At 54.4% G+C, this 60,948-nt stretch overlaps 2 protein-coding genes across 4 annotated transcripts; both read left to right on the forward strand.

Annotated features, from left to right (window-relative positions):
• The first annotated feature begins 7,878 nt into the window (after positions 1–7,878).
• PIF1 (PIF1 5'-to-3' DNA helicase) lies at positions 7,879–15,564 on the forward strand. The gene is made up of 12 exons (XM_004578343.3): positions 7,879–8,930; positions 10,182–10,314; positions 10,400–10,525; positions 10,615–10,768; positions 10,913–11,027; positions 11,126–11,232; positions 11,905–12,044; positions 12,245–12,351; positions 14,024–14,111; positions 14,277–14,422; positions 14,766–14,957; positions 15,201–15,564. The coding sequence occupies exons 1-12, from the start codon at positions 8,373–8,375 to the stop codon at positions 15,321–15,323; spliced, it is 1,989 nt and encodes a 662-aa protein (XP_004578400.3). The 5' UTR covers positions 7,879–8,372; the 3' UTR covers positions 15,324–15,564.
• A 19,088-nt stretch (positions 15,565–34,652) lies between these two features.
• Positions 34,653–59,056, forward strand: RBPMS2 (RNA binding protein, mRNA processing factor 2). 3 transcript variants are annotated; one of them, XM_058665677.1, is made up of 8 exons: positions 34,653–35,106; positions 51,528–51,605; positions 52,463–52,501; positions 52,984–53,046; positions 53,227–53,377; positions 53,796–53,833; positions 58,187–58,256; positions 58,391–59,056. In XM_058665677.1, the coding sequence occupies exons 1-7, from the start codon at positions 35,038–35,040 to the stop codon at positions 58,247–58,249; spliced, it is 501 nt and encodes a 166-aa protein (XP_058521660.1). In that variant the 5' UTR covers positions 34,653–35,037; the 3' UTR covers positions 58,250–58,256; positions 58,391–59,056. The 3 variants fall into 3 exon arrangements, with proteins under 3 accessions (XP_058521660.1, XP_058521661.1, XP_058521658.1); XM_058665675.1 differs by having other exon boundaries at positions 34,665–35,106; positions 53,682–53,833; XM_058665678.1 differs by lacking the exon at positions 53,796–53,833 and having other exon boundaries at positions 34,655–35,106.
• Positions 59,057–60,948: the final 1,892 nt, after the last annotated feature.

The raw sequence follows: 60,948 nt of genomic DNA on the forward strand, positions 1-60,948 counted from the left end.
AGATCCCAGCCTTCAGCACCGTCCCTGTCCGCTCCCTTCTCTCCAGGTCAGCCCTGCCTCATGCCAGGGCTCAGGGAATTAACTTCGTGCAGCATACGTGGTGACCTGTGACTCTAGCGGCCATAGCCCCACCTGTGCTGGTTGACCAAACTCCACTTCCACTGCGTTTTGCCAGTCTCCCAGTCCGCTTGCAACCGTGTTTATGAAGGGGACCGGCACAATGTCTCATGATGTGACTAATCCTTCACCTCCAAGAGCCAGCATCCCATGTGAACGACTGTTCATTTCTCAGCTGCTCCACTCCCTTCCAGCTCCTTGTTTGTGCCCAGGGAAAGCAATCCAGGACGGCCCAAAGCCATGGGACCCTGCACCCGTGTGGGAGACCTGGAAAAGTCTCCAGGCTCCTGGCTTCAGATCGGCTTAGCTCTGGCCGTTGGCACCCGTTGGAGAGTGAACCAGTGAATGAAAGATCTTTCTCTCCTCTCTCTGTCTCTCCTTTTCTTCGTAACTCTGATCTCCCTTTCCAATAAAAAGAAATAAATCTTTATATATATATGGTAAGGCTTGACACGTTAGCTGAGCAGTTAAAGTCCTCACCTTGCATATGCCGGCATCCCATATGGAAGCCAGTTCTAATCCCAGTGGCCCCATTTCCCATCCAGCTCCCTGTTTGTGGCCTGGGAGGGCAGTCGAGGACAGCCCAAAGCCTTGGTATCCTGCACTTGGGTGGGAGGCATGGAAGAAGTTCCTGGCTCCTGGCTTCGGATTGGCGCAGCACTGGCTGTTGCAGTCACTTGGGGAGTGAATTATCAGACGGAAGATCTTCTTTTCTGTCTCTTCTCTCTGTATATCTGACGTTCCAATAAAAATAAAATAAATGTTTACATATATGTATGTATTTTTTTTCCTTGCTTTCGTTGTCCTTTGGGCCCTACACCCTAAATGCCTGGGAGATAAGGCTGGGTTTAGGGTCCTTGTCTGCCCTGGGAGAGAAAGGCCTGGAAACAGAGGGGAGTCTGTGTTATCCAGGACGGCTCATGCACAGGAGAGGGTACTGAAACCAGGACAAAGATGTAGGCTGGGGCACATGTGTTCTAGGCAGCAGAGAGAGTCTGAGCAATGGTGTGAGATGTGGAGCGAGCGCGCCCGCTGGAGAAGCAGAGCTCAGCGTGGAGGAGACCTGGGGGGTTGTGCTGAAGCCACATTCTGATCTCAGGACAGTGGGAAGTCATGGAGGGTTTTTGGCTCTGGAAGTTGCAGAGTCCATTTGGTAAGCACATCATTGAATCAATCGGCAGCATTCATTGAGTGCCTCTTGGGCAGGAGTGCTCTCTCCTAGGCCGTCCTGGAGTTGTCCATTCACTCAGAAGAGCCTGGGAAGGCTCTGGAATCTGCTTCCCGTCCTTGGCGCTTCCCCCGCAGCTCATTTCATCTTCCCCACTGTAGGTGCTTACCTGTGGTGGTCTCCATTGCCACCCTCCCTCTACACTTCCAAGGATCTGAGGCGCAAAGAAATAAAAAGGCCAGGTGGAGCCCACTCACTCGGCCAGACTCAAGAGTCCTGGCTTGTCCTACCTGTCTGGTCTTGGCAGCCTGGTGTGACCAGGTCACAAAATGCAGACCCTGCCCCTGAGAGCTGACAAGTCAGTAGGGGGGCTTGGGTGAAGGAAGACAGGTGTGCTGTGAGCTGCCTCCTGGGGGTGTTTGGGGGATATGGGGCTGAGCGAAGTGAGGTAGACAGGAAGCAGGGGGAGTTTAGGGGAAGGGAACATTTCACAAACCTGGGAACTTGCAGAGTACCCTAACTCATCAGGGGAACTACACACAGTTTTGAATGATCAGATGTGTGGGACACAAGTGCAAGGCATGGTGGAAGTCTAGGATGCCTTGAGTGGGGTCAGGGGACAAATCAGGAAAAGCCTTGAATGCCAACCTCAAGAACCGGGATGTCCTCTTGTATGAAGCAAGGGCCCACTGAAGCCTGAGGCAGAGTGACACAAGCTGACTCATTGATTTGAAAGGCAGAGTGACATAGAGATGATTTACTCCTCGAATTCCTACAACAGTTTGAGGTGGGACTGCGCCAGGTCAAAGCCAGGTACACAGAACTCCACTGGGGTCGCCCATGTGACAGGAAGTGAGGTACTTTTTTTTTTTTAAAGATTTATTTTATTTTTATTGGAAAGGCAGATATACAGAGAGGAGAGACAGAAAGATCTTCCCTCCTTAATTGATCGGGATGATACTCTGCTGGCTCTGTCTTCAGACCAGAGAGGGTACACCTAAGAAGCCGTTGAACTTGACTGGACAATAAGATGCTGAACTCTATGTTTCGTATATGCTTGCAATGAGGGAATCTCAACTGAACTTGAACTGTGGTTATGCAACAAGGTGGAGGAATCCACCATGGTGGGGGGGTTTGGGGAGGGGTGGGGAGAACCCAAGTACCTATGAAACTGTGTCACATAATACAATGTAATTAATGAATTAAAAAAAAAAAAAGATCTTCCCTCCGATGATGCATTCCCCAAGCGGCCGCAACAGCAGGAGCTGAGCCAGTTCAGAGCCAGGAGCCTCTTCTGAGTCTCCCACGCGGGTGCAGGATCCCAAGGCTTTGGGCCGTCCTTGACTGCATTCCCAGGCCACAAGCAGGGAGCTGGATGGGAAGCGGGGCTGCCGGGATTAGAACCGGTACCCATAGGGGATGCCGGCGCGTGCAAGGTGAGGACCTTAACCATTACACCATCATGCAGGGCCCCTACTTTTTCTTTTTTTAAGATTTATTTATTTTTATTGGAAAGGCAGATATATATAGCAAGGAGGAGAGACAGAGAGGAAGATATTCCATCCGATGATTCACTCCCCAAGTGACCGCAACGGCCGGTGCTGAGCCAATCCGAAGCCAGGAGCCAGGAACTTCTTCCATGCCTCCCATGCTGGTGCAGGATCCAAAGGCTTTGGGCTGTCCTCTACTGCTTTCCCAGGCCATAAGCAGGGAGCTGGATGGGAAGTGGAGCTGCTGGGATTAGAAACAGCGCCCATATGGGATCCCAGCGCATTCAAAGCGAGAACTTCAGCCGCGAGACCTTGGCGCCATGCCTGAAGCGAGGTAATTGAGCCATCTTCCACTGCCTTGCAAGCGTATGCATTAGCAGGCAGTTGAATTTACAGCAGGTTAACTGGGATGCGGGCATTACAAACAGTGGCTTGGCCCCAAATGTACCACAATGCCTACCCCAAAAGCTCTGTCTGCTTTGGGGGCCCAGCGCAGTAGCCTAGCGGCTAAAGTCCTTGCCTTGAACATGCCAGCATCCCATATGGACGCCGGTTCTAATCCCGGCAGTTCCTATTCCCATTCAGCTCCCTGCTTGTGGCCCGGGAAAGCAGTCGAGGACGGCTCAAAGCCTTGGGACCCTGCACCTGCTTGGAAGACCTGGAAGAAACCCCTGGCTCCGGGCTTTGAGTCAGCTCACTTCCGGCCATTGTGGTCACTTGGGGAGTGAATCATCGGATGAAGATCTTCCTCTCTGTCTCTCCTCCTCTCTGTATATCTGACTTGGCAATAACAATAAAATGAATCATTTAAAAAAAAGTGAGAGAAACTCTGCCCATCAAGCTGTAAGATAAGGGAACAAATACTCTCTGCTGTTCAGCTCCTCTAAGAAACTGTCCTCAGATGCTTGGGGATGCAAAAGGGGAAGTAACTAGGGGATAAAAACTTGCAGGAAAAGGCTCCAGTTAGACAAACAATACTCAATATTAATGGCATTGTCATTATTAATGAGGCGGGGATTGGCCTGAGAACTCCCAGTGAGAGACAGCAGACAAGGCGTACAGGGGTTCCCAAGAAAAATAGCTCTTAATAAAGAAATCTGCCAGTTCTGGCACCATGGCTCCATGGCTAAATCCTCACCTTGCAAACGCCAGCATCCCATATGGGCACTGGTTCATGCCCTGGCTGCTCCACTTCCCATCCAGCTCCCTGCTTGTGGCCTGGGAAAGCAGTGGAGGATGGCCCAAAGCCCTGGGATCCTGCACCCATGTGGGAAGCCAGGCAGAAGCCCCTGGCTCAGGGCATCGGATCGGCTCAGCTCCGACTGTTGCAACCATTTCAGCAGCAAACCAGCTGATGGAAGACCTTTTTCTCTGTCTCTCTTTCTCTGTAAATCTGCCTTTTCGATAAAAATAAAATAAGTCTTTTAAAACAATGTAAAAAGCTGCAGCCCCGGTGAAGCAGAGTGGCGTCCCTCTCCGAACCAACCTCAAGGCGACAGCAGTGAGCAGAGCACCGCGCGGAGCCGGGAACCGCTTCGGGCCGTAAGGCAGGAAGTCGGCCCCACCCGCGAGGACTCCTGCGGGCTCCGCCTCTCTCCCCCACCGACCAATCAGGATTCAGCTGGCTGCGCCGGCGCGCTGGTGGGAGGAGACCCAGGACCGTTAGCCAGGCGGCACGGTGCACTGAGGCTTTGGGTTCCATTCCCCACAAGGGGGCTAGTTGTGGTCCATGCAGAAGGCTGAGTGGACGTACATGCACCTTCGTAAAAAGTTTGGTGGTTGGGGGTGCCGAGCGCGATGGCTCAATGGCTAAATCTTCACCTTGCAAGCGCCAGGATCCCATTTAGACGCCGGTTCGTGTCCTGGCTGTTCCACTTCCCATGCAGCTCCCTGCTTATCGCCTGGGAAAGCAGTAAAGGATGACCCAAAACCCTGGACCCTAGACCCACGTGGCAGACCTGGAAGAGGCTTCTGGCCCCTGGCTTTGAATCTGCTCAGCTACTGCCATTGCAGCCACTTGGGGCGGGAACCAACAGATGGAAGACTTCTTTTTGTTTTAGGATTACCCTTGTAGGGCCTGGCATGGTAGCCTAGCAGCTAAAGTCCTCCCCTTGCGCACATCGGGATCCCATATGGGCACTGGTTCTAATCCGGGCAGCCCCACTTTCCATCCAGCTCCCTGCTTGTGACCTGGGAAAGTAGTCGAGGATAGCCCAAAGCCTTGGGACCCTGCACCTGCACGAGGGAACTGGACAAACTGGCTCCTGGCGTCGGATCGGCTCAGCTCTGGCTGTTGTGGCCACTTGGGGAGTGAATCATCGGAAGGAAGATCTTCTCTGTTTTCCCAGGCCACAAGCAGGGAGCTGGAAGGGAAGTGGAGCTGCCGGGATTAGAACCGGTGCCCATATGGGATGCTGGCACGTTCAAGACGAGGACTTTAGCCACTAGGCCACAGCGCCGGGCCCTATATAGGTTCTAATGTTGCCAATACACTTGGTCTTAGTTAGCCAAGAGGCTGAGAAGCTATTAATGTTGACTATATAATGTTGATTCTTTTAATCTAAATTTTTTTAGAAGAAAAATGAACAGTTATATGCTGGGAGCACAATGAAACATTTTGTGTATTGTTCTAAAGCAAAGAATGGGATTACTGCTAATTTCAAATCAGCATGTGCCATCTTTTGCTGCTTTTATGGGATGCCCCTTTGGGATTTGCACATTGAAGGCAGAAGCTTTACCTGCTACTCCACACTGTGGGTTCCATCCCATTTGACTCTTTTATGCTTAAATTTGTATTTATTTTTATATAAATGTATAAATATATATATATTTATCTATGTATTTATTTGAAAGAATTACAGAGAGAATGTTTCATCTGCTAGCCTCCTCTGCAAGTGACCACAATGACCAGAGCTGGGCTGAGCCAGGAGCTTCTTCCAGATCTTCCAAGTGAACCCAGGAGCCCAAAAACTTGTATCATCTTCCGCTGCTTCCTTAGGTCCATTAGCAGGGGGCTGGGTAAGAAGCGGAGCAGCCAGAACTCATAACAGTTTCCATGTGGGAGACTGGTGTCACAGGCAGCAGCTTTAACTGCTACACAACAGAACCAGTCCCAGATCTATCTTTTAAATGATTTAATTTCTATATTCTGAATGCCACTGACATAGTCAATAACATGGAGCCTGTACAATGTTTGTTGGGAGTGTTTAGGCTAAAAACATTGTATTCAATCGGTCTACTTAGTTCTAAACTTATTTTTGATTTTTTGAAAAACAAATTCTGGGCATGGCGCGGTAGCCTAGTGCATAAAGACCTCACCCTGCATGCATTGGGGTCCCATATGGGCACTGGTTCTAATCCTGGCAGCCCCACTTCCCATCCAGCTCCCTGCTTGTGGCCTGGGAAAGCAGTTGAGGATGACCCAAAGCCTTGGGTCCCTGCACCGGTGTGAGAGACCTACAAGAGTCTCTAGGTTCCTGGCTTTGGATTGGCTCAGCTCTAGCCATTGTGACCACATGGGGAGTGCATCAATGAATGGAAAAATCTTCCTCTCTGTCTCTCTTGCTCTCTGTGTATTTGACTTTCCAATAAAAGTAAAGTAAATCTTTAAAAATAAAAGAAAAGTGGGCCTGGCGGCGTGGCCTAGCGGCTGAAGTCCTCGCCTTGAACGCACCGGGATCCCATATGGGCGCCGGTTCTGGTCCCGGCAGCTCCACTTCCCATCCAGCTCCCTGCTTGTGGCCTGGGAAAACCGTTGAGGACGGCCCAGAGCATTGGCCCCTGCACCCACGGGGGAGACCCGGAAGAGATTCCTGGTTCCCTGCTTCGGATCGGCACAGCACAGGCCGTTGTGGTCACTTGGGGAGTGAATCATCGGACGGAAGATCTTCCTCTCTGTCTCTCCTCTCTGTATATCTGACTTTGTAATAGAAGTAAATAAATCTTTAAAAAATAAAAAATAGAAGAAAAGCAAATAAATTCTTTTTTTTTTTTTTTTTTTTTAAAGATTTATTTTATTTTTATTACAAAGTCAGACATACTGAGAGGAGGAGAGATAGAGAGGAAGTGGAGCTGCCGGGATTAGAACCAGCGGCCACATGGGATCAAGGCGAGGACCTTAGCCACTAAGCCACGCTGCCGAGCCCCAGCAAATAAATTCTTAGGGCCGTATGTTGGTGCACTGAATTAAGCCAGGCCAACTGTGTCCCCATCTTATGTGAGCCGTGGTTGGAATACCAGCTGCTCCACTTCTGATCTAGCTCCTTGCTAACGCACCTGGGAAGGCAGCAAAACGGCCCAAGTGTTTGGGCCCCTGCATCTGTGTGGGAGACCCATGTGGAGTTGGCGGATCCTGGCTTCCATTGGCCCCACTGCAGCCATTTGCAAAGGAGTGAGTATAGTGGATGGAAAATTTCTGTCTCGCCCTCTTAAATAAATAAATTTTCTGGCCATCCAGTGCAACAAGAGAAATAAGAATTTCCTGAGGAGAGCCTCTCAGGTCCTTTCCTTGAGTCCTGTATGCAGCTGGGTCTGAGTTCCTCACACAGGGCTCAGCCTGATCCACCCTTACAAAAGGCAAGCAAGAGAGGAAAGAATGGGGTAAGCCGGCTCAGGAGTGGACAACGGTGTGAGTGGAAACGGGGGTGTGCCGGGCCAGACGGAGGCAGCTCTTCCTTGGGGACCAATCCACGCGCCGTGTGGGCATCAGCTGGACAGCCAGGGTGGGTGACGGACGCCCCCTCGTCTGCTGCTTCGTGTCTGCCCAAAGCCCCGTCCTCCTCTGCTGTGCAATTGGTAAAGCCCAGGCGGAGGGACCCAACTGAAGGCACACCCATCGCCACGCCCCTGACTGTGACTGGCTGGAGCATTTAAAGCCCCGGCCGGTGATAGGGCGATTTTTAAAATCCTCACTGTTTGAAAGTTTCGCTCCAGGCTCCAGTCTCCCTGGCCGACTCGGATCAGCGTGTTCCTTTGCGTACCGGCACTAGTGAGTGTCTCCCCCGAGCCTGGTTCCCCTGGGGGGGGGGGGGGGTCCCCTGCTGGGTGGGTCAGCTGGGAGGACAGTTCTCCCGGCAAACACGCACCCAAGCCACCCGATCGCCACCTCGGGAGCTAGGACATCACCCCGGCCTGGACTCCCTCCTCCCCCCTGGCTATTCCACTCTGGTCACGAGGCAGCCGGCCTGGCTGTGTTTTAACCAACGAGCGCCTGGGGGACAGACCGAGGGCGCTCAGAACCTGTCAGGCCCTTTCGCATACTCCTGGGTGCATCCCTCTGTCTCCTTGGGGGTTGGAGGACGGTGGGAGGTTCTGGCGTTCTTGCAGTCGGGCTTGCTCTCTGCGCACCCCCTTGTAGGTCATCGAAGCTCCCCAGCCCTGGAGGCACCCCACGCTGCTGTTCAGCCGCAGCTCCGCATATTGTGCAGCCGATTTCATTTCTCAGAACATCTTTTCGGTGAACCCCCAGACCTTTGGCCGTCTCAGGAGAGCCTCCGTAACCCAGAGTGGCCTTGCTCCCCGTCCCGCACCCTCCTCCCCGAAAGCCCCCGCGACCCCCGCGCTCGGGTCTCTCCGCAACCCAGCGAAAGGCGGAGGTGATGCTCTCGGACACCCCAACGGTGGCTGCCGGATGCAACGACGCGGAGTTGCGGTGCCGGGTAGCGGTGGAGGAGCTGAGCCCAGGCGGCCAGCCCCGCAAACGCCAGGCTCTGCGCACCGCGGAGCTGAGCCTGGGACGTAACGAGCGCCGAGAGCTCATGCTGCGCCTGCAGGCTCCGGGGCCCGCGGGGCGGCCACGCTGCTTCCCGCTGCGCGCCGCGCGCCTCTTCACGCGCTTCGCCGCCTCCGGGCGCTCCACGTTGCGACTGCCAGCTGCCTGCGCCCCGCGCCCGGGCGCCGTGCAGCTGCTGCTCTCGGACTGTCCACCCGAGCGCCTGCGCCGCTTCCTGCGCACGCTGCGCCTCAAGCTGGCCGCCGCCCCCGGACCCGGACCTCCCTCTGCCCGCGCGCAGCTGCTCGGACCGCGGTCCCGCGACTTTGTCACCGTCAGTCCGGTGCAGCCGGAGGAGCTGCAGCGCGTGGCGGCGTCCCGGGCTCCCAACACCAAGCTCGTGAAACAGCCCTCGGAATCGGGCGAAGGCGGGGCGTCCAGCACGGTGAGTGTGTGTACTGCCCTCTGAATGCAAGGCTCACCGTGTGTGTGTGTGTGTGTGTGTGTGTGTGTGTGTGTGTGTGTGTGTGTGTGTCTCCCCGTCCCGGGAAATCTGGGTGTGACAAGGATGTGGGAATTGAGCCTACTAGTGGGAAAGAGCGCAAGGAAGGAGATGCAGGCCACGAGAACGTGGAGAATCGCCACTTTGGGATTTTTAGCATGACATCAAGTGGACATTCCCATCTCCGAGTACGGATGTAGTTCGGCAGCTGGGAGCAGTGTGTGTCCACCCTCCCCTCTCCGACCCGCAAAGATAAAGCAGAAAAGGGAAAGGGAAATTGGAAGCATTTGCACCACCTACCTTTTCCCACACCTCGACCCTCCTCATCCTATGCAGTGGTCCTCAGGGGCCCTGCATTCTTGCCAACTATGTAAATAACAACAACAAAAAAAATTTTAATGGGGAAGTGAAGGGACCCTGGAAAGACTCAAGAAAAGCAGGAGAGTGCAGGCCAGGAAGAGATAGGCCTTAACTAGAAATGAGGGGGTGAGCAGTGCCAGGGCGGCCAGCATCCAATCAGGGCAGCAGGGGAGAGAATGACAGTATCTCCAATACGACAGATGGATTCGGGACTACAAGGGGTGTTGGAGACCAAGCTGATGAGAACATGGGACAAGAAGAGGGCTTGGCTAGGCAGGATTGGGCTTGAGTGGTTCTGTTGTTTTGGATATTATTTACTTACGTGAAAGGCAGAGTTACAGACAAGGAGAGACACAAATTTTCCATCTGGTTCACTTCCTAAGGAACTTGATCCAGTCTCCAAAGGGGGTGCAGGAGGCCAAGCATGCAGGCCATCCTCCATTGCTCTCCCAGGAACATTGGCAGGGAGCTTTAGCAAAAGTGGAGCAGTCAGGACTCCGACCAGCAACCATGTTGGTGGCTTAACCTGATTTGTCCCAGTGTTGGGCCCCCGGCTTGAGTGTTTTGAGATGACAGGGACAGAGCTGAACCAGAAAGAGAAGTGAGAAGGAAAGTTGGGTGGCAGGACAAGAAGGGTTAGGGAGCCTGAGGAGGGAGCTGACGGAGGATGCAGACGTGCTCAGTGGATCTTCGGGGCCCAGGGGTTGCTACTCGGTGAACCAGAGTAACCCAAGAGTTCCAAGATGGACAAAGGGCTAATAGGCCTGCGATCCACACAGGCCCAGAAGGGAGGGGGGACTTCAGGAGGGCCCTAATTTAGGCCTGTCTCCCCAGGAAACCCCAAAGTGGCCCCTGCCTGTGAAGAAGCTGCACCTGCCCCCTGCCAAGCCACAGCTTTCCGAGGAGCAGGCCGCCGTGCTGGCAGCTGTGCTCAAAGGCCATAGTATCTTCTTCACGGGCAGTGCAGGTAGTAGCAGGGGCCCAACACTGGAGCGGTGGTGAGCCGGACCAGCTGGAGGGACAGGCAGTCCTGATCTTGCTCCCTGACACAGGCACAGGGAAGTCGTACCTGCTGAAGCGCATCCTGGGCTCCCTGCCCCCGACAGGCACCGTGGCCACGGCCAGCACCGGGGTGGCAGCCTGCCATATCGGGGGAACCACCCTCCATGCCTTTGCAGGTGAGTGGGGAGACCAAGTCCGGGTGAGAGGCAGGGAGAATGGGAGGCTGGGGTCTCTGCTGCCTGGGCTAAAAAAATGTCCCCTGCAGGTATTGGCTCTGGCCAAGCTCCCCTGGCCCAGTGTGTGGCCCTGGCCCAGCGGCCAGGGGTGCGGCAAGGCTGGCTGAGCTGCCAACGGCTGGTCATTGATGAGGTCTCCATGGTGGAGGCGGACCTGTTTGACAAGCTGGAGGCTGTGGCCAGGTCAGTCTGTATGCAGCCAGTCAGGAAGGCAGGGCCGGGGGGTGGAAGGAGTGGTGATGATGGTGGTGGTGGTGCCGGCAGTGGGCAGAGGGGGTCTGGATCTCGCCCACCCCAGTCCCTAAATCCCCCGGGGCTTCCTGGCAGAGCTGTGCGGAAACAGGACAAGCCATTTGGAGGAATCCAGCTCATCATCTGTGGAGACTTCCTGCAGCTCCCACCAGTGACCAAGGGCTCCCAGGCCCCACGCTTCTGTTTCCAGGTACCACTTGCTCCCCGGGCCTGCCCAGCCCTTCCCCTCATCAGACAGATGCCACTCAAGCCAAATCTGACCCACCCTCCCAATCCTGTCCCCAACAGGCCAAAAGCTGGAGGCGCTGTGTGCCCGTGACCCTGGAACTGACGGAGGTGTGGAGGCAGACAGACCAGGCCTTCATTTCCCTGCTGCAGGCCGTGAGGCTGGGCAGGTGAGCCGCAGGAAGAGACGAGGCCATGGGACAGGAATACAGGCCTGGGCTGTATTGTCCCTGTTGGACCCAGGGATCCAGGGAGAGGGGTCAGAGAGGAGAGGTGTTCCAGAACAAGAATGGTACAGGCAGAGGCTGGGACCCCGCGCAACCCAGGCAGGCTGTGGTCAGGAGAGGGGTGGCCCCCAAGGAAGTGATTGCAGAAAACCAGCTCCTTTCAGAGTTGGCACAGAGTACGGCTCAGGGAAGCAAAGATGGGCTAATGGACAGTGCGTGTCCCTGGAGGAAGTTTGAGACTGGGGAAAGAGAACCCCTGGCCTTCGGCAGTAGGCAGGTGACAAGAATATGTCCCAGAGTGATGTGAGCTCAGGGTGGCCAGCGTTGCATCCCCATCTGCCCCTGGGCTGGTCTTCCAAATCTTTGGCCTCTGACTCCAGCCTCTGCAGGAGCATACTGGGGTGGCTGGGAGGCCTGTTCCCACTCCCCACCGCAGCCTCAGTCTCTCTATGTCAAAAACAGATCGGCCAGCCTGCGGCCCAGCACATCCCCTCCCAAGGCCTGGCCCACAGCCTGCTGCTTGGGCCCTGCTTCCTCCACCGCCCCTTCCCTTCCTCCCTCCCACTTTCCCTGGTATTCAGGTGGGACCCTGTCCTGACAGCCCAGCCCCCACAGGTGCTCCGACGTAGTGACCCGCCAGCTGCGGGCCACAGCCACCCACAAGGTGGGGCGGGATGGGATTGTGGCCACGAGATTGTGCACGCACCAGGATGACGTAGCCCTCACCAATGAGAAGCGGCTGCAGGAGCTGCCAGGTGAGCTGCGAGCCGAGGCTGGGCATGCCCATTAGGCAGCCCCGACACAACCTCTGTGCCCATGGAGGCTCTTAGGTTCCTAGGAGTCACCATGGCTCTGAGAGATGCGATGAGCTGATTTGCAGTCCCATCTCTTTGGTGGTTTTGGGAACAGAACCACAAGGCAGTGATGTGGGATCTGTTTCTGCAACTCTTTCCAGGGGAGATGCACAGCTTTGAGGCTCTGGACAGTGACCCTGAACTTGCCCACATCCTGGATGCCCAGTGTCCTGTCAGCCGGCTTCTTCAGCTGAAGCTGGGGGCCCAGGTAGGTAGGAAGCAGGAACTACACCCTGGGAGCCTGGGCCTCCCTGGGCTTGCGTCCTCTGCCCAGGCCAGCCTGCTGCCCGCAGGTCGAGTTGTGACCACACCACCCTCCTGGCTTTCTTCTGGCCATTTCTTCCTGCCGCTGCACCTTTCCAAGTGCTGCCTTGGTCGAGTCCCTTTCCCTTGATCACGTTCAGTTCCCTCATCCCCCCCTCTCTTTTTTTGAGGATTTATCTTATTTATTTGAAAGGCAAAGTCACAGAGAGAGGAAGAGACAAAGATCTGCTGGTTCACTCCCTAAATGGCTGAAACTGCAAAGAGCCAGGAGCTTCTTTTGTTATTATGATTTATTTATTTTTATTGGAAAGGCAGATACAAAGAGAAAGATCTTCCATCTGCTGATTCACTTCTGAAGAGGCCGCAACAGCCAGAACTAAGCAGATCCAAAGCCAGGAGCTTCTTCCAGATCTACCACATGGGTGCAGGGTCCCAAGGCTTTGGGCTGTCCTCCACTGCTTTCCCAGGCCACAGTTGGGGAGCTGGATGGGAAGTGGAGCAGCTGGGACACAAAGCAGCACCTATATACATTGGTTCCCAGTGGGTACAAGGCGAGGACTTTAGCCATTAGGTAACCGCACCAGGCCCCCAGGAGTTTCTTTTGGGTCTCCCACATGGGTATAGGGACCAAATAACTTGGGCCATCTTCCGCTGTTTTCCTAGACCATAGGCAGGGAGCTGGATCGGAGGTGCAGCAGCTGGGACTCAAACCTACACGCATGTGGGTGGGATGTGAGTGTCATAGATGGAGGCTTATCATACTCTGCCACAATGACGCTCCTCTCCTCCCACCACTGCAATCTCTAAAATGGGCAGGAGGAGGAAGTGTTTACAGCTGTGAAGATACTGTTTGGGATGCCTGCATCCTACATTCAGTTCCTGATTCTAGTCCCCCCGCTGCACTTCCAACTCCAGCTTCTACCTGGGAGGCAGCAGGGCTGGGCCAAGTCCTTGGTTCCCTGCCATTCATGTAGGTTACCTAGATGGAGTGCCTGGGTCCTGTTTGGGTCTGGCCCAGCCCTGACTGCGGGGAACATTTGCAGAGTGAAGCAGAAGGTGGAAGATCTCTTCATTTTCCCTCTCTTTCTCTCCCCATCTCTCTGTCTCTGTCTCTCCACTTTTCAAATAAACAAAACCTAAAAAAAAAAAAAAAAAAAAAAAACTGAGTGGGAATTGCAGGCAGCATAGTGTGGCTGGGGGCAGGGAGAAGGTAGGACTAGATCACATTATTATTATTATTATTATTTTTAGATTTATTTTATTTTTATTACAAAGTCAGACATACCGAGAGGAGGAGAGACAGAGAGGAAGTGGAGCTGCCGGGACTAGAACCAGCGGCCATATGGGATCAAGGCGAGGACCTCAGCCACTAGGCCACACTGCCTAGCCCGATCACATTATTTTCAAGTCCCTGTGTTTTGTGTCACCCTACTGATCGATCTGAGCACTTCCTTTTGGGACAAACTGAACCCATCATTGCCCTGGAAACTAAGGCAGCTTTCCCCAACCCATGGACAACAGAGCTAAGGGCTGGGACTCAGTACCCTCCATGACAGCCCCCTCCCTCAGCCACTGCTGGGCCCCTGTCCAGTCCGCCCCTCTGCTCTCCCTGGCAGGTGATGCTGGTGAAGAACTTGGCTGTGTCCCGAGGCCTGGTGAATGGTGCCCGGGGTGTGGTTGTTGGGTTCCCAGATGAAGGGAGAGGTGAGTGATGGTAGAAAGGAATGGTCCTGCTGCTGGAGTTTGCAGCAAGACCCTGGGGCGCCTAAGGGGAGAAAACAACCAGGAGGGGAAGCCCCAAAGGCCCCTGCCCCCACTTCTCAGCCACAAGCAGCACTGAGACCTCCGCCCTCTTCCTGCCGTTCACAGGGCTGCCCCAGGTGCGGTTCCTGTGCGGGGTCACTGAGGTCATCCGTGCAGACCGCTGGACAGTGCATGCCACCGGGGGCCAGATCCTCAGCCGGAAGCAGCTGCCCCTCCAGCTGGCCTGGGCACTGTCCATCCACAAGAGCCAGGTGAATGCCAGTGCTGCAGGCAGGACTGGACCAGCAGCTGGGGGACAGGGAGGAAGCGATACATCTGAGAGGGAGGGGGCCGGGGATGCTGAGGCTTTGGGAGGCTAAACTTATGCAGGGCAGGAATCAATTCAACCTTCCGTTAGTAAGTGGCAGAGGCAGGATCTGCACCTGCCTGACCACGCCATCCCTCAACTGGGATTCCAGTCTGTCTCCTGCCCCTCTCCTCCCACACTGCCTGTGCCTCAAGGCTGTCTGGGCTGAGCAAGGAGATCCAGGGCTGGCTCTGGAGTGCCAAGAACTGTGGACTGAGCTGGCCCCGTCTCTGTGCCTCTGTCTGCAGGGCATGTCCCTGGACTGTGTGGAGATCTCCCTGGGCCGCGTGTTTGCCCCTGGCCAAGCATACGTGGCCCTGTCCCGGGCCCGCAACCTGCAGGGCCTGCGCGTGCTGGACTTCGACCCCATGGTGGTTCGCTGTGATCCTCGTGTGCTCCGCTTCTATGCCACCCTGCGGCAGGGTCAGGGTCTCAGGCCGGTAAGTGTCACCTTTGACTGGCCGAGTGGAGCTGGAACAAAGGGAAGGCCCAGGAGGACCTTGGCCCCAGAGCGGGGGGTGCGCAGAAAAGACAGAGGAGGGAGGACGGGGGAGGGAACCAGAGCCCTCACTGAATTTCCTGGGGGGCATGCGGCAGCCAGAGGATAGTTGACACTGCTGTCCCCAGACCAGGGCCCTGAGAACAGCGCGATCTCATGCTTAGGTTTCTCTGGCTCTGTGCAGGAGTTCCCAAGTGATGACGAGGCCACTTCTGATCAGGAGAACGCAGACCCAAACTCTGAGCCTCGGCGGCCAAGACAAGACCAAGTAAAAGGGAAGGAGGCAGTGACCCCGCCTCCTCCATGAGGTCCTGACAGCGTAAAGGATCCAGCAGCGCCTCAGTTTCTCCCCTAGGCAGTGGGTGAACTGTTGGCAGGGGGAGGAAGTGAGCCCTTTCTGTGCCAGGTGGGGAATGGGCCTCACACAACACCAAATGTCACAGGACGAAGCTCTTCCCAAGTGCCGGACATGGAGCTGCTGAGTCCCAATGGCCACTCACTCCCTTGTGACTGCAGAGGAACAAGCAGAGAAGCTAAGGGCCCAGAAGCAGCCTGGGGCCTCTCTGATAGGGAACCCCCGGGGGAACTCAGGTTGGGCCCCTGAAGCAAAAAAATGAGGTTGACAGTATCCTCATAGCTGGGCGCCGCTGCGCACAGCCCAGGACATCGCGTGGTTGGAGCCCAGCCTTCAGACAGTGACTGAACAGGTGTGCCTGTGGTTTAAACTACATGTGGGGGAGAAATGAAGAGGAGAAAAATGGTGTCTGGGAGCATGGAAATGGATGTTCACACGCTTATTTATTTAAGACTAATAAATCTGGGATCTGGTCCTGGCACGGTTGCCTAGTGGTTAAAGTCCTCGCCTTGAACGTTCCGGGATCCCATATGGGCCCAGGTTCTAATCCCAGCAGCTCCACTTCCCATCCAGCTCCCTGCTTGTGGCCTGGGAAAGCAGTCGAGGATGGCCCAAAGCTTTGGGACCCTGCACCAGCGTGGGAGACCTGGAGGAAGTTCCTGGCTCCTGGCTTTGGATCGGCACAGCACCAGCTGTTGTGGTCACTTGGGGAGTGAATCATTGGATGGAAGATCTTCCTCTCTGTCTCTCCTCTCTGTATATGTGACTTTCCAATAAAAATGAATAAATCTTAAAAAAAAAAAAAATCTGGGAACTGAGTAAGAAGCACACCACCTGCCTGCTTACTTGGCTCCCTGTTCCCTGTGCACCTACTTGCAGGTGTGGAGGCTGTGACGGCAGAGGTCCCAGCTCCCTTATGGGAGGCTCTGGTAGTGTTACTGGCACTTGGAAAGCTGAGTTGTTCAAGACTAGTGATGGAATGACCATAAGTCACTGTAACTAAGTGTTCAGACAACAGCATGCTATAAAATTCACACAGAAACCCAGGCTCGCCAGTGTCAGAGAATGCTTCAAGCTCTCCAGTTTCGGTCTCCCTTGGACTCCAGCTTGGAGGTTCTGATGAGAAGGTTCATCAGCAAACTCACCCGAGTATCTCTCAAAGCCTGCTAGGGTGCCAGGTACTTAGCCTTGGGGTTAAACAGCCTGTGTCCCACACCGTGGTACCCTGGCTCAGTTCCTGGCTCTGGCTCCTTACTCCAGCTTCCTGCTAATCCACTGTGCTGATGGCTCAAGGGAGTGAGTGGGCCTCTACCATCCACATGGGAGGCCTGGCCCAGCCCTGACTGATGTAACCACTTGCAGGAGTGACCCAATGAATGGAAGATCTATCTGTGTCCCTATCTGTCATTCAAAAAAAAAAAAAGGACCCACACAATGGCTCAATTGGCTATTCCTCTATCTTCAAGTGCCACGATCCCATATGGGTGCTGGTTCATGTCCTGGCTACTCCACTTCCAATCCAGTTCTTTGCTTATGACCTGGGAAAGCAGCAGAGAATGGCCCAAAGACTTAGGCCCCTACAACCATGTGGGAGACCCAGAGAAATCTCCTGATTCCTGGCTTTGGGTCAGCTCAGCTCAGCTCTGGCTGTGGTGGGCATCTAAGGAGTGAGTTAACCAACAGACGGGAGTTCTTTCTGTCTCTTCTCTCTGTAAATCTGTCTTTCCAATAAAGATAAATAAATCCCCCCCATTTTTTTTTAAATAAAATTCTCAAAAAAAGAAAAAAGGAAAGCCTGGTGGAAATTTAAGGCTCCCTGCTTGTGAGTGAAAAGTATTGTGATTCTGGGTAGTCAATCTGGGCTCTAGTATGGTGATAATAGGCACAGTAGATGTGTCTGATCAGCAAGAGTCACGGCTGCTTACAGGTGAGATGCCCAGGGTGGAGGGAGTCAGAATAATGCTAGCTGCTGGGGGACACAAAATCTGGGTGCTCCAAGGCAACCCCTGTCTGCAGAAAGCTACCCGGTGCACAGCAGGTGAGTGCTCGGGAACTATCTGGTTGTGTGTGAAGAGCAGTGACAGGCAGAGTGACAGAGAAGAGATCTTTCATCTGCTGGTTCACTCCCCAGATGGCAGCAGCAGTGAGGCCCAAGACAAGAGCCAGGACTCAATCCAGGTCTCCCACCTGGGTGACAGGGACCCACCAAGTACTTGAGTCACCTGCCCCTGCCTTTCCAGGCGCCTTTGCAGGAAGCTGGATTGGAAGTAGTAGACCCACCAGGGGCTGGCATCACTAATGATGGCTGAACCCACTGTACCATGACAGCGGCTGTCTGGGAGGGGTGGTTTCCATGTCTGGGGTTGGGGAGGTTCCATGTGCCCACAGCACAGTCCTTGTCCACGGTCTGGGTGTGAGCCCCTTGCTTCCTTTTTGTTCCATGTAACACACAGTTTGGGAAACTACGGCTCATCCTGTTTCCTAACAGCTCGGCACCTTGCTGGGATTCTTAGATGGAAAGAGCTGAAACTAAGGACAACTTTGGGCTGGAGAGGATGATGGCAGGAAGCCATGACACAGAGCAGACCACACTGAGGAACAGGGAGACTGGGACCCCTGGTGGGAACAGCCCAGTGCCCCCATGTACGCAGCAAAACTGTTCTTGTCCCGGCCCCCTGACTGCAGCCCTAGGGGCAGTCATTTTGTTGGTGGTCTCACTGGCAAGAGGCTGAATGTGCCATCCACATGTCCCAGGGACCAAAACCTGGAGATGCATTTCCCATCAGCCCCTGAGGCAGGCTGTTATAGATGTCAGGTTCCGGGTGATGATGCAATTACTTCTTTTTCTTCCACCCACCTGTTCACTTCCTGGATGGCTGTGATGGCCGGGGCTGAGTCGATCCAAACCAGGAGCCAAGAACTTCCTCCGGGTCCCCCATGTGGGTGCAGGGTCCCAAGGCCATTCTCTACTGCTTTTCTAGGTCACAAGTAGAGCAGCCAAAACACGAACTGGTGCCCATACGGAATCCCAGTGTATGCAAGACAAGGACTTAGTCATGAGGCTACTGCACTGGGCCCTGTTTAGGGGTTTTTAAGTGACAGTTATCCAATCAACTAAGAGAACACTGGTACTTGATAGGAATCATTCATTCACTCAGCTTACATTGACGCACACTACAAATTATCTAATCAGCTGTAGTGGCATGGGACACAGATACCCAATTAGTTTAAGCATCATGCACTCTAAGCTATCCAATCAGTAAGAACTGCATCCCGCCTAGTAGCGAACAACAGAACCAGGCAAACAGGTCCTTGCATGTACAGAGACCAAAGCAAGATCTCATCCTGGAATGAGATATTTCCTTACGATAAGCACCCTCACTCCCCTTTTAGGACTTTCTAAGAACCCAAGGTTATGGCAAAGGTCATTTATGGACATATACTAGAAATGTTTCAGAAGATCTAGCTTTACTGTCACCATTTTCCATTGTCTGGACTGTCACAGAGCCAGGAGTTTCCTTTGGATCTCCCACATGGCAACAGGGTCCAAAGGCTTTGGACTGTCCTCGACTGCTTTCCCAGGCCACATTCAGGGAGCTGGATGGGAAGTGGAACAGCCAGGACCTGAACCGGTGCCCATATGGGACACTGATGCTTGGAGGGGGAGGATTAGCCAATTGAGCCACTGAGCCTGGGCCAAATCTGTTCTCTTTGTAGTGTATATCCCATATTGTAGTACCTGCTTTAATTCCTGACTTCAGTTCCCTCCCCGCCCCAAGTCTAACCTCCTGGGATACATCAAGCGATGGGGCAATTAACTGGGCTCCTATTATCCGCATGGAAGACTCTGAATGCCTGGCTCCTGGCTCTGGGGTGGGAAAATAGACACTCTGACAAAGCAAACAAGGCAGGTACCACATAGGTGCTGTAAAGGTGGAGTTACTTACTCCCATTTCCAGAGGTGGTAGCTGAGGTCAGGAGGGCTACTGGTGGCAGAACTGAAACTGAACCCTCCCTTGTGAGATGTGTGGAAGGAACCCAGGGAGCCTGAGGTGGCAAGACAGGTGAGGCCCCCACTCAGCTGTTATTGGCACGATCCTGTCTTTTCCTGGGTGGTGGTGTATTTCTCTACCCCCACCTCACCACAGTCACACACCTGCAATCCTAGGAGCAGTTTGACCAGTTCCCGAAGCACCACGCACTATGTACCACCAGGTGGCGCCAAGAGGTCACAGAGTCTGTCCTCCACGACCCTGGGATCCTTTGTCTGCGGGGCTGGGGCTGGAGTGGGGCTCCTTCCCTGAGCTTCCACATTTCCCACAACAACCTAGAGAGGAGGCGGGACACAGTGCTCCAATCTCCTGATGATAGGTGACTTGGCTAAGGCCACACTCCCAGCTGGGTCTGAAATCCAAGCCCCACCTATAGGGTGGTCCTGGGTGCTTTTAAGAGGTCCTTTTTTATTTATTTGAAAGGGCAGAGTTAACGGAGAGATCTTCCATCTGTTAGTTCATTCCCCAAAATGAATGAAGTAAGGGCTGAGTAAGGCTTGAGCTAGGAGCCAGGAACTCCATCTGGGTCTCCCACATGAGTGTCAAGGGCCCAAGCACTTGAGCCACTATCCGAGGCACACTAGCCGGGAGCTGAATAGGAAACAGGGTAGCCAGGACTCCTTACCAGGAGATGTGGGTATCCTTGGCCACAGCACCTGCCCCTGCTGGCCCACCTGCTTATTATCCTGGCGGCTTCCACCATCCTCTGATGATCGCTAAGCCTGGTTTACAGAGCGGGGGTTACTTCACAGAAGGCCAATGGCCTAAGATCCCAGCCCCTTAAATGGCAGGGCCCAGATGGGCAACCAGGTGCCTGAGCCTTCTCTTGTCCCTGGAGCCCCCAAAACAGGGCCACTTTTATCACCTGCTGAGACATAAAGAGCAGGACAGGAGGGAAAGGGGGGCCTGGGGAGACCCTGAAGAGGAAGGTGGAGCCCCAAGTGCCAGACAAGCCTTGCAGGGTTAGTATGAATGTGCTAAGTATGCCAATTAAATGTGTGAGTATTACAGAAGTATGTGTTATATATGTGACAGTGAATATCTTACATAAGTGTGTGCATGTTATAGAACTATATATGTGTTATGCAAGTGTGTTAAATGTGTTATATAAGTGTAAGTGTGTACAACTTGAGTGTGTGTTATGTGTTGAGTGTGTCATCCAAGTGTGTGAGACGCAGCATCCCTCCCACGTTGGGGCTCTGTGCCCCAGTGCCCCCTGCTCCCTTCCCCCAGCTGGTGTTGGGTTCAGTAAGCAGAGCCCAGTTCACCTGGGCAGGTGCTGAGTGAGGATGGCGTCTGGTTACAGCCAGGGCTGGGAGCACAGGCAGGGGCAACCTGGGGACTAGGGGAGGGGCAGGTATCAGGAGGAAGCTCCATGTCACCCCCAGACCCTTGCTGGGGGTGACCTGTGGCTGGGCACTTGGACTCCTTGTTCCCCCTCCCCTCTTCTTCTTTTTTTAAAGATTTATTTAGTTTTTATTGCAAAGTCAGGTATACAGAGAGAGAGAAGGAGAGACAGTGAGAAAGATTTTCCGTCCAATGATTCACTCCCCAAGTAACCGCAATGGCTGGTGCTGCACCAAGCTGAAGCCAGGAGGCAGGAGCTTCCTTAAGGTCTCCCACATGATGCAGGGTCCTAAGGCTTTGGGCTGTCCTCGACTGCTTTCCCAGGCCACAAACAGGGAGCTGGATGGGAAGTGGGGCCGTCGGTATTAGAACTGGTGTCCATATGGGATCCTGGTGCACATGCAAGGTGAGGACCTTAGCCACTAGGCTATCCTTCTGTCAGACTGCCCCTGGGCAGCTGGGGAGTCCACCTCCTGTGGGCTTCATGCCTTTCTGCCATCCAAAGCGGCCTTGTCCCCCATCCCCCCCAGGCCTGCAGTCCTCCATGCCTATTTAAGGCAAATCTCATCTCCTGGTGCTGCAGGCTGGCCAGGTCTGAGCTAAGGGAAAGGGGAGGGGAGATCGGAATACCCTCTTAGGCCTTGGGGCCTCTTGGGAAAATCTTTGCCTCCCTCCTCCTCACTGAGAGGGAGCCCAATCCCAGAATACAGAGAGGGAAGAGAGAGAGAGAGGGTGTCACATGATCAACAAGGGCAGTGGGAGGGACAGGGCCCGGGGCTAGCCTCTGACCTCCCGAGAGAGGCCAAGAGACTTCCCCAAGGCCACCCGACGAGGGCAGCCTTTGGCACCCAGGCCTGCCTGCTTCCCTGCAGGTCCTCTCTCTGGGGACATTGTGGCCGTCATCAGGGGTCAGGCAGCAAAGCCTCCTGCCTCGGCCTGCATGGTTCCCAGAGAGGTCCCCACTCCCCCGCCCCCTTCCAGCTCCCCTCCTCCCTGTGCTCCACTGCCATCTCAGCACAGCCAAGCCCCATTGCAGGGCTCAAATTTAGCCCTGCACAGGACCTCCTGCAGTCCAGGGGCTCACTTCCCACCGCTGGGCCAACCAGGGGCTGGCATGCCTGGGAGGAGGCTGGTTACAGATGTGCAATGCAGCCCAGCCTCTCTGTGGCCAGGCTAGCCATTTCCCACCCAGCTCCCTGCTAATGCCCCGGGAAGGCAGCGGAGGGTGGCCTACATGCTTAGATTCTCACACCCACATGAGTGCCCCAGATAAATCCCGGCCCTAGCCTGGCCATTGCAGTCATTGCAGCCATTTTGGGGAGAACCACAGGATGGAAGATCTCTCTCTCTCTGCCTTTAAATAAATGAAATAAGTCTCTTTTTAAAATGCTGCCTGGGGAGTACCTCCCCATCCTCTTATCAGAATCTCGGGGTTTCAGCTCAGGCTTCGCTTCTGATTCAGTTTCCTGGGAACACGCATCAGGGGAGGGAGCAGGCAGTGAGGCCCTGCTGCCCATGTGGGAAATGCAGATGGAGTTCTGAGCTTCTGGCTAGCCACCGTCCTTGTCCTGGTTGGTGTAGACTTTCTGGAAGTGAACCAGAGGATGAGAGGGCCAGCTTTGTGGCACAGCAAGCTAAGCGCATACTTACAATACTTGTATCCTGTATGCGAGTGCCACTTTGAGGTTTTGAGTTCTGGCTGCTCCCCCACCACCCATTTTTTCTATTTTTTAAAGATTTATTTATTTTTTTAATTTTAAAAAATTTATTTTATTATTTTTTAAAAAAGATCTATTTATTTCATTACAAAGTCAGATAGACAGAGAGGAAGATCCTCCGTCTGATGATTCACTCCCCAAGTGAGCAGCAACGGCTGGTGCTGCGCCGATCCGAAGCTGGGAACCAGGAACCTCTTCTGGGTCTCCCACACGGGTGCAGGGTGCCAATGCATTGGGCCATCCTCAACTGCTTTCCCAGGCCACAGGCAGGGAGCTGGATGGGAAGTGGAGCTGCCGGGACCAGAACAGAATAAATGAGATCTTTTAAAAATATTTTAAGTTCTGGTTGCTCCACTTTTAATCCAGCTCCCTCCTAGTGTGTCTGGGCAAGCAGCAGAGGATGGCCAAGTGCGTGGGCCGTGTCACACATGTGGGAGACAGAGGATGTTCCTGGCTCCTGGCTTCAACCTGGCCCAGTCCTGGCTGAAGCAGCCATTTGGGGAGTGAGTCAGCATACGTAAGATCTAGGTTTCTCCCTCACTCTGCTTCTCAAAATAAATAAAATGTTTTATAATCCCTTTTAAAATAAATAAAATAAAAAACCCTCTGCCAAAAAGCAGAGGTTTGGAATAGGAGTTGCCCGCTTTCTAGTTAGTGCGTGTGGACCTTGATGTTCACAAGGCTGCTTTTCACCCTTCAGTTCTGTGTGTTTCGACGGCTGCCCGTGGCTAGGACCGGACCCACGCAAGGACTGCCTCTGCTATGGGGAATTTCATGTAAAAAGATAAAGGCAGCCTTGGTTCTTATCTCACACCAAAAAAAGAGTTTTCTTGTGGACAATTTCAGCGATCAAAGTGAGATTTATTAAAGACAGATACCTCTAGCTGCAGCATGCGGGAGGGATTTCAAGGGAGAAGATGGTGGAAGTGGTGTCTTGTAAGCACAATTCAGGTGAGCAGGACAGGCATGAATCAACCACAGCTCTCACTCAACAAAAACCCACCAGAAGACCAGAATCGCAGTCCTGTCCAACCAGCTCAGGATAAAACAAAAAGCCATCTGGAAGGGTGTGCTGGCTAGTTTCTTTCCATTCTCATGATAAAACTAGAAAGGCAAAAGGGTGGGAGGACACTTTTGTCTTGCTAAACAAACAAACAAAAAAACACCCTCTGGGCAAGCACGCTGTAGACTTTTTTTTTAAAAAAAGATTTATTTTATTTTTATTGTAAAGTCAGATATACAGAGAGGAGGAGAGACAGAGAGGAAGATCTTCAGTCCGATGATTCACTCCCCAAGTGTCCACAACGGCTGGTGCTGTGCCAATCTGAAACCAGGATTCCTCCAAGTCTCCCACGTGGGCGCAGCTGCTGGGATTAGAACCGGCACCCATATGGGATCCCAGTGTGTTCTAGGTGAGGACTTTAGCCGGGACCCCAACCAAACTCCTTACACCTCCATCTGTCTTCCCTGAGTCCAATGGCAGTTTCCCAGAAAGCTGGATGAGCCTTGAAGGTCACTAACGGGCCAGGAAGGGGGCAAGCCTTTGAAAGCACGAACAACGTCCTGGAAGCTTGGCTCTGGCCTCTGCCCGGCATCCGGTTCTAAGGGCTGCACTGGGCCAGGGCCTGGGCCTGGAACTCATCAGCCCCACCTGTCAGCGTTCCCCCCGCAAGCATGGTTATCGCTCAGTGGCTGTGGGCTGAGCAGGACGACATGGCCCCAGGGCAGAGGTCCAACTTCTCATCCCTGCTGGGAAGCTCAGGGCAGGGTGCTGCACGCCATTCAGCCAAGACCTATGCCCGCCCCTGCCCTCACTTGACTGGTCACTGCTCTATGACAGGCTCTAAGAAGTATGTAGAGTCCTCATTTACTGTTTCCTTTCTTTCTTCGATAAATATTTATCAAATGTACAATGTTGTCTGACCCTGAGTGGACTCCAGGGAATCAGACACAAATTTCTGCCTATGTTCTAGCCAAAGAAGCTGCAAAAGAATGCAGAAAAGGGATGGCAAAGAAAAGAGATTCACTTTGCAGAGTAGTCACAGAAGGTCTGAGCTGAGAGGGTTTTCATGCCGGCGTTTGAACAGGAAAATCTCTTGCACCTGGAAGAGGCAAAAGCCCAGGCTAAACAGGCACAGAGCAGGCAGGCCTTCAATAAACACACGCTGAAAAAGTTACAGATGGCCATCAAGATGTGTGCTCGCAGCCAAGATGACTTAGTTTCATATTGGGGAAAAAAAATGCATATACTCCCCGAAGCAGAGGAAGCAACAATTTTCAAGACACTGAAGATCACACTATGGGAAACAGTGATTGAGGAGACACAGGAAATGAAAGCCACCAAGTTCCAGCATGCAGGGGAAGGTGCCCAGGTGTAGGAGAGCTAGGCTGTATGCACTTGGCAGTGGGAAGCCAAAGGGGCAAGGGCGTTGTCAGGGCAAGGGCCAAGAGCTGCTAGGAATCAGCTGAGAGGGACGCAGGGCAGCAGGACTGCACTTGTGCTTTCCGGCTTGGACCCTCCCTCCTCCTGCCCTGTCCCCGCCCTCGCCACTGTGGGCATTTAAGGAGTGAATAAACACAGAACACTCTTCTGCCCTCTAATGTAAGTAATGTTTTATTTTTTTCTTTTAAATCCAAACCTTTTCTTTATTATTACTTTTAAAAGATTTTTTTTTTTATTGCAAAGTCAGATATACAGAGAGGAAGATCCCCAAAGTGAGCGCAATGGCCAGTGCTGAGCTGATCTGAAGCCAGGAGCCAGGAGCTTCCTCCAGGTCTCCCACGCGGGTGCAGGAAACCAAGGCTTTGGGCCGTCCACGACCGTTCTCCCTGGCCACAAGCAGGAAGCTGGATGGGAAGTGAAGCTGATGCGAGGACTTTAGCTGCTAGGCCACCGCACCAGGCCCAAGAAAATAATGTTTTTAAAAACTTTTAAGGAGCTGGGGCTGGGGCTGGTGCTGTGACATAGTGGGTAATACCACCGCCTGAGGCATCCACATCCCAATTGGGACCAGTTTAAGTCTCAAATGGAACCATTTGTGATTCAGTTCACTGCTAATGCATCTAGGAGGGCAGTGGAAGATGACCCAAGAGTATGGGCCCCTGCACCTGAGTGGGAGACCCGGAAGAACCTCCAGGCTCCTGGCTTCGGATTGGCGCAGCTCTGGACACTCGGGGAGTGAATCAGCTGACGGAAGATCTTCTCTTTCTCTCTCCTCCTCTCTCTGTGTATGTGATGTTCCAATAAAAATAAATAAATCTTAAAAAGAAAAGACCCAAATTTTAGAGATGAAAAATACACTGGATAAATGGAACAGTAGTGATGGTAGGGACTCAGTGAACTTAGAGACACAGTAATAGAAATGATCCAAAATAAAACAAAGAAGAAAAAGCTAAAAACCAATCTGATAGCAGTTACATGTTCATTAATTTTTTTAAAAAGATTTTATTATTATTGGAAAGCCGGATATACAGAGAGGAGGAGAGACAGAGAGGAAGATCTTCCGTCCGATGATTCACTCCCCAAGTGAGCTGCAATGGTCCGGTGCGCGCCGATCCGATGCCGGGAACCTGGAACCTCTTCCGGGTCTCCCACGCGGGTGTAGGGTCCCAATGCATTGGGCCGTCCTCAACTGCTTTCCCAGGCCACAAGCAGGGAGCTGGATGGGAAGTGGAGCTGCCGGGATTAGAACCGGCGCCCATATGGGATCCCGGGACGTTCAAGGTGAGGACTTTAGCCACTAGGCCACGCCGCCGGGCCCACATGTTCATTAATTTCAGGACATGCCTGAGCCAACTAATGTTATAAAGAGAAAAAGGGTTTATTTAGCACACAGTTTTGGAGGTTCAAGTTCAAAGTTCGGGCCACACTGCCTTGACTTTGGGTGAGGACAGTGCGTGGCATTGTGCAGGGCATGAGAGGAAGATCATGGGCAGAGAAAGGCTGGGCCCAAACTCTGGCTCAGCTTCTGAGACCCATCTCTTGACTCATGGCTCTGTGAATTGTGAGACAAGAACTTACAGTGAGGGGACAGGAAGTCTGTTTCAAGGGAAACACATTGGAAAGCTTCCATAGTACAAACCCACAGACAGGGGCTGGCTCTGTGGCTTAGGGAGTAAAGCCTCTGTCTGCTATGCCAGCATCCCACATGGGCACTGGTTCCCGTCCTACATGCTCCATTTCTGACCCAGCTCCTTGCTGATCACCTGGGAAAGCAGTGGAGGCTGCTGGAACATCACAAGCCTGTTCTTCTTTTTTTTTCTTTATTTTTTAAAGTAATTTTAAAATTTATTTTTATTTGAAAGATTGATTCATATCCATTTGGTTCACTCTGTATATCTGACTTTCTGCTGACTGGCAATCTGGAGGCACTAGGATTGATACCAAGATAGGTATTTCATGTGGTGGTTTCACTTGCTGTACCACAAGGACCAGAATACACCTGCTCTACTCCAGAACCGGAGGCCACTGCTATGGGAATGGAAAACACCAGAGCCACTTTGGAAAGCAGTTTGACTATTTTGATTTTTATTTAAGTATTTGAGAGGCAGATAACTCCCGTCTGCTAGTTTACTATTCCTCAAATGCCTTCTAGGGCCCCAGACGGGGCTGGCACAGGTGCCTAATCGACATCTCCCATACAGCTGCCAGAAAGCCCATTCCTGAGCCATCATCACTGCTCCTGGAGCCTGCCTTAGCAGGAGGTGGGAATCGGGAGGCAGAGCAAGCTTTGGGACACAGGGGTGCGGGGTGGGGGGTATGTCTTTAATTGCTGGGCCCATTGGTCAGCCCCAGTCTGGCAGGTGTTTGAGACACACACCTGCCAGCATGACTCCATCATTTTGCTGTTAGAAGCCCACAAGAAATCAAAGTATAGACAAACAGACCAAATGGCCATTAACATGTGAATTACACACAAATCACAGCAAGCCTTCCTGATCACTCAGCAATAGAAAATATACAATAATGAACATGTACAACCTGGTTGAATCTCAAAACAATTACGCTGACTTAAAGGCAAAAAGTGTATCTTGTGGTTCTGTTTGAATCAAATTCTAGAAATATGAATTATAGTGACTCAGTGGCTGAAGACGGGATGTGGGCATGTGTGGGGAAAAGGTGCAGATGGGTTGGCACAGCTCAGGGAAGAGCTGAGCCAGAGGAAACCCATGGTTTGTGGACATGAATGGTTTCACAAACATCTACAGACCTCAGAACTTATCAAGCCCGAGAGTTGATGAACGTGCACCTGTGCCTGTGAAATAACAGCGTGCTCTCTAAAGCCGTGAATTCTACAACTGTAGATCCAACTGATCCTGAAAATACATGGGGGGAAAGGTTTGCATCTGTATTAAGCATATACAGACCTGTTTTCCTTCTTTATGATTCCATGAATAACACAGAATAGCTAGCAACACTCACATTGTTATTAGGTATCCTAAGTAACATAGAGGCGATTAAGGCATATGGGAGGGAGCGGGTGTCTGGTGCAGGAGTTTAGCTGACACCTTAGGATACCTTTGTCCTATATCCAAGTGCCTGGCTGTCAAGCAAGGCTCTGCTCCTGATGCCAGCTTCCTGTTAATGTACACCCTGGCCCATGCTGTGGTGGGCATCTGGGGAGTGAATCCAAGAATCTGTTTCTCAAATAAACAGACCAATTAAAGAGTAGATATTGGCGCTATGGTGGAGTGTGTTAAGCTGCCATCTGCAATAGGGAGGGATGGACATGGTTCAAGTCACAGCTGCTCCATTTCTGATCCTTGCTAAAGCTCCGTGCTAATGCACCTGGGAAAGCAGAGGACGAAGGCCCAAGCAAAGTTTGGGTCCCTGCACTCAAAAGAGAGACCCAGAAGCTCCTTCCCAGCTCCTGGCTTCTGGCTGGCTCAGTCCTGGTCATTGCAGCTATCTGGGGAGTACAACAGTGGATGGAAGATCTCTGTCCCTCTTCTCTTTGTAATTCTTTCAAATAACTAACTCTTTATAAATAGAAAAAATTAAAGTATATGGGAGGGAGGGGAAGATGTGTATGGATTATATGTAAATATCAAGCCCCTTTAAGTAGGGTACCCCAGTACCTGTCCACCATCACTCGTTGGATACCCAGAGGGACAAGTGAGTGTCTGGAAGTCAAGCCTCCAGTGGCTGGGAAGGAGGGGGACAATGTTGGCTCTCCAGTCCCTTTCCCAAGTGGAAGAACTCCTAAAACCCTGGCAATCTCCCAACTAGGTCTCAACTAAAGAGGGTATTTTTGTATGCTAATGGGCTAGCAGGTGGTTGGCCACCCCCAGGTACCTTCAGAAAGAGGTTGCTCACCTGAAAAACAAACAGGGGAACTTCCAGCCTGGCCCCTAAGGGGGGTGTGATACAACACTGGCCCTGAAAAGATGATTTATTTGAAAAAAAAAAAAAATATCTTATCAGAAAAAGAGATCTCCTCCAAAAACTGCAACAGCTAGGGTTGGGCCAGGCCTAAGCCTAGACTGGAAATCCATCATCCTGGGCTTCTAGGTGGGTAACAAGGAGGATGTAGGTTCCTGAAGCAGCAGCTTAACCTGTTGAGCCTCAGGACTAAACTCACTGTAACCAAGTTTGGCATCCAACAGACAATGAGGAACAGCAGGTGGGACGTGCTAAACTGGGGTCTTTAGTCCAGGTTCCCCCAGAGCCTTTCACATGCTAATGCCACAGGGCAGCACAGCAGACAGGTGGAAAAACAGGAACTGAGCCCCCCCTACCCAACCCCGAGCTTACTTTGCACAGCACCCAGCAGATCCTCCCTTCTGGGAAGGTGGCCATTTTGCTCTGGCTGCCCTGCCCTAATCTCTCTCCAGCTCCAGCTTCCTATTCTCACACATATCCAAAATGACCACCTCCATTTTCTGCCCAGTCCTGACCTCCAGGCCCTGTCTTTTTGCCTGTCCCTTGGTGGGGCTCCCACTCTTGTCTGCTCAGTTGCTCCTACCACACCTTCAGTCCAGAACAGCCTTGACTAGCCAGCCCCGGGATCGGGCCTCGCAGGGTCCTCGGAGAGAACTGGCAGAGCTGAAGGCTACCCATGGACTCTGCTTCCCCCTGGGCACAGTGCTGCGTGCTACAGGTTGCTCCAGTATCTAGTCAGAAGCATGAAAGAGATCCCTCAATGTAGGGTCAAGCACAGAGCTGGTATGGTGGTCCAGCTACCACCAGATAAGGGATCGCTGAAGTTCCTCCCCTCACCCTCAGTGGACTACCACTCCCCAGGGGAAGGAAGTCGCTCAAGGGCCAATCAGAGTAGGTTTCCCTGGGAAGCCAGGGGTCTGGAGCTCAGACCACGCCCTCAGGAGGCTAGTGGCTTCACCAGCCCCTTTGGCCATGGTCCCAGCCTGGCGTCCTGTAATGCAGGAAGTCCCTGGTTCCAGGCCTGTTTCCCAGACCTTTGCCACAGGTCATTCCATGTGTCCCAGAATGCCCAAGGCCTACTCACTGAACCTTAGGGGTGGGTTATTCTCTCAGGACAAATACAAAGTCCTCAGTATTTACCATATTTAAAAGACTAACAGGCTATCACCCACTTCCACCTGCCGGTGGTTGATTCACTCCCCTAGTGGCTCCAACAGGCAGAAGCCAGGAGCCAAGAACTTCATCTGGGTCTCCCACATGAATGCCAGAGGGACCTTGAGCTGTCACCTGCTCCCTCCCAGGGTGAGCATTAGCAGAAAGCTGGAATGGGGAGCAGTTGGAGGTGGAACCCAGGCACTCTGACATGAGATACGGGTGTCTTAACCACGGTGCCAAAATCCCACCTGTTCATCATCAGGCACGTGCAAGGCGGGGATTTTAGCCACTGAGCCATCATGCCAGGACTCGAACAGGCATACCTGTGTGATGCTCACATCACAGGCAGCAGTGCCATCATGCAGGTCCCTCTCTTCCTCTTCTTACAAGGCCAGAATGTCACCCTAGCAGCCACACCTTCAAATACCACTAACACACATGGCAAGCTTCCAACACACTTTTGGCGGGGTATATTCACACACGGCCCCATCCATGAGACACTGTGTGGGATACGAGCTCCCTTGGCTGGTGACTTCAGCCTTGGAAGCTCAGCTGCCCTGTCTGTGAAGGCTGTATGTGAGTACAGACATTGGCAGTGGGGCAGGGCAGGGCAGTGTACGTGGCGGGATCAGAGTCCGCCCAGCAACCTTTGGATCTCGGAGACGCCTTTTGGGATTCTGTGTGTTGTTTTTCAGCCACTGGCTACTCTGCTCTCCCCGCCCCACCCCCCACCCCCAATGTTGGGAAAGAAGGTTAAAGCAGTTAGTGTAACACCTTTTTTCTCAAGGACTTTTCTATGGTAGAACTCCAGCTTTTCCGTCACTTAGCACTCAGCATCGAGCCCCCTTTGCTGGGAGGGCAACCAAGACTTCAAAGATGAACAGCTGAGCCTGGGCTAATTGGCTCACAGGCTAATCCTCTATCTGCAGCACCTGTATCTGATAGGAGCCCTTCTCCTAATCCTGGATGCTCCACTTCCCATCCAGCTCCCTGCTTGTGGCCTGGGAAAGCACGGAAGATGGGCCCAAGTCCTTGGAACCCTGCACCCATGTGGGAGACCCAGAAGAAGCACCTGGTTCCTGGCTTTGGATTGGCTCAGCTCTGGCTGTGTGGTCACTTGGGGAGCAAACCAGCGAATGAAGATCTCTCTCCTTTCTGTAAATCTGCCTTCCAAATAAAAAAATAATTCTTTAAAAAAAAAAAAAGATGATCAGCAGACAGGTGGCCCCTGCTCAATTCTAGTCATGTGCTGGGGGCAGCTGAAATTCCCCGGGGCAGGGGGAAGGGGACACACACCCCATGTCTCAGGAAGGCCAGGTCTGAAGTCAGGTTCTTTTATACTCTCCCCGCCCTGGTACATGGCAGCTTTGAAGCCCATCAAAGACATTTGCTGAGTCAGAATCTCATTTAACACACTCTCCAAGCCTGTAAAGTGTCTGTGGTTTCACACAAAGCCTTTGTAAGGTCACCTGTCCTGCAGGTGGTCATGCAAGTTGCCATGGTTACCTGGACACAGACTACCTGGGAAGCACTGTTTGTCTTGGATTTGAACCTGGGATCCAGGTTTACAAAGTGGCTTAGAGAGACGCGAGAGAAGGCAAGAACTGAGGGACTCTGGGCTGCAACGGCCCAGTCTCTGATCAGGAGCTCGCAACTGGCTCTAGGTGGGATGGCAGTCATCATAGGCCCCAAGAGCCCACTGCGAGCTCTCACCCAATGGGTCCCCACCTTACCCACACTGGGCTAGAGACTTTCTCAAGGTCACTGAAGCAGTATCCTGCTACAGGGCTATATCCTGCTGCCCCACCACTGGGACATCTAATGGTGGCTAGGGGAAGCTGCCCTAATACTTAGGAACCTTGGATAGCGGGGGCAACAGGAAGATGAGGGAGAAAGGTGGGATGGGGTGGGGGTTTCCCTTCTGAGATCTGTTCCCCTCACCCCAGGGCAAATCCAACATGTAAGCACCAATTTAAAAAAATGCCTTTGATCCAGCATGATGGCTCAATGACTAAATCCTAATCTTGGAAGTGCGGGGATCCCATTGCATGCAGCTGCTCAGGCTGTTGCTTTTGATGTTAGCCTCCCATAATCCCAGTGCTGGTTCTGATTCAGGTCTCAGTGGTTCCCCTTCCAATCCAGCCCCCTGCTGTTGCACCTGAAAAGCAGTGGTGGCTGGCCCAAGTGCTTGGGTTCCCTGTCACTCACGTAGGAGATACGGACAAACTTCCTGGCTCCTAGTTAGTCTAGCCCAGCCCTGGAGCCAGGAGACATTCGGGAAATGAACTAATGGATAATCGCTTTCTTTCTGTCTTTCTTGTTGTCATTCTGCTTTTCAGATACCTGATGCAATCTAAAAAAAGGTCCTGGCGCAGTAGCCTAGTAGCTAAAAACCTCGCCTTGCACACACTAGGATCCCACATAGGAGCTGCTTCTAATCGCGGCAGCCCTGCTTCCCATCCAGTTCCCTGCTTGTGGCCTGGGAAAGTAGTCAAGGATAGCCCAGTACCTTGGGATCCTGCACCCACGTGGAAGACCTGGAAGAGGCTCCTGGCCCCTGGCTTCGGCTTGGTGCTGCACCAGCCACTGCAGTCACTTTGGGAGTGAACTATCAGATGGAGTATCTTCCTCTCTTTCTCTCCTCCTCTTGTATGTTTGACTTTGCAATAAAAATAAATAACTAGGTCTGGCATGGTGGCCTAGTGGCTAAAGTCCTTGCCTTGAGCGTGCTGGGATCCCATTTGGCGCCGGTTCTTATCCTGGCATCGGACGGAAGCTCTTCCTCTCTGTCTCTTCTCCTCTCCCTGTAGATCTGACTTTGCAAAAAACAAAAACAAAACAAACAAACAAACAAAAAAAGGATCATCTACTTCCTGTCATTGCTGCCCCCTGGGTCACGTGTTCCCTTTGAGCTTTCAGTTTTCAGAATTTCAAAAGCTCTTTCCTTGAACAATTCAAATTGACCACAGTCTCAAAAATTGGCCAAGCTGTTCCTCCTGGGACAGGATCTTAAGGAAAGTGGGGTTTTGGATTTATATAGGGAGACGGCAGGGCGTTCCTTTCAAGCCAAGATAGCAAAACAGCCAAGAAGCAGAGGAAGAATATTCTGGGGCCAAAGCTGGAGACAGTATGGGAGGGGAGAACGTATTCTAGGGGTGTGTGTATGTGTGTGTGTGTGTGTGTGTGTGATTACATAAAGCCAGATTGGTCAGTGGGTTCACAAGGTTGGATCTAACGGGAGACTAAAAGTACCTCAGAAACTCGGGGTCCAGTTTAGTGCCTACCAGGGGCTGGCTGGCTGTCCTCACACTAGGTCCAAACCAAGTACTGGCAAGGGGCGTGGGGCAGGATGGGAAGCCAGGCTTCTCCAGTCAGACCACCTACGGGCAGTCCCGTAGTCCACTACAGTAGTAGGTGGTAATTAATTTTACTAAATAAATCAATGTGCCCCTAGGAAGAAATCCTGTCCACCCTTCTACTCTGAGAAGGCTGGCTGGAAACTGAGCCGCGCCCCCACACTAGGGTGCTGCAGTGGTTGGCGCTCGAATCTTATCAAGTAGGTGCTGGACACGTGGAGACTGCGCACTTGTCCAGGGTCTGCGATGCTCACCCGGGTTTTCCGAGGTCGCTGCCGCTGCTCGTCGCTCTCAGCGCAGGTGCTAAGACCTAACTTGGCGGGTTAAGTCAGGGCAGAAACCAGGCGCCGGGCGGGCGTCGGTCGCACAGGGTGACGCCGGCGCGGGCGGCTCCTCTCACCTCTTGGTGGCCAGATGGCGCTTCCAGAGCCGGGGTCCCCGGGAGGCAGCAGGAGTAGGGTAGGAGGGCGGCCGGACGCTCCGCGGGCTCTGGCGGCAGCCCTCGGCGGTAAGGATTTTAATGGAGAAAACTTACCCCGGGGCTGCGCCCTGGCTCCCTGAAAGCAAGAGTCGACGCGAGGCTGCTCCCTCTTCCCCCAAAGACAGACTGGAAAGTCGGGTGTGGGTTAACTTCAGCCGGGGAGGGAGGGTAAGGGTGAGAAGACCCCAAAACCGGGCAGGTGCGAGCGGACGGCTTTCTTGGCTTTTCGACGGATCTGCAGCGGGGAAAACACTCTTTAGGGTAGTGAAGACTGGTCTTCCCAGCTACAGTTTGAGATCCCAAGTTCCACCCTCAGGGCTGGGAGCCTGAGGCCAGAGAAGGGAAGAGATTTCCTCAAGGTCACGACGCGAAACGAGGCAACGAGACCGAGCCGGGGCTAAAGCCCAGGTGTCGGTCCCCTCCCCCTCAGCGCTCCCAGAACCCCGCCCCCCGCTGGGGGAGGAGAGCGCGGACCCCGACAGGGTGCAACTGGGTTTGAGGGGACACTAGGAAGACGCTACACCCCAGCCCTGTGGACCAGAATACAAAGAAGATCGGTGACTCCGGAACCTGGACGCGGCCGCACTGAGCGCGGATGCAGGGGCACCCGATTGGGGCCGGGGAGGTCGCCAGACTCTGGGCTACGCGTCCTGAAGGCCGGACAGCGCGCGGCCCCTTTAAGGAAGTTTTCCGGCAGAGTTCACCGAAGTTTAAAAACTTGTCGTGGGGGACTGCGGCGGGCAAGGAGCGGAGCGGGAGCAAGCGGGCCTGGCGGAGCCGGCGCGGCGTGCTCCGACCGGGGCTCAGCCCGCGAGGGGCGCCAGGGATTGGCTGCGCGCTCCCCCGAGGCCGCGCGGGGGGCGGGCGCCGGGGAGGGGGCTGGCCGCGCCCCAGCTGAGGCCGGTTCCGGCGCCCGCCCCCCGCCGCCGCCGCGGGCGCACTCTCTGGTCGCAGTGAAAAGGCGAAGGCGGTGGCCGTGCGGGCTCGGCTCGGGTTCCCGGTACCCTGCCCGTCTCCCGCACCCGCCAAACTTGATGTGACCCCCAGCCCGACGCGGCGGCCGCCCCTCGCACTGCCCGCGCCGCCCAGAGCGCTCGCTCCCCGCGCCCTGCCCACCTCCCCGCGGGGCCGAGCGCTGCGTTCCCTCTTCCCCTCGTCGCCGCCCCCTCCGCACCATGAGCAACCTGAAGCCGGACGGCGAGCAAGGCACGGGCGCAGGCTCCGGCTCCGCTTTGGAGGAGGAGGTGGGTCTGCGGCTCCGCACTGGCCGGCGAAGCGCACGCCGAGGTGGGCGCGGGGAGGGTGCTAGTCCGGCCCTTGAGCCCAGCGCCTTCCCGCCACTGCCCTGGGCCCGGAGGAACTGCAGCGTCCGGCGGAGTGCGGCCTGGGCTGCCCCGCCGGCGGGCATTGTCTCTCCGCCCTCCGGGGCTCGCGGTGGGTCGTCCGTCCGGGGCGGAGAGCGCGAACGGCGCCAGCTGCACGGGCCGGCTGGAGGTTCGTTTCCACGTGTGGCCCGGACCCCCACCTCGCCTCAAGGGAGCTGAATGGGGTTATCCCGGCGCCGGGCTGCACCCTCACTCCCTTACCCTCTCCACTCTGACCCCTCCCCGTGACCTTGGAGGCCTGGCCGCCCGGCACCTCGAGCTGTAGTCGTGGGAGGCGGGCAGATTTTCTTGGCGGCCCCAGAACCTGGCCTTTGGCGTCGGTGAGCTGGTTATTTAATAGAAGTTGGGGAGCGGATGGCCAGAGACCCTCGGTTGCGCATTCTGGGTAACCTACCTAACCGGGACCCCAGACCGGAACCCGTGTGTGTCTGTCGGGGTGTGGGGGGCGAGGGAATCCCACCAGGAGAGGCGACACTGTCTTGTCCACCAGCCGTGTGCTAAAAAGAGAGGAATGTGGAGTAGCCCGCGGCGGCGTGGTGGATGGGATGTGTGTGTGAGATCGGGTGGAAGGTAAAACCGCGGAGATACCCATGAATTGGGAGGGCAGGGGACCTCAGAGAAAACACCTGGTGGGCATTGCACTGGCTGGGGGTCGAGGTGGAAGTCCTCTGGTCCGTGCTGTGTCACTTCAGGGCTGAGGGATCCTTCCTGCCCCGCCCTAGCACGATCTCGTCCAGGAAACCACAGTGGGTTATCCACGCTGAGTCCCTTCCCCTAGGTCGGGGGCGGATGGGAAAAGGCCGCAGAGTCCCTCACTGGAGCTAGCTTTACCATCGCCATGCGCAGGCATTGGAATTGGCGATTGGCTGCCACTGGGGCTGGGAGCTGCCTGCAGCGGTCCAGCTGTGGTGTAGACCTCCTGCCCTCATGATGGGGGGGAGGGAAGAGGAGGAGAAGCTGCCTCCCTCCCCCGCCCCAGGGCAGCAGGGACGGCCTGCTGTGTGTGTGCGCGGCTCTTGTTTGTTGGGGAGGGCCTGGGCCTCCTTGGACCTTCGTGTTCACAAGCATCTTGGTTCTGCTTGGTTGTTCAGTATCTCCCTCTGAGGGTGGGGAATGGGTTTTTGCTGTGGTGGCGGTAGGGAAAGGGCAGTGTCTCCTAGGAAGTTGGCTGCCCCTAGAACCCCACAGTGTGTGCTGTCGGGGTGGCTCTAGCAGGGTTTTGTCCACCTGGCGGGCTGGGTCTGGCCTGGCCTCAGACTGTACAGCTGTGTAAGGGAGGAAGCGTGAGTCCTGTGGACCAGCTGAAGTCTTGCAAACAAGCCTGGGTGGTTTTGGTCTCCGAAGTGCCTTTTCTGGGAAGGAGGGAGGGATGAAGAGAGGGGAGGGTGAGATATTCAAGAAGTGGGGAGCTGCAAAGCCAGGGGTCTGCATGGGCAGTTGACTGGGCTTGTGCACCCCAGCTGTCGTCTTGCTTGGCAAAAGTCCAATATCAGAGCAAAGTGGACTGATCAGAGCAAAGAATAGCCCCCTCCCCTTCTGGGATTCCTGGGCTGAGGGTGGGACTCCTTCCTTGACTGTGTGTGCCCCTTGGGAAGTCAGGGACCCTGCATTCACTGTGCTGATTCACTTCTGGTGGCCCTTCCCCGTGAACTGTGAGAGGTCAGCTAGAGCAAGCTGAAGAAACAAGAGGACAGCCAGTAACTGCCCTACAACCTCAGTCTGGATCCAGCACATTTGCTCGGCTGGCTAATCCTCTGCCTCCAAGCACCAGCATCCAGTATGGGCACTGGTTCAAGTGTCTCAGCTGCTCTGCTTCCCATCCAGCTCCCCGCTTGTGGCCTGGGAAAGCAATAGAAGATGGCCCAAAAGCCTTGGGACCCTACATCCATGTGACAGACCCAGAAGAAGCTCCTGGCTTCGGATCTGCTCAGCTGCAGCTGTGGTGGCCACTTGGGGAGTGAACCAGGAGATGGGTATCTGTTATCCTTCTCTCTGTCTCTTTACAATAGTAACTAAATGTTTAACACACACACACACCCTAGCGGCTCAGTTCTTATAGGTGCAAGATGACTGGTTTAATGGGTACTTCTGTATGTTCAGTGTGGTTGTGCCTAGAAAAGAAGCTTGATGCAGCTGCTGTTTGTTTTTTTTTAATTCATTTTATTTTTATTGGAAAGCCAGATATACAGAGAGAAGGAGAGACAGAGAGGAAGATCATCCATCCAATGATTCTCTGCCTAAGTGACCACAGCAACCTGAGCTGAGCCAATCTGAAACCAGGAGGCAGGAGCTTTTTCCTGGCCTCCCATGTGAGTGCAGGGTCCCAAGGCTTTGGGCCATCCTTGACTGCTTTCCCAGGCCACAAGCAGGGAGCTGGATGGGAAGCGGGGCTGCCAGGATTAGAACCGTTGTCTATGTGGGATCCCAGTGTGTACAAGGCGAGGTCTTTAGCTGCTAGGCTACTGTGCCAGGACCTTTTTTTTTTTAAAGGTTTATTTATTTAAAGGACAGCCAAAGAGAGGAGAGACAGATTGAGAGACCTTACCATGTGTTGGTTCACTCCCCAGACAAGCGAAGCAGCCAGAGCTGGGACAGTTTGAAGCCAGGAGGAAGCCAGGAGGGAGCCAGGAGTTTCCTCTGAGTCTCCCATGTGGGCGCAGGGGCCCAAAGTCTTGGACCATTTTCCAGGGCTTTTCCAGACTTGTTAGCTGGTTGGAAAATGGAGCAACTGGGACCTGGACTTGAACAGTGTTCATATGGGAGACCCGTGTTGCGGCAGGTAGCTCTATCTGTTCTGCCACAGTGCTGCTTGCTTGCCTGCCCTACCTATGAAGCTTTACCCATATCATGAGCATTAGGTTCCTTCCCTGAAGCAGGTTAGGGATGTGGGTGGAAAAGTCACAGAATAAGCCATGAGAAGTGGTCTGAGAGTGATGCCGGATACATGCCAAGGTAGATAAAGGGTGTCAGGCTCCTGGTTCCTGGGAGTTAGCAGTAGGTTCCTTCTGAGTTGGGAGTGACAGCTTGTTAGACCCGTGTGGGGATGGAAGAGACATTCCAAGTAGAGAGAGTGGTGTATGTAAAAGTTGGGGCTAGGCTGGGCATTATGGCATAGCAGGTTCAGTCACTGCTGGAGATGGCCACATTTTATACAGGGTGCCTGGTTTGAGTCGTTGTTATTGCATGCTTTTTTTTTTTTTTTAAGATTTATTTATTTTCATTGCAAAGTTAGATATGTATACATAGAGAGGAGGAGAGACAGAAATATCTTCCATCTGATGATTCACTCCCTAACTGACTGCAATAGCTGGAGCTGCATCAAACCAAAGCCAGGAGCTTCTGGGTTTCTGACGCAGGTACAGGGTCCCAAGGCTTTGGGCTGTCCTCGACTGCTTTCCCAGGCCACAAGCAGGGAGCTGAATGGGAAGTAGGGCTGCTGGGATTAAACTGGCTCCCATATGGGATCCCAGAGTTAAAGGTGAGGACTTTAGCTGCTAGACCACTGCGCCAGGCCCTGAAAATATTTTTTAAAAAGGTTTTAGGGCCTGATGATAGCCTAGTGGCTATAATGCTTGCCTTGCATGCACCAGGGTCCCATTTGGACGCCAGTTTGTATCCTGGCTGATCCGCTTCCCTTCCATCCAGCTCCCTGCTTATAGCCTGGCAAAGCAGTCGAGGACGGCCCACAGCCTTGAGACCCTGCACCCTCACAGGAGACCTGGAAGAAGCTCCTATCTTCACATCAGCTCAGCTCTGGCTATTGTGGAGTACCAGCAGATGGAAGATCTTCCTGTCTCTCCTCTCTGTATATCTGACTTCCCAATAAAATTAATTTTTTAGCTTTGTTTTTAAAGATGTACCTATTTTTATTGCAAAGGCAGATATACAGAGAGGAGGAGAGACAGGCAGATCCTCCATCCAATGATTCAGAGTGACCACAATGGCTGGTGCTGTGCCGATGCAAAGCCAGGAGCTAGGAGCTTCTTCCTGGTCTCCCATGTGGATGCAGGAACCCAAGACTTTGGGCCATCCTCGACTGCTTTCCCAGGCCATAAGCAGGGAGCTGGATGGGAAGCGGGGCTGCTGGGATTAGAACCAGCATTCATATGGGATTCAAGCACATTCAAGGCAAGGACTTTAGCCACTAGGCTACCGGGCTGGGCCCTCCTTCATGTTGAGTCTACACAACAGCAGTATGAATTCGTGAATTTGTCATAGTTTTATCAGTGCGGGAATTGAAACAAGATAGGTTAAGTAGCCTTTACAGGAGCTGTTAAGTGGGTTACTTGGTATTGGAACCTACTGTTTGCTGCTGACAACACTGTACCTGCTGTTCTGTTTTATATTAGGCTTTGGTGGGGGGTTGTGGAGGGAAGTGAAGGGTTTTGAGGGCTAAGCTGAATCCCAGCAAGTGACTCCAAGCTATTTCCCCTTGGGCTGACAGCTGCCTCAAGGGGTTTATGACACTTAGGCCCAGCCTATTTTTCCCTCCGCTCTCTTGCAGACCTCCTTGCTGCCTGTGCCTAAGCTGGCTACTTGCGCAGGACCCTCTCCAGATACTGCTGTGGGTGCCTTAGCTGCAGAGGGGGTACTTGCTCTAAGGCGCCACCTGCCTCTTACTCTGGTGGCCCTCTTCCTGGGTCTCCTGTCCCCAGGGGCCCTGGCAGGTGTGTGAAGTAGAGCTGGGCTTTGGGCTGGTCTGTCCCATCTGGGTGCTACAGGGCTGAGCTCCAGTACCAGGTGTTAGTGCCAGCCCCTCACCAGCCAGCCTCGCTCTGCTATTGGTATAGGGCAGCAGTGGGACTCAGTGCTATGTCATCCCCTCACCGAGGCTGCCCTGATGGGTCTGGGCCCTCCTGGGGCAGCGACCATCTGTCACCTGTGCTTTAGAACGCTGCTGCTGTGAGGTGGGAGCTGAGGACAGCTGACAAGACTCCACATGCTGTGGCACGCTGCTGGCCACCCGCGTGGCCCCTTGTTTCTCCTTGCCACCTTGGACCTGTGCGTTGCCTCTGTGATGCCCCAAGGCTAGAGCGGTGGTAGGATGTTTGGTACTTGTGGTATATTGAGCAGCAGGAGTGGGAGGGGTGGAAGGTGCCAGCTGAGCAGAGACTCGTGTATTTATTTGAAAAGGCAGAGCGCAGAGGAAACAGAGTTTCCATCAACTGCTACTCTCCAAATACTAAGAGTTGCTAGGGCTGCGACAGGCTGAAGCCAGAAGCCAGGAACTTTGAACTTGGGTCTTCCATAAGATGATAGTACTTGAGGCACCTGCTGCCTTTCAGAGTGTACACAAGCAGGAAGCTGGATTGGAAGAGGAGTGCGGACTCCAACCCAGGCATTCCCATGTGGGATGTGGGGCGCCCCAAGCAGTGGTTTAACGTGCTGTGCCTTAATGCCTGTCCCCTACTGCCAGCACCATCTTTAAAAATACATATTTTTGGAGCTGGCTGCTCAAGCTGCCAACTGTGATGATAACATCCCTATCGGTGCTGGTTCAAGCCCCAACTGTCCAGCTTCTGATCCAGCTCTGTGCTAATGGCCTGGCAAAAGCGGCAGAAGGCACAAAGACTTGGGCCCCTGCCACCCACAAGGGAGACCCTGCTAGAGATTCTGGCTTCACGTGAGCCAGCTCTGGCTGGTGCAGCCACCTGTGGAGTGAACCAGCACATAGAAGATTCTCCGTGTGTCTCTCTGCCTCCGTGATTATAAGTAAATATTATGTACACACATGGAATATATTCATTAGAGCACTGCCATTGCTTTTCACTCCCCAGATGCCTTCCACAGATGTTCATCACCACTACCTTCTCAGATCTGCAGGCAGCTGCAGGCAGGAGCTAGACCTGGGAATAGAACCCAGACCCTCCCATGTGGGGTGAGGTTGTCTTCACTTTTAACCCAAGTCTGCCTCTGCTTCTCCATCCCCCACACTGCAGGCCAGGCCTGATGTGGGCTGTGGTGTTAGTGCCTAGGGTATTTAGTCATGGGCTCTTGCACATATGGGTGCTTTTATTTGAGGGTGGGTTTGGGGGCAGTGGGATCCTAAACTGTCAGACCTCAGTCTGCTTTGTAGGAAAGATTCTTATTTGAGTGATGCAGAGGCCTTCTGTCTGCTGGTTCACTCCCCAAATGCCCGTGACAGCTAAGGGTGGTGTAGGAACCCAGCTTTGCATGAGAGGGAAGTTGGATGGGAAGCCCCCAACTACCTGGGTCACTCCCTGGCTCTCCCCTGCAAGATATAGGCATTGCAAGCAGCAGCCAGGCCGCAACACGCCCCCAAGAGTGGGCTTTGGGAGCCTCGGGTGTGCCGGAGGCCCTGTGGCCCCGTAGCTTCTGTGCTGACTGCCATCTGTTTGTTCCGGATATATAGCTGTGGCTGTGCCCAGGAGGTTGGGTTGGGCAGATCCTAATGTGCTGACAGGGGATCTCCCAGTCCAGGAGCAGTGTCAGGAACCATCTTTCCTATCAGGCTTCCTTGGCCTCTGGCTGGTGATGGACAGGTGCAGTGGACTCAGTGCTGTGTGCTCACACTGGCATGACATCATGTGGTTGAAGGGGTTAGACTCATTGATTTTTTGGAGCTGGAGGGGTGGTGTGTGGGATTCTGGGTAGCCCAATGCTTTGACTCTTTTTAAATTTTTTTTTTAAAGATTTATTTATTTTTATTACAAAGTCAGATATACAGAGAGGAGGAGAGACAGACAGGAAGATCTTCCGTCCGATGATTCACTCCCCAAGTGAGCCGCAATGGCCGGTGCACGCCGATCCGAAGCCGGGAACCAGGAACCTCTTCCAGGTTTCCCACGCGGGTGCAGGGTCCCAAGGCTTTGGGTCATCCTCGACTACTTTCCCAGGCCACAAGCAGGGAGCTGGATGGGAAGTGGAGCTGCCAGGATTAGAACCAGTGCCCATATGGGATCCCGGTGCGTTCAAGGCGAGGACTTTAGGTGCTAGGCCACGCCGCCGGGCCCTGTTTTTTTTTTTTTTTTAAGATTTTTTTTAAGATTTATTTTATTTTCATTACAAAGTCAGATATACAGAGAGGAGGAGAGACAGACAGGAAGATCTTCCGTCCGATGATTCACTCCCCAAGTGACCACAATGGCTGGTGCTGTGCCGATCCGAAGCCAGGAGCCAGGAACTTCTTCTAGGTCTCCCACATGGGTGCAGGGTCCCAAAGCTTTGGGCCGTCCTCGACTACTTTTCCAGGCCACAAGCAGGGAGCTGGATGGGAAGTGGAGCTGCCGGGACTAGAACCGGCGCCCATATGGGATCCTGGAACGTTCAAGATGAGGACTTAAGCCGCTAAGCCACAGCACCGGGCCCCAGGTGGTTTTGATAGTTCTGAAGTGCTCTCTATCTTGCCAATCCAAGGATGAGGAAATCCTTCCAGTGTCCACTGGGTGACATAGTCAACCTTACAGTCTCCATTCAATCAGATTTTTGCTGTCATTTGACTGGGGTACTTATCCAATTTGTTCTGTTCTCCTTCCTCTGCTGTGGCACCAGATGTCCTCGCAGGCCTCAATGGGCTGCCATATCGTCCATGTGCATCAGGGCTTGCCATCCACTGCTCTGTCTTTTCCACTGAGGAGGACTTATTCTCACAGGCGGCCCAAGTGACCTTGGGCCAATGACCTGGACCCCACCAGACTGCCCACCCCTGGGGCTTACAGACCTGGCACCTACTGTGCAGGCATGTCCAAGGACCCGGGCCAGGAGACCCAGGCCCCATTGGACCCACCACCCCTGGCCTCACAGACCTTGCACCCTCCACGCAGGCAGGTCCATCGAAAGGCAGATTTACACAGAGAAGGTGAAACGGAGAGAGAAAAACCTCCTATCCTCTGTGTTTTTTTTCTCAAATGGCTGCGACAGCTAGATCTGAACCAATCTGAAACCAGGAGCTTCTCCCAGGTCCCCCGAGGTTTTGGGCCATCCTCTCCTGCTCTCCCAGGCCACAAGCAGGGAGCATCCAGAACGTGAGCCAGTGCCTGTATGAAATCCCAGCACAAGCAAGGCAAGGATTGGACCACTCAGCTGTCACATTGATTCTAGTCCCTGTTTGGGATGTTATATGGCAGTGGTGACACCTGCAGCCCTTGTGGGGCACATGGGCAGGTATGATGTGAACTGACCAAGCAGTGCCCAGAGGAGGGAGCCGGGGTAGACCGGGCAGGCCTCCGTGTGAGGGCTCAGTGGGCTGCACAGTCCTGGGCCCCTGGCTCTGTCTCTAGCCGAGTGGAAAGCAGGGCAGCCTGCTCCTGCCAGTGAGCTATGTTCAGTGAGTCCTTGCACATAGCAGACTCTGACTGGTCCTAGGGCTGTGAGGTCTGAAACCTTCCTGCTTTATGCATGCCCAGCCCCCCTTGCATCCCTTTAGAAAGCTTCCTACCATTCCAGCTAGGTCCCCCTTAGCTGTTGTGCCTCTTCCCCACCCTCCCCCATTCAGGACTCTGAGACATATTTCAGAAAATAGGGAAAGAGCTGCCCATTTCCTAGGCAGCCTGGGCTTAACCCCTAGCATTGTTGCCAGCCAGCCAGGCAGGCACCTGAAAATGGTCCCTGCACCTGTTCTACCTGTTCCATCAAAGGACTGTCAGGCTTACTGGCTTGTGGTTGGTGTAAAAGTGTAACAGCTACAAAGTGAGGCCTGTGATGGGGCCTCCCTGCCAAGCCCTCAGACATGCCATGTGAGGCTGGAGTTAGCAGGGACAGGACTAACACTAGAGCAATCCCTCTCCCTACCTCCACAGATCAGGCCATGATGAGGCTGAGAAGTTCTGGGGAAAGTTTCCTCTGGGTGGGGGGGTTGCGTGGAAGGGGATCTGAGCAGTTGCAGGACGCAGGCGCCACAGGTGCCAGGAGCACTAGGGGCTCCGGACGCCGCGAGTCTGGGTTCACATCTTTGGGCTGCCTCTGTACTGCCTGCTCTCTTTTCGGGACCCTGCTCAGCGCCTTATAAGTCCCGGGTCTGTAAGCCCTGTCGTCACATTCCATCCACCTCGCGTCAAGTGGCCCCACTCCGTGGACCTGCTCTCCCTTGGGAGGGATGAGAATAGTGCCAAGCCAAAGCCAGGGATCCGGCTGGACAAAGCCCAGGCCCAGCCACCACCCAGAGAAAGGAAGAAAACGACCTGCCAACACAATTCCTCAAGGGGCCTCCTTGGGCACCCCTGTGTTGCCCCAGCAGGCACCCCCTCCTCCCTGCAGCCCAGCCCCCCCCAGCCCTGGTTTTCTGACTTCCTGCACTTTTTGTCCCATTGCTTCCTCATCGCTTGTTCCCCTCTTCTGTCACCTCTTCTGTCACTGGTGCTTGGAAGAGATGCAGAGCCGTGATCAAGTCCTTCCAGGGCCTTTGGTGACCTTCCACCATTCCGTTCCAGGAAGAGACTGTCCTGGAGCCACCCGAGGCTGGGCCATCCTCCTTGACAGCAGATGCCTTCAGAGCCTGTGGCTCAGTCTGGGCCCAGTGTCTTGGTTCTTAGTAAGAGGGGAGGGGAGGGCATATGATAGCTCGGTGCACATGTTCCCCTGCCCCCACAATTTGAGGGCTAAAGCTCCCTGGTTCATTCTGCAGATACCCATGATGGCTGGGTCTGGGTTGGGCCAAAGTGAGAACCTTGGAGTGCAGTCTGGGTCTCTCTTGTCCCAACTGCCAAAGCCATCAGCTGCTGTGTTGAACCCAGGGCACTCAGGTGGGGGACATCCCAGACAGGTGACTCAGCCATAAGTCAGCACCTGGCCTGGTCTGAGTGCCAAGAAGCCCTTCCGTATCTTACTGTCAAGGCCGTAAATTCGTGGGAAGTAGACAACAGTCCGTGGTCGACCAAGAGTGGTGGGAGTCGGGCGTCATCTGTGTTTGCTTTCGTGGTTAGGGTTGACCCCAGCCTTGTCACATGGGACTTTCCCATCTGCAGCCCTAGGGCAGCACCGCATGCTGTCGTCAGAGGCTGTTCCTGGACTTGACCCTGCCTGGGGTCTCAGTAGGTGGGTAGGAGGTGTCAGTCTGCAAAGGAGATGATGCCTTGTGATGTGAGCCTGTGGGACCCTGTGGCTGTGAGGGCCGATGCTCGGCGACTGAGCAGTTCAGTGCACTCATCTAAAAATAAGATTTTTTTTTTTCTTCCAGTTATCATGCTCTGTATTTGGGTTGCTGCTGAGGCCTGGGCTTTGGGGATGGGTGTGGGAGGGGCTTAGAAAGAGCTTGTTTTTCCCTGTTTGGAATCCATCCTTTCCTTTCCCTCTCCCCCACCCGCAGTTTCCATGCAGAGCACCCCAGGAGAGCTCACTGAGCAGTGAGTGGGCGGGGACTGAAACCAGAACATTGCCTGACCTATTCAGTGGAGCAAGTGGCAGACACTTGCCCTTTTCCAGATTGGTTTTTTTTTTTGAAGATTTATTTGTTTTTATTACAAAGTCAGATATACAGAGAGGAGGAGAGACAGACAGGAAGATCTTCCGTCCGATGATTCACTCCCCAAGTGACCTCAGTGGCCGGTGCTGCACAGATCTGACGCCAGGAACCAGGAACCTCTTCCGGGTCCCCCACGCAGGTGCAGGGTCCCAAAGCTTTTGGCCGTCCTCGACTACTTTCCCAGGCCACAAGCAGGGAGCTGGATGGGAAGTGGAGCTGCCGGGACTAGAACCGGCGCCCATATGGGATCCCGGGGCGCACTCAAGGCGAGGACCTTAACCGCTAGGCCACAGCGCTGGGCCCAGATTGACTTTGTTTTAAAGACTTAGCTGTTTTTTATTTTGAAGACTTAGAGAGAAGTGAGGTTTTTCTACCTGCTTGGTTCACTCGGTTGGGCCCAAGCCAAAGCCAGGAACCTGAAGCATCATCTGGGTTTGCCATGTGAGTGCAGGGACCCAAGCACTTGGACCATCTTCCGTTGCTCTCCTAGGCCCATTAGCAGGGAGCTGGATCGAAGTGGAGCAGCTGGGATGACACTGGCTCCTGTTCCTCCTCTCCGGGCACTTACATTTCTGTCCAGCTTCTTGCTAATGCACCTAGGAGGTAGTGACTGGTGAGGGCCCAAAAACTGGTGTTCCTGCCACCCACATGGGATCCTAGATGAATGGCAAGGTTTCTGGTTTTGGCCAGGCCTAGCCTTGGCTGTGGTGGGTGGTGAACCAGAAGATGGGGCATTTGTTAACTCTGCCTTTCAAAGTAAAATATGGCTTGGGGAGGTAACACTCTGCGTCCACCTGTCCCTCTGTTGGCAGAGGAGGCTCTGCACTTTGTGAATACCCGAGCCCAGCCACATCGCTGACCAAGCATGGTCACTGGAGAAGGAGGGGCCATAACCATAGCCGTGGCCCACAGTTAGCCCTGATCTGGTGCACACCCTTTGGGAAGCTTGTTCTCAGCTCTTTGCCTCTGTGTGCAGGGCCAACCCTCCTCTTCCCTGTCCAGGCCCTCTCTTGCAGTCCCCTCTCCCAGTGAAATGCATCCTGGGTGTGCCCCTGGGAGGAAGGAGAAGCACACAGCTGCTACTGAGGGCCCCGAATGACTGCCCTGCCTATGGGTGTCCAGGGTCAAAAGAGGTATCCGCCTGGTCCAGCTTTCCTGTCCACGCACCTGGTGCTAGATGTGACATCACTGTCACCAAGCTCCTGAATCTGCAGTCTTTTTGCAAAACATTGTTGAACAAACATGGGCCCAACATTGAAGCTCCCTACTTCTCTCCTGAGGACCTGACCTCCCCTCCCCAGCAGTCCAGGGGTAGACAACATGATGGTGACATCTCTGATGAATCTGTTCTGGGGCCTGGGGAGTCTCCCCAGGGCTGGGGGTGCTGCCACTTTCTGTATGACCTGGCTGTTATCTTCTCCCCTTCCTGGGTGACTCTTAGGTGATCTTTGGGACTCTGGCCCTGACTGGGCCCCTGTGGGAGTCTTGATGGAGGTGATGAGAAGAGATGAGGAGCCTGGAGGGTGAGAGCCCAGGCCCCTCCTCTCTGAGGGTGGCAAGCTCATTAACAATGGACCACAAAGATCCCGGGGGCCCCAGGAAGTGTGCCAGTCTGTGATAACCCCTGGGGGTGGGTCTAGCAGACGGATGGAACCTCTCCCTCTCCAGGGACTTGAAAGACCATGGATGGGACTTGGCTGTGGGCACCCCTAGAGCTGCCTGTGCCGGATGTGGTTGTGTCCATTCTCGTGGGCATGCCTGGGATGGGCTGGGCCCTGCGAGCCCGGGTTTGCCTCAGACCATCTGGTTGTGGCCTCAGTCCGTATGGAACTTGGGACCTCCACAGGTTCCTCTGGGGGAATTGTTCTGCAGCACCTCTCGTCACCTGTCGTCTTTCCCTAAACACTGAGGCCCCGCTGCTCTTCCCTCTGGCTGCAGACACAGAATCCTGAGGGCTAGGACATGACTACCCTAGCCTGCTATGAAGATGAGCATTTGAGAAGGGCTGTACTTGTCCATCGCAGTCTAGACCAGGAGGGAGAGTCCCTTGGGTTTTGTGGGTGCTTCTGGGAAGGAGAGGGACCTGTGGCCTATGTTGTGCTTCGGGTAAAGCTGCTGGCTGCGTTGCCAACATCCCATGTGAGTACCAAATGAGTCCCAGCTGCCTCCCACTTCTGATCCAACTCCCTGTTAAGGGCCTGGGAAGGCAGCAGAAGATGGGTCAGCCGTTTGGGTCCCTGCCACCCACACAGGAGACCCAGATGAAGCTTCTGGCTCCAACATGACCCAGCCATAGCCTTTGTGGCCATCTGGAAGTAAAGCAGCAAATGGAAGATTTCTCTCGTGCTCCTTTTCTCTGTAATTTTGCCTTTCAAATAAATAATTAGATCTTTATAAATAAATAAATAATTAAATAAGGACCCAAGTGAAGGAATTTCAGAAGGGTATAAGCCGCCCTTTACTTTTAAGCATTTTTTATGTTGGATTCTTATTATTTATTTTCAAGTTACAAAGACAGAAGCACACTAGGAGAAATTTTTCATCAGCTGGTGCATTCCTGAGATGGCTGCAGCAGCTGAGGCTGGGCCAGGCTGAAGCTGAAGCTCAACGCTGAGTCCAGGAAGCCAGCTACCTGGTACCACCTGCAGGATGTGCCTCGGCAGGAAGCTGAACTGGAAGCAGAGTTGGGACCCGAAGCCAGGCCCTCATATGGGATGCAGGTGCTCCAAGCGGTGTCTGGTTTTAAGATTAGTTTAGTTGAAAGACAGGAAAGGGAAAGATGAAGCTTCTACTTGTCATTTTCCAAATGGCTGCAGTGGCTGGAACTAGGCAAGGCTGAAGCCAAGGGCTTCACCTGGAGTCTCCAGGTGAATTGTAAGGGCTCAGGGAATTGGACTATCTTCTCCTGTTGTCCCAGGTGTGTTAGCAGGGAGCTGGCTTTGACGTGGAGCAGCCAGGACTCAGGCCAGTACTCATAGGGAGTCCCGATAATCATAGGTGGCAGTTCAACCTACTGTGCCACAAGGCCAGGCCTTTGAGGAGTCGGCCCCTGCCGCTCTCTGGCTGTCTGTTCTGAGCTCCAGTTTCTCCATCTGAAACAGAGAGTGAGCCAGGTAGGGCAGCTACCATCTCCATCACGACTGGAGGATTCCCTTTGTTGCCTTGAGTTGCTTCCACTACAACTCCCAGTGAGTCCTTTGGGCCTCTCGTACATGTAGGGCATAGAGCAGGGCGAGCTGTCCAGCTGGGGGATGGGTAGTGCTGTGTTGTGTAGTCAAATGGCTCCAAACTACACAGTGATGTCCCAGACCGAGCCAACTCTGGGCTGAGTGAAGCCCGTGCTTGCTTGTGCCAGGCTGAGCCACATCCAGAAGGACTGAGGTACGCGGGGACAGGCAAGGTCAGATCTCCAGTGTCGGGGGTTAGTGGCTTGGCTTTGTGGAGTCCAGGAGAGGGATGGCTCAGGGTTGTTGTGGGCCTAGGGAGGCAGGAAGGGAGAGGACTGGGGACCCCGGATGATGTGTGTGCCTCAGGTGCACAGTGAGGAAGGGCTGGGGATGGGAAAGGGGAGGATCTAGGGTTGAATGGTGGGAAAGGATGGCCTTGGTGATAGTGGATAGGGCTGGGGGGTGGGCTCTAACCCTCTCCACCAGCTGCCCAGCTTGTGCACACCCCCTCCCTCTGCTTTACCATCTGGCTTTGTTTCTGCCCTTGCTGTCACCTTAGACAGGTGCTACTCTCCTCACAGCCAGCTGGGCCGTTTGGGCACTGGCAGCAGAATCAGGGTACTTGGGTCTTACTCTGCTTCCTGTTAAACCAAGCTGCATGGGCTTGAAGGGCAAGTCTCTCTGGGCCTCCATTATACTCCCTGTACAATGGGAGCAGGCAGGAGGACATCATTTGAGTGACTTGGCCTTATGGGAGGTGGGACCTATCCCCCAATCAGTGTTGGCCATGACCTCCCAGCCTCAAGAGTGGGATGGGAGGACCTAAAAGACAGAAACTGGAGGGGAGGACCGAGTATACCCCGGGGAAAGGTTGGAAGCAGGAATTGAGCTGGAGTTGTGGCCCCCACCCCACACCATCCTTGTGCTGGGAAACTTGCTATTTCAAGGGGACCACTGGGGAACTTTGGCTGGAGAGGAGCCACTGGAGGGAGCATTTAAAATTAGTCCTGCTGAGTGAGACCATGGCCTCCAGGGAAAATGGGGGTAGAGATTCCTGTGAGTGGCTCTTGGCTGACCCAAGCCATGTCCCACTGTCTGGGATGGGGGACATTGCTGACCAGGTCTGTCTGGCAGGGCCTTGGGCAGTGCTACTGGGAGGTGGCTAGCCCCTTGAGCTCCCCGGGGCCAAGTGCTCAGGCCTCTTGGCCTTTGCTGGCCCACAGTAGCAGGTGCCTTCTCTGCCAGGCTGGATACGTGGAGAGAAGGTGAAGATGCTGGCGCCCTGGCACTGCTGCATGCCCTTGGGCAGGTCCCTCAGTCTTGGAGTAAGAAGAGGGGGAGATTGAAGGCCCCACCGTGCAAGGACAGAAGGGCTGCAGCGTCTGGGTGTGGGGATTGCCTGTGCAACCCATCCTGGAGTCCTCCAGTGCTTCTGAGGGAGCCGTGTCAACGGGTGTAGGTTGTTGCCCTGTGGGAGATTCACCCGGATGGTGCTCCGTGCTCCTGGCTTCAGTCCCGGCCGTTGCAGACATCTGGGAAGTAAACCAGTGGATGGGAAATAACTCTGTCTGTTCATCTCCTCCTCCCTCCTGCCTTTCAGATAAAACAAAAGAAAATAAATAGCAGCGGTAAAGTTAGTAAGAGTTCTCACAGGCCGCCCTTTAGTTCAGAAAGTCAAGTTCAGCCAGGGTCAGGGTGGGCAGCTTGTGTTGAGACCTGGATTTACTGCCATGCTGCCAGATTGCAGCTGTGTGGCAGGCAAGGCTCTCACACTGATCATCTGCCTCTCTGGGAACTACCAAGATCCTATGCATATTTTGAGACCTGGCATAATTGCCGTGTTTCTGACTCCTTACCTGTGCTGGAAGTGTGCACTAGCTCTGTGTTAGGAGCTGGGCACAGGGGCAAAACAGAAACACATTCCCTGTGCCATGGCAGAGCCTGCAGGGCAGGGTGGGGAGGTGCCAGGCCTCCTGTCAAAATCATTGCAGCATCCTGTGGCGTGGGAGTTACCATCCATTTACACCTGTATCTTCACTTCTCTTTTGGGACCCAACAGCTTCCCTACCAGAGGCCTTTAGGCAGCTTCTGAAGAAATAACATCAATTTTTTAAAAATTTATTTATTTTTGGGCCCAGCATGGTATCCTAGTGGTGTAAGTCCTCTCTTTGCACATTCTGGAATCCCCTTTGGGTGCCGGTTCTAATCCCAACGGCCCCGCTTCCCATCCAGCTCCCTGCTTGTGGCCTGGGAAAGCAGTCGAGGACAGCCCAAAGCCTTGGGACCCTGCATCCATGTAAGAGACCCAGAAGAAGCTCCAGGCTTCAGATTGGCTCAGCTCTGGCCATTGTGGCTACTTGGGGAGTGAGCCAGCAGATGGAAGATCTTCCTCTCCATCTCCTTCTCTGTAAATCTGACTTTCAGGAAAAAAAAATTTAAAAAAATGAAAGCCAGGAGCTGCTTCAGGTCTCCTACATGAGTGCAGGGTTCCAAGGTCTAAGACATCCTCTAAACCAGAGCGAGCAGGGTATGCAGGTGAGGTTTGACATGTGGTGCTGTGTCACCTGGGTTGGTTGGTCTCTGTGTCCAGATGAGTCCCAGGAAGCGTCGCATTTCTCTTGAGGCCCCCCCCCCGTGTGTGGCACCCTCCCTGTGCTCCCCGGCCCTCACAGCCACCCCGTCTGTGTCCCCAGGTTCGAACACTCTTCGTCAGTGGCCTCCCTGTGGACGTTAAGCCCAGAGAACTCTACCTGCTCTTCCGGCCGTTCAAGGTGAGTCAGCACCTAGCTGTCCATGGCGTAGAGCCTGGAGACCAGGGAGAAGCAGCAGCAATGAGTGCATGCATGAATGAATGAGTTACGTGGATTGGGCAGGGGAGGGACCTAGGAGACTCAGGAATTGTTTAAATAAGCTTAATCATTCATTCATTTGACCAGTGTGATAGATCTTCTACCTGCTGATACACTTTTCCACGTGGCTGCAGCAGCCAGGACTGAACCAGGCTAGAAGCCATCTGGGTCTCCCATATGGTGGCAGGGACCCCAGGCTCATCTTCTACTGCTTTCCCAGGTTTATTATTAGCAGGAGGTTGGGTCAGAAGTAGACCAACTATGACTTGAACTGGTGTTCTGTGGTGGGATGCCAGCGACATGGGTAGCAGCTTAAGTTGTTAGGCCACAGTGCACAGCCCTGAGAATCAGAAAGTGTGATGGCAGGCGAGCTGCGTGTCCTGGTTCTGCTCACTGCCGTGGTTGCCTCCGTCACTGGCCCAGCTCTTCCGCTCCTGCCTCCTCATCCATGAAGTGGAAGCAGTAGGGAACTAACTGCTTCTGCTGTATAAGAAATCTTGGAGGTTGTGGCTTTTTCAGTGTGCAGATGAGAAACCCTAATAGGTAAAAGTACGTGCTCCTAGATTGCAAGTTAGTGGAGCAAAAGGGAATTTCTGCTAGAAGTGACAGCAGTTGCCTCAGGCCACCGCCCCTTGTGCTAGGCCCCATGGCCAGGATCCCAGGAGCAGTGGGGTCTGGGCTCGCGGGGGTGACACGGGTGGTGGCTGGGCAGGCTGTGCTGCATCAGCACAACATACGGGCACCAGCCTGTCCCCAGTAATGGCCACTTCTCCCCACAGGGGTACGAAGGCTCCCTGATCAAGCTCACCTCCAGACAGGTAACTGCTTCTCTCCTCTCAGCCCAGTTCAACTGCCACGCCGGGGCGGGGGTGCTAACGCATGCCTAGCTTGTGGCTTCTGGGCATGGAGACTGTCTTGACCTCTGTCGCCTGTTTCTGTTCCTGGCCGACGGGAGAGGCAGCCTGTCCTGGTCCCTCTGTTTCTCACCAGCTGTCTGGGTTGGTCCTTGGAAGCACATCCTTAATGCATGAGTGCCACCCTCCCCCTTTTTACCTGGGGAAGACCCCAGAGTTACTGGGAGGGTAAGTTGAGCACGGAGGCAGAGAGCACCACTCGCCTCCTTTGCCAGGGTGGCACCAGGATGGGAGTCGTTGGTGCATGTCAACCTCCTGCCACTCTAGTCGAGTGTGGGCATTTCCTGGTCTTCTCCCCACTAATGGACAAGACGGGGGCTGCATGTGGGAGGGAGCGACTGTGACACCAGGAGACGTGCCAGGGTCTTCTCTCTTCTTCCTGCTAGCCTGTTGGCTTTGTGATCTTTGACAGTCGGGCAGGAGCAGAAGTGGCCAAGAACGCACTGAACGTGAGTTGGTGGAGAGGGCATGTCGTGGAACCCACAGCCCTTGGAGGCCTGCCCTTTGCAGCCTTCCCCCGCCCTGTGGAGGGGCCCTCTTGGCTTGGAACCCCCATGTTTCCTGCCATGTCCCAACCCCTCCCAGCAGTGTGGCTCCTGGACACTCAGTCCTCCCTCTTTCCCGTCCAGGGTGTTCGCTTTGATCCTGAGAACCCACATACCCTGAGACTAGAGTTTGCCAAAGCAAACACCAAGATGGCCAAAAGCAAGCTCCTGGCAACACCCAATCCCAGCAGCATCCATCCTGCCCTCGGCGCACACCTCATCGCGCGGGACCCCTGTGAGTGGTGCCCTTGGCCGGCAGGCCTGGGTGTAGGGGTGTGTCCAGCACCTGGTCAGGAGGCTGCTCATGTGAGAGCCAGCTTCTGACACCTTGCAGCCATCTTCTGCCCTGAAGTCTGGGTTCACGTGGGCTGAGGCTCATGCCGGGGCTCACCAGGGCACGGCAGGCAAACAGTTTCTCTCCTTGGTTTAGAGTCCCCAGTGGGAGTGGGAGAACTTCTGGCCCAAGTATTGTTTGGAAGGGGGTTGGTTTGGGGGGAGGCTGCTATGCTGACGACGGAGGCTGTTGTCTCCTGTTGTAGATGACCTGATGGGGGCCGCTCTGATCCCTGCATCCCCAGAGGCCTGGGCCCCTTACCCTCTCTACACCACAGAGCTGACCCCAGCCATCTCACACACTGCGTTCACCTACCCAGCTGCCACCGCTGCTGCAGCCGCCGCCCTGCACGCCCAGGTGAGCCCCGACTCGGGGTCAGAGGAGGAGGAGGGCTGTGTTGTGTGTTGACCACAGGACACGGGTGATCTGCATTCTTCCAGGCTGATTTCTGCTACTGGACTTGAGCTCTGATTGGGTCGTTGGGGGCAGAGGTGGAGGTGATGGCCCAGAGAAAGGGCCTATTGGGGCCTACGTGTATTTGGACTGTGCTGGACACAGACAGCCCGAGGCATTGTCAGAGTGTGGGCCCCAGAACCCGAGCTCCTACCCCCACTCCCCCCCTCAAGTCTGCTCCCATTCACTGAGCAAGATTTCCTTGCCTCAGTAACTGGGGTGGGGATGCTGGGGTGAGAGCTGGGTGAGTGTGTGGGAGGGCCAGGACCACCCCTGAGGTGTTAGCAGAACTCACCAAGTGTCTACTCTTGTTTTCTCCCAGGCCGTATGCCCTGCACGGCGGCCCGGCCTGCAGCAGGAAGCAGGGAGCAGGCACAGCTTGAGGAGAGCTGAGGGGAGCTCAGAACCAGGCAGGAGGTTCTCGGTGGGCAGACAGATGGTCAGATCCTGGCCTCTGGCACACACGGCAGGGTAGGACATCCTGAGCCCACCTGTGCCGCTGCTCAGCCGAGGGCCCGAGAGCTGAGCCCCAGGCAGAGCGAGCTGCTGTGCGGTGCTGTGCTGGTGAGCAGTAGGAGGGAGAGACGGTGACAGGGCCTGGGACGATGGTGGAGTCCACATCACATCACAGACCCTGAAGGAGCTTAGGGACATCAGGGCTCACCCAGGTGGTGAAGGTCGGATGGGGGAGTCATTCATGCCTAGCAGGCTCTTGGCCACTGCGGCGGCTGAGTCCTGGTGAGAGAGGTGTCTGCCGCTGGGGGAAGGAGTGGGAAGCACTCTCCCAACTTCTGTGTGGGGTGAGGAGTGGCTCTAAAAACCCCAGCCAGCTGGCCGGAGGCAGCGCTGCTCTGGGTCCCATGTGCCTTGCTGCAGGCCTGCACTTGATCTGCTCTCTCATCCCAGTTTGTTCCCGCAGCATGGCTGACCTGGGCTCTGTCCCTATTCTTGTGTGACCTAGAACAAATGACTTAACCTTTATCCAGTGGTGGGAAAGAAGGGTGACCATGAGCAAAGGGCCAGTGTGGCCCATTGCGATTATTATTTGATATCCTTATCTGCGTTCCCTCAGGTCCTCTCCAGGGCTGCTGGCCTCCCAGGGCCCAAGTTACCACCCTCTGGACGCCTGCGAGGGTTGGGGAGGCCTCCCCAGAAGACCGAGGGGCGGACAGAGGGATAGCCAGAAGTCAGGCCGGAAGCTGTCTGTTTGCCCAGGCATCGAACCAGGGGCAGCGATTGGTGCAGGTGCCTTTGTGAAGCAGTCACCTGCCATTTTTTCCTCCCGTGACTCCTGTAGCCCCCTGACGGCTTTTCCAGAGCCTGGACTGAAAGTGGCTGAATACAGGGCATGGGCTCTGTTCTGAGTCCCACAGGCAAGGAGGTGACTGGGGCAGCAGCCTGCAGACATGAGTGGGTGAGGCTGTTCCCTCCTCTCCATGCCCCAGGCACCTGCCCTCTGCTGGTGACCAGTGCCCGGGCCCAAGTCCTCAGTGTCGGACCTGCCAGGGTTGGGGGTGTGCTGGGCCACCTTGCCAATTTCTGATTCTCTCAAGTCTCCGCCTTTCAGGGACACCACAACAGGCCTGTGTGGCTTGGGCACAGTGGGGCTTGGCACCCATAATCAAGGACTTTCCATTCCCAGACTGGGTCTTATTTCTGTTTTTCTGCTTCTTTTTTTTTATTTGAAAGGCAGGGGGCAGAGAAAGGTCTTCCTTTTGCTGGACACCCCAAATGGCCCCAGTAGCCAGGCCAAAGCCAGAACTCCATCAAGATCTCCCACATGAGTGCAGGGACCCTTCACTGCTTTCCCAGGTGCATTAGCAGGGTGCTGGGTTGGAAGTGAAGCATCTGGGACTTGAACCAGCACCCAAATGGGATCCTGCTATTACAGGTACTGGATTAGCCTGCCACATCCTAGTGCAGGGCCCTCATTGTCCGTTTTAACCTGAGGAGATGGAGGGCCTTGAACGTTTCCTTTTCCACTTTGAACTGGCTCTATACTTACCCACCACGTTCTGGTGGCGTGCACTCCCATGCTTCTCCTTTCTTAACTGTGAAATGGAGACTATAGTAGCATTGACTTCGTGATTCTGCTGTGTGAAATGAACAGCATATGGTGCCCGGCAAGGGCTTCTAAGCCCTAGGCATTTAGGAGGAAAGTGGGCAGGGTTTTGTTTATCTTTTTTGTTGTCTGGTCATCTCATTTCTCTAGACAAAACCCTACTTTAGTAGTCGCTGGATCTGGTAGGTGGCTGCAAGTGGATGTGCTAACGTATCTGTACCGGTGAATGCTTTACCAATAATGTTGTTAGCAGTTCATCTTTTTCACGCTTAGGACTGGAGCGTTCCTCTTTCTCAGGAGGTTCCTGGCTGGGGCCTAGCTGTGTTGGTGTGTCAGGCCCCCATCCATGGTGAATTTTGGATTCATATAGTGTGGGGTGCTGGTGGACCCTCCTGCAGGTGGCGCCCTTAATCACACTTTTCAGGGTACCTGTCTTGTTTTCATTATTTAAAAAAAAATTGGGGCCTGGCGCAATAGTGTAGCAGTTAAGTCCCCGCCTTGAATGCACCCGGATCCCAAATGGGTGCCAGTTCTAATCCCGGCTGCTCCACTTCCCATCCAGCTCCCTGCTTGTGGCCTGGGAAAGCAGTTGAGGACAGCCCAAGGCTTTGGTTCCTGCACCCATGTGGGAAACCTGAAGAAGTTCTTGGCTCCTGGCTTCGGATTGGCGCAGCACTGGCCGTTGTGGTCACTTGGGGAGTGAATCATCTTAAAAATTTTTTTTTTAAGATTTATTTATTTTTATTGCAAAGTCGGATATACAGAGAGGAGGAGAGAGAGAGAGGAAGATCTTATGTCTGTTTATTCACTCCCCAAGTGGCCTCAATGGCCAGAGCTGTGCTCATCCAAAGCTGGGAGCCAGGAGTTTCTTCCAGGTCTTCTGCATGGGTGCAGGGTCCCAAGGCCTTGGGCCGTCCTCGACTGCTTTCCCAGTCCAGATGCAAGGAGTTGGACAGGGAAGTTGGTTTTCCTGGTGACCATATGGGATCCCGGCACATGTAAGGCAAGGACTTTTGCCACTAGACTACTGCGCTAGGCTCTATAATTAATTTCTAAAACTATTGTAAAGTTAGAGCATAGAATTGCTAAAGGTAGGTTTTGGTATTATTTTTCTTTAGCTTTTATTATTTCTATTTTATCTGAAAGATTTCTGGCATCTACTGGTTCACTCTTCTAATGGCCACGGCAGTTAGGACTAGGCCAGGCCAAAGCTGGAAGCCAGGAGATCTCATCCTGGCCTTCCATGTGGCTGGCAAGGACCCAAGCTCATGGGCCATGGCTGGCTGCCTTCTGAGTGGGGCATTAGCAGGGAGCTGGATCAGAAACCAAGCAGGCAGGACAGAAGCTGGCACCCTGCTCTTGGTTGCTGGTCTACTCAGCGTGACTGGGCTAGCTGGGACACTGGGCTGCACTTCTGAGACACAAGGCTCCCGCATTTATTGGCCAGCTGCGTTATTGACCGGGTCATCCTACCTACCACCACCCCTCGCCCTTTGTGCTCCAGGGACCTGAGTGAAGGCCCAGCAGGGAACTTGCTTTCTGCAGCAGTGGCCACCCACCAGCATCTGCTAGGGACACCCTGTGCCCCGCCGCCCCCGCCCTCTCCCAGACCCTGCCCTGGGGTCGGGTCATCCTCTGCTGCTTTCCCAGTGTGCTGATGGGAGGGGAGCAGCAGGGACTGCATGGCAGGCACCGTGACTGGCCTGCTCTGCACCATAGTGCCCCCACAACCCTGACTTAGGATTGTCACGTTTCTATCCTGTCTTACCTAACTCACCAGAATCACCTGGTGGTGTGGTCACCTCTGTCCTGTAGCTGGAAGAGGACACAGAGACCCGCAGAATTGGGGTGAGGGGTGACAGTTTATGCCGTTCCTTTTCCTATTCAAATGAGGGACTAGGTGCTCTCCCAGTGTGGGGACCAGGGAACTTGCTGGCTCCAGCACCCACCGCACAGCTTGGCCCACACTTGCCTTGGTCTTAACAGAGTCTGTGCCCTCTGGCCAGGGAGGTTCTTTCCCATCCTCAGAATGTGGAGCTGCCACTTCTGGGTGAGGGACTGGCCCTGCCTGTGCCAGCCAGCCAGTTGGCGGCTGGAGCAGGCCCACCATCGGGACGTTGGTGGCTGTGTGTTGGGACTCCCCTGAGGAGGCAGGGACGGTGCAGCTGCCTGCTGACCCTTAACTTCTCTTGCAGGTGCGCTGGTACCCTTCCTCTGACCCCGCCCAGCAAGGATGGAAGTATCGCCAGTTCTGTTAACGCTTCCGTAAGTGCTGGCTGCGGCCCCCTCCCCCCGCTTCCTTGCTCACTGGGGGCTTTGCCGGGTGTTGCTCTCTGCTCCTCCCGCTCTGACCCCTGCCGTGCACCTCCACTCATGGCCATCCCCTCCCGCCCCTCCAGGTCTCGGCACTGGGGAGCTGGTTCTGGGCACCCGTGTGGTGGGGCCCGCACAGGCGCCATGAGCCCCTGCGCGCCCCGGGCGGCCGGCGCAGAGTCCCTCCAGAGACTGTGAATCTTGAGCCTGCCTCAGTGGACTGCCTCCTGGCTGCTGCCCTTCCGCTTCCTCAGCCTTGTCCTGCCCCTCCGGGCCTCCCAGGAGGGTGAGGAGGCCTCTTTAGGCCCCAGCCACCCTCCCCCTCGAGGAAAACACGGTGTTTTGGTTTTGCATGTTTTCTAGCACGGAATTCAACACTTAACACGTGTGTCTGTGATGTCTGCCAGTGCACACTTTGCTCTCCCACTGCGTTGCCATAGCAACTGGCCCTGGCCACCAATGGGTCATCATGCCCAGTCCCCTCCACCCATCCTCCCCACTCCACCTCCCACTTGCCAGTCCAGCAGTCCCCAGCACCCCCACGAGTCTCCAGCAATCACCTTCATGTCTCGCCGGGGTCCTCTGCCCCCTTGCTCAGCCGGGCCAAAGACGATCAGATGTCCCCTTCCTTGTGTGCCCACCTTGTCCACCCCCCACCGCCACTCCTCACTCTCTCCAGACCTCAAAACCAACCAGAACGTGACAAGTATTTTTGTACCCTGTGTAACAAATTATTTATGCCTCGTAAAGGACTTTTCGCGTGTGTGCCATGAATTATGGAAGAGCCCTAGCTCACCCGTCAGAGGGGTTTTGAGTTTGGAGCTGTGAAGAAGGGAAAGGGTTTACGTTCTGTGGCCGCGTGCCTTTCCTGTCAGGCGCCAGGCTGAGGAGCCGACCAAAGGCTGGACGCCCGCACCATGTGGTTCTGTTTTCTTTTCTTTCTTTTTTTTTTTTTTGTGTGTGAACCTGTCCGAGCATCCCGGAGCTGCGGCTGCGCCTCGGGAGCCGGGGCGGTGAGGATAGATCCTGTGAGAATGTGAAACTGGAGAATATACAAAACAGAATAAAAGACTCGAAAGCCACTGCACTCTGCCCTTCGCTTCCTCCTGGCGTGGAGTGTGGGCTACCCACGGGTGGGGGGAATAGCCACAGATGGTGACCTTAAAGGGGGCTAGGTAGGTAGAGCACAGAGCCCGCCCACCTTGGCTTTAGAACGCACCTCCTTCCTGCACCCCGGGCGAGCACCCAAAGGTGTCCTTGGGACGCTCTTGGCTTTCACACTTGGAGGCCTCTGGCCTTCCCAGGCCATCTAGGAGAGGAGCGGGGTTGGGTCGCTCTGTGTCGGGGCCGCCTTGGGGGAGGCCAAGCTGGAGAGGGAGGGGGCTTGCCCCTGAAAGGATCAAGTGAAGTCGCCAGGCTGGGGGGATGAACTCTGATTCCTGGGCTGGTGGTGCCGGGTGAGGGTTGAGGACAAGGGGCCAGGCACCTGCAGCCCTCGCAGCCAGAGGGAGGGGCAGCTGCTGGGAGCCCACAGCCAGGCCTAGGGCCCAGCTGCCACCTGACCTACTTCCTTACCTCTGGAAGCACTAGGCTATCCTGAGGTGTTGAATTATTTAGCTGAGACGCTTGCGCCTTTCTGAGTGCTGCTCCCTGCACTCACCCCTGCCCTCTGGCTTCCCTGGGGACTCCTTCACACACCAGTGAACAGATCCCAGGCCAGGGAGTAGGGCAAGAGAAAGGCCTTACAGCCACTCCAGCCATGGTAGAGGCTTTGCCGGAGTGGGGATGGGGACCTGCAGAAAAACCTTGGTAAATGCCCCTGTTTGCCTTGAACTTGAGTTGGGCCCTGCAGGAAGACCAGGGTCAAAAGCAACTGGGCCCTCCTGCCCTCCCTTCCCAGCGAGGCCCTTAGCAGAAGATGCCTCATTCTGGTCCCCGGCTGCAGTGGGAAAGCTGCATCCCTTCCTGAGAGGGTCTCAGGTATCTGGGAGGAAACCAGGGGTCTTTCCAGCAGCCCCAGCATCTTCAAGGTGGAAGGGGTGCAACCCAGGACCATCCCTCAGGTGCTGGGGAGCCCCTGTTGCCCTGTGCCAGCTACAGCAGCTACATCTGCAGCAGATGCAGTGCCCCTGTACCCAGACAAAGCCAGCATCTTCCAGGGACGTGAGTGTCAGCAAGATCAGCTGGAGAGCGGCCTCTAGGTCGCAGGAGGGTGGAGCCCAGACATCTTCCTGGCCACCTTCCTGCCCTGTCCTGTGGCACCTGTTCCCCAAGCTCCCAGGTGGGCCTTTTTGGTCGTGAGGATAGAGGAAAACCTCAGCCGTTCGCACTCTCAGCTTTGTCTCCTGATTCTCTGTTCAGTTTTCCTACCGGTGCCCAACTCGACCATCCTGGAGCCACGGACACAGGATGCCCCAGCCGTCCAGGTCTTGCCCTATGGCTCCCGAAGCCGGGACCACGACCCGGGTCTGCTGACCGCCACCACCATCTCTCCCCTGGCTTTCTGCTTGGCTCCTCTTGGGCCAACTGGATATGACTTGGCCCTGAGATGCTGGGTCCTGCTGCAAGGTTAAGGGATGAGCTACATGGCTGGTTTTCCTGGCGTCAACCCCATCATATGTGATTCTCCAGCTTTTGGAGCCAG

Source organism: Ochotona princeps, chromosome 6 (genome assembly GCF_030435755.1).
Source record: "Ochotona princeps isolate mOchPri1 chromosome 6, mOchPri1.hap1, whole genome shotgun sequence".
Classification (NCBI taxonomy): domain Eukaryota; kingdom Metazoa; phylum Chordata; class Mammalia; order Lagomorpha; family Ochotonidae; genus Ochotona; species Ochotona princeps.

Bases quoted from the DNA above. Each gene is read 5' to 3' on its own strand.
- PIF1 (XM_004578343.3), top strand. From the start codon at position 8,373: ATGCTCTCGGACACCCCAACGGTGGCTGCCGGATGCAACGACGCGGAG. The intron at 10,526-10,614 runs GTGAGTGGGGAG...TGTCCCCTGCAG, and splicing joins CACCCTCCATGCCTTTGCAG to GTATTGGCTCTGGCCAAGCT. The intron at 10,769-10,912 runs GTCAGTCTGTAT...GCTTCCTGGCAG, and splicing joins AAGCTGGAGGCTGTGGCCAG to AGCTGTGCGGAAACAGGACA.
- RBPMS2 (XM_058665675.1), top strand. From the start codon at position 35,038: ATGAGCAACCTGAAGCCGGACGGCGAGCAAGGCACGGGCGCAGGCTCC. The intron at 35,107-51,527 runs GTGGGTCTGCGG...CTGTGTCCCCAG, and splicing joins GCTCCGCTTTGGAGGAGGAG to GTTCGAACACTCTTCGTCAG. The intron at 52,502-52,983 runs GTAACTGCTTCT...TCTTCCTGCTAG, and splicing joins TCAAGCTCACCTCCAGACAG to CCTGTTGGCTTTGTGATCTT.